Raw genomic sequence first — 71,719 nt, 5'->3', positions numbered from 1 at the left:
TATTTTGTGGAAATTCTAGGACCTAAGAACAGAGCCTGAGATGAAATAGTCATACCAGATTATTTTTTTACTTTTAATGTTTTTTATTTATTTTTAAGAGACAGAGACAGCATGAGCAGGGAAGGGTCAGAGAGAGAGGAAGACACAGAATCCAAAGTAGCCTCCATGAGCTGAGCTAGCTGTCAGCACAGAGCCTGACACGGGGCTTGAACTCACGAGCCGTGAGATCATGACCTGAGCTGAAGCCAGAAACTGGATGCTTAACCGACTGAGCCACCCATGCACCCCCAGATTATTTAGATAAAGGAGGTAAGTATAGATGTGGGTGAATGAAAAAAAAGAAATATTGGAAGTCTTAACATCTTTACTGGAGGGTTGGAGAAATTTCAGAAGGAAATAATTTTAGAGGGAAAGGATGAAGAATTTAAATTACAGGTCTCCAGAAGAACTTCTGACTCTACATTGGCTCTCCTGCTTCAGGATCCCCTACTTATCCCCAAGCACCCCATTACACATCCCCAAGAAGAGGTTGCCCTCAGTCTTCTCCCCTTCCCTCCATGCCTCAGACTACAGCTGAGCAGTTTCCAGGGGTGCCTGGGCTTCAGAAGGTGGGGGCTGAGTTAACTAACCCTTAGGCTTACCAGACTTCTTAGAAGATCGGGTGTTGTAGAGGAGCATGGGGGGGGGGGGGAGTGGGGATTTGGCTCCTGATTGAATTTCATCTTTGTTATTTCCTCCTACCATCGGGAGCACTAGGGCATGACTCCCAAGGATGGACTTTATTACTAAAGGAAGACTATTTTCTCAATTATCAAGGAGCTCACCTTGCTCTGTAGCCCATAAGTCTTCATTTTTGTAAGGAGAGATTTTTTGGATCCCCTTCCAGGTGTGCTGAAATTATAGAAGAGCTACATTCCACTTTTAGCAGCTATTTTCTTATGAACAAATAAAAACCAAAGATCCTTTAAGTTATTTCTCTTCAACTGTTCCTCTGATGGGGCAGACAGGATTGCCAGTCCCTCCTGACACACTGCAAGGAATAACGTATCACCTGGATTTCCCACTCCACTCCAAGTTCATTATCTCTAACACCAACCTTCTCTCCAAACCAGTCCCTCTCTCTTCATTATTTATTGGGATGAGTTGCCTTTGACTTAATAATAGGCCCAGTGATCTAAGCAGCCCAAAACTCTGCTTTTCCCCCTCTCTAATCCTTCACATTCAGATCTGTCACTAAGCCTATATATTTTACCTTTTAAGCATGTTTCATGGCCATTCACTTTCCTAACCACTATGTTCTAAAGTTTGTTACCAAAATCTCTTACATGCTTCCTTTGCTTCCAGCCTGCTCCATTCCCAAAGGCCAAGCCGATCATAGAGTTCTCTATGCACAGCCCTTTGAACACCTCCCATTACTATAGGAGAAAATTCAGTCCCCCTTACATGGGATGCAAGTTCCTCCTTGATCTGGCCTTTTCATCACTAGACCTGCACTGTCCAATATGGAAGCCACCAACCATATGATCTATTTACATTTAAATTAGTTAAAATTACATGAAATTTAAAATTCAATTCCTCAGTTACCCTACCACATGTGGCTAGTGACTACTGCATTTGACCGTGAAGATAAAGAACAGTTCCCTCCTGCACTCTTGGTGGGAATGCAAACTGGTACAGCCACTCTGAAGAACAATATGGAGGTTCCTCAAGAAACTAAAAATAGAACTACCCTATGATCCAGCAATTGCACTATTATGTATTTATCCAAAGGACACAAAAATACAGATTTGAAAGGGTACATGCGCCCCAATGTTTATAGCAGCATTATTCCAAATTATGGAAACAGCCAAAATGTCCACTGACTGATGTATGGATAAAGAATATGTGGTATATATACACAGTGGAATATTACTCAGCCATTAAAAGAATGAAATCTTGCCATTTGCCATGACATGGATGGAGCTAGAATTAACTCAAAAGGGATCGCTTATGCTAAATGGAAAAGTCAGAGAAAGACAATACCATATAATTTCACTCATATGTGGAATTTAACAAAACAGATAGACATATAGGAAGTGGGGGGAAAAGAGAGAGAGGGAAACAAACCATAAGAGACTCTTAAAGACAGAACAAGCAGGGTTGATGGAGAGATGTTGTTGGGGAATGGGCTAGATGGGTAATTGGCATTGAGGACATTTGTTATGATGAGCACAGGGTATTGTATGTAAGTGATGAATCACTGGATTCTACTCCTGAAACCAATATTGCACTGTATGTTAACTAACTAGAATTTAACTAAAAATTTGAAAACCAAGTTTCCATTCTTTAGCTAAATACTAAAGAGTAAAATTACTGACTCATATCATAAGAGTATGTTTAATTTTCAAAAAAACTGCCAAATTATCTTCCAAGGTTGCTGTACCATTTTGCCTTCTCATCAGCAATGAGTGAAGGTTCTATGTGCTCTACATTTTCACCTACACTTGATATTGTCAATATTTTGGATTTTCCCACTTCTAAACAGTGTGTACTAATATCTCATTGCTTTAATTTTGCAACTCCCTAATGACATATAATGCTAAACACCTTTTCAAATGCTGTTTGTTATCTGGGTATCTGTTTTGGTAAGGAGTTTATTCATATTTTGTGCCCATTTCAAAAATCAAGTTGTTTGGGGGTACCTGGGTGGCTCAGTCAGTTAAGCATCGGACTCTTGGTTTTGGCTCAGGTCATGATCTCTCAGTTTATGAGATTGAGCCCCAAGTTGGGCTCTGCAATGACAGCTTGGAGCCTGATTGGGATTCTCTCTCTCCCTCTATCTCTGCCCCTCCCCCCTGCACCCTGTCAAAAATAAACTTTAAATAAAAATCAAGTTGTTTTCTTGCTGTTGAGGTTCAAGAATTCTTTGTATATTTTGAGAAATAATTTTTTTTCAATCAGAATGTGTTTTGCAAAGATTCTCCCAGTCTATGGTTTGTCTTTTCATTCTCTTAATCAGCTCTTTTGCAGAATAGAGTTTTTAATTTTAATTAAGTCCAACTTACCAATTTTTTCTTTCATGGGTCATGCTTTTGATGTTTTATATAAAAAATTATCGCCCGGGGCGCCTGGGTGGCTCAGTTGGTTAATCATCCGACTTCGGCTCAGGTCATGATCTCACAGTTCGTAGGCTCGAGCCCCGCGCCAGACTCTGTGCTGACAGCTCAGAGCCTGGAGCCTGTCTTCAGATCCTGTGACTCCTCTCTCTGACCTTCCCCTGCTCATGCTGTCTCTCTCTCTCTCTCTCAAAAATAAAAACATTAAAAAAAAATTATTGCCAAACTCAAGGGCCTTAGATTTTTTCCTATGTTATCCTCTAGGAGATCTTAGAGTTTTGTACAGTTTGGTCTATGATCCATTTTGAGTTATTTTTTTATGACAGGTTTAAGGTTTGTATTTGTTTGTGTTTATATAAAGTTTCTGGATGTCCACTTATTCCAGCACATTTGTTGAAAAGAATATTCTTTCTCCTTTGAATTGCCTTTGCTCCTTTGGTCAAAGATCGGCTACTACATTTGTTTTTGTTTTTGATTTTTAATTTTTTTTAATGTTTTTATTAGGAGAAGGCGATGTGACGACAGAGCAAAGACAGATGTAGCCACAAGCCAAGGGATGCCAACAATCCCCAGAAGCTGGAACAGGAAAGGAATAGATTTTCTCCTAAAGCTTCTGAAGGGAGTGAAGCCTGACAATACCTTTATTTTAGACTTCTGACCTCTAAAAGCTGTAAGAGAATAAATTTCTGTTGTTTTAAGTTAGTTACTTAGTTCATGTGAGTTTATTATCACACCCCGAGGAAATTAATACATGGCTTTTCACATAGCGTCTGCTCATCTAAACCTACAAGATGAATATGCTAGAAAAGAGACATAGAATGAAGTGATTAAGGATTTGAATATGATCTTGGAAAAGTTACTTGGACGCCGTGAGTCTTACTTTTCTAATCTGTACAACAGTACCTACTGACCATATGGTCCTTGTGATCAAGTCATTTAATGTACAGAAAGTCCTTGGGAGAGATCTTGAATCAAGGTTAGCACTTAAGAAGTACTAACAATTATTTTAAGAAAAGAAAATATCTTACAGAAAGAAGAATGGGATACAGCAGGTAGAATAGTTAGGTATTCTTTGTTTTTGTTTCTTAAGGAAAAAATTTCTCTTTTTCTAAGAGAGTTTTAATCATAGGTACATAGGGAGCTTCTAAGGTGGTATGGACCTATGATCCCTTTCTGGAGAGAGGGATCATGGTTTTTACAGGTCCTCAAAGAGTTTTATGATTCAGTAAAGTTAGGGAGGATTGGAAAGACTGAGAGGATGAGAACAGAGTGCTGTAGTGAGGAAACACTGCACTCCACAACACTCCAGCCTCACATTCTCCATCTTCTCACTGAAACAAACTTCACCGTTGCCATGCTGGGAGGGAGGCCAAGGAGCACGGTACAGTAGTGCAGACAAGGGGTGACTTGGGACATGAGCTTTCGACTCATCTTACTTCCCTAATAAACACATCCAAGTAGAAAGAGCAGTGTGGTACATGAACATAGCTTCCAGACAAGTCCTCGGTTCCTTCCAGTATGCTGCCGCCCCAGCCTGTCCCATATAAAACATTCTGGGTGCCACTCATGGAATAAATAAGATAGTCGATAGGATGTGTGCAGGGAAGGGAGACCTAGGACTCGCCTCCAGAGGCAAAGGTGGAATTGATGGACCAGGTAACCTTGTTTCCTCATTTTAGAAAACCATAAAAAAGAGGGGCCTTAAGTAAGCTCCCAACACTGTAATCTCGTTATTTTAAATCTACAATGACCCAGATTTGCTCTATTTGTGTACTTTCTCCAGCAGTACACTAAGCAAAGGACACTAGCAAAGGTCAAATTGACGTGGAGAAATAGTATGGGAAAATGTGCCAGGCTGACCAGAATGGGGCTGAGTTAATGGAGTGTGTTTACCAAGGCCCACATGGTGGAAAGAGAGAGTAGTGCTATTGTTACTCCCAATACTGAGTGAGCTGAAGCTGAGGTCTGTGGAGTCTAAATATCAAGAAAGGGTGAAATGAAAATTTTGGCCTGTGTAATCAGTGCTATTACTAAAACGTGTTGGAATGGCTGGAAGACCACATCTGTGCTGTCTACAGCATGTAGACGTGAGATACTATGGAGGTTGGACCGTGTTCTCCAGGAGAGAATTAAAGGACAAGTTATTGCCCGATGTGTGACTTTCATTCCCAGGAAGAACAATAATCAGGTTGTTATCCTCAGAGGTAAGCAGAGCTCCTAACAAAGAAGCTCCTTCTGCTGCACTAATATCTTTCACACAAAAATCACTGAGGAGTACTTCCAAATTCAGCCTCAGTGATCTATAATATGTGATAACCACGCAAATGATAGAAAGGATTCCTGTGTCCACCATCACGCCACATTTCTTACCTATATGTAAGGGAGCCATCTGCTGTCAAAATAGGATCCTACAACTACAAATTCTTCCATTCCCCGCCTCCCTCCCAACTACGTAACTGCGTAAGCCACTTCCAACCAACAATTCTATAGAATTCTGTAGAATCCAAGAAACTGACATGAAGTTGCTTTTAGAGAGAAGTAACTCCGAGTACCCAACCTCTTTTGCAAGTCAGAAAGTATTCATTAAGCACTTCCGTCCATTTAGTACACACTGCCATCCTCAGAGAGGGTTCTGTCCTGCAGGAATTAACAAGGCAGGCTGCAACACCAAGCGTCCCTGCCGGTCCCGTCTGTGTGTTTTTGGTAATCCTATTCCTTCCTCAACTCGTCTTGGCCTGTCCCGGTCCCATCTAACCCACAACCTCCGCTCCAGTGTTATTCCAGTCACGAAGACTCCGTCGTTGCTCCGGCGCACAGTGGCTTCTCCTTGGACCTCTGCTCTACCGGCTGGCGCGTCATCGTCCGTGCACCGCCTCATGGTAACAGCCAGCACCTACCTCACAACCACACTGTTGTCAGCACCTCACGTTTATTAACCTGATTAGCTCCCATAACGACCCTATGAGGTAGTTGCTATTATAACCTTCCTTTTGCAAAAGAGGAAATCGAGCCCGAGCGAGGCTAAAAACATCCTGCCCAACATCATCAAGGCCATTACAGTGTGGCCACCATTAAACTCACACATCGGCCTTTCCCATTTGTTTCTAAGCACCCGGAGGACGGGAACCATGTTGTAAAATCTTCAGGAGTTTTCAGGGTGCTTGGCCTGGTGCTAGGATCTTAGGGGCTGATGTCCACAGCTTCACCACAGTTAACTAATTTTACAGTACCCCAGAAGACCCAGGGAAGAAGATTACTTTGTCCCATTTAATCAGGCAGACAAAAAACGAAATACTATAGTAAAACAGGAAACTTGTACTGAGAATGTACGATGAGCCAGGCACTGTGGTAGGTAAATTTATATATTAACTTACTGAATCCTTTGAATAAGTCATTTCAGAAAGGCACAATTATACATATTTGACTACTGAGGAAATTGAAGCACAGAGAGGTAGAGTAACTTGCTTGAGGTCACACAGCCTCTGGTCTATGCCTAATCTACATGCTATCTCATACTACAGAAGTATGCTTCTCTGCAAAAGAGTTTAGAAATTGTGAAGGCTATACAAGGAGGAAGATGGCCTTCCGCATCTTATACCAACTCCCAATCCTGCAGGAGTTAACGGGGGTACGAGTCTCCACAGACCAATCGCACAGTCCCTTGGGGACCTCACTGGTTACTGCTGCCCGCATGAGCTGGCCTCAGGGGGGCACTGCTCCCCTTTTAACACCTTGGCTTTGACATGTTTGCTTTTAAAAACCACAGTCATCCTAAAGCAAGTCTGGAACATTTGTTTTTTTTATAATTTTTTAAAAATGTTTATTTATTTTTGAGACAGAGAGAGACAGAGTGTGAGCAGGGGAGGGGCAGAGAGAGAGGGAGACACAGAATCCGAAGCAGGCTCCAGGCTCTGAGCTGTCAGTACAGAGCCCAACACGGTGCTTAAACCCACAAACTGTGAGATCATGACCTGAGCCGAAGTTGACACAACTGACTGAGCCACCCAGGCGCCCCTAGGAACATTTAAATCAGAATTTGCTAAAGTCCAGGGTAATAAAACAAATAAAGAGCATAACAAAGACTACCATAATCTGCTTATAAGATGTGCCCTGCTCAGGGTGCCTGGGGGGCTCGGTTGGTTGAACATTCCACTTCTGCTCAGGGAATAATGTCATGGTTTGCAAGTTTGAGCCCCATCTCAGGCTCTCTGCTATCAGCAAAGAGCCTGCTTCAGATCATCTGTCCCCTCTCTCTCTCTCTGCCCCTCCCCAGCTCATCCTCTCTCTCTCAAAATAAATAAATAAATAAACTTTAACAATGTGGCCTGCTTGAACAAAATGTACTCTTGACCTTCCTTCTCACCTGGCACTCTGCCTCTTCAAAGTCAGGCCGTTAGAGGGCTGGGTCCAGGAAAAATAAGACTCTTCTGTGGGATGAGACAGAATTCAGATTCCTATTCCTGCTTCTTTCACAGCTGATGGACCCTGGCATTGAGCGCTTTCTTGGGGAGATGCCTTCCCCTTACCACTCCCTCCAGAATGAGACCTGTTTTTAAGCCTCAGCAGGACATCCTACATCTAATGTCTGTATAAGATATTTACATGTACAGTAGTAGGTCACTGTTGGACCTTTTTTCCAAATGCGAGTCACCGAGAATAGAATCCACGAACAGAAACGGAGCTGGTTTTTGGGTGCTTATTTAGTTCAGCCGAAAGACCCCTCCCGAGCAGTTGTAATTCCTTGGAAGAGTGCTCCTTCGTGCAGAAGCTCAGGGTTTATATAGGCCACAGTAACCAATCACAATCTTAACAGCATCTCTGTGGTAGCTAATTACACTGTAAGATACCGGCGGGGAAGTAACTAGATGACTTTCACCTGTTGCCTTTGCCTTTGCCAGGTGAGGTTGTTTAACGGAATCTTAAAAAACAGGTTTATCGAGTTACATTCCTAGGGTTACCAGAATGGAAGTGGGTGAGTGAAAACAATGGTTGGTATTTTAGGGTCTAACAGTCACAAACCAACTCCTTTGGTCAGGGTATCAAAAAAATGGAAAGAATTCTCACGCCAGAATGCCTGAGAGATTCATGAAGCCAATACAATGAATGAACTCCAGCCAGGAGCTCCTCTCACAAAACCTGTGCGTGTGCTTGGATTAGGGGGTGTTGATGGGCATTTTTATTTCCAGATACCGTAATCTGAGGTGCTAACGATAGGCAGATCATCCAGGAGACTGTGGAGACAAAATCATGGAGGACAGTCCATTCACAATCACTTCTCCTGACACTGCCTTCAAACCTGTTTGTCCGCTGCTGCCAGGAGCCTGACTACCTTGAGGACAATGAGACTCATAATTGGAGATGCTCAAAAAGCTATCCATTAATTTCATTAAATGTCTGTTTAATGCTTTTATTTTTAAAAAACCAACTCTTTCTGAATTTAGCAACTCTTTCTTCTGGAGCTTGCCTTCAGGATCATTTTGGTCTTAGCTTCTAGTGGATCCACCCATCTAGTAGAAGGATATATAGACTCTTATGTGTTCCAGCAATTCCTTCTTAAATATATACATTTATTTATTTTGAGAGAGAGAGAGAGAGAGAGAGAGAGAGAGAGAGAGAGAGAGAGAGTATGTGCCCATGTGAGGGGCAGGGAGAGAGGGAGAAAGAGAATCCCAAGCAAGCTCCAAGTTGTCAGTGCAGAGCCCACCTCAGGGCTTGATCTCATGAATGGTGAGATCATGACCGGAGATGAAACCATGAGTCAGCCACTTATCCGACTGAGCCCCCCGGGCGCCACTCCTGCAATTCCTTCTAACATGGCACATATCACAGCTATAAGGCACTGCGGAGGCCGTGGTTATTGATGAGCATAGATGAAATCGTTTCTTCTACTTGAAAAATATTTCCTTCCTGATCATTTAGAAACAATGTTATTAATCATGTCTATTTTGCAGATGCATCTGTTTTCTAAGAAAACTTTTCTGTGGACCTAGGTATCTTTGACATCTTTACATAAAGTAAAGTTCTGCAAATCTGGCCTGCAAGCCAGATTCATCCCCCTGCCTGCTTTTGTATGGCTTGTAAGCTAAGAATAATTTTTACGTTGTTAAGCACTTGAAAGAACAAAGAGCCATAATATTTTGTGAGCCGTGACACAGTTATTCCAAATTCAGATGTCAGGGTCCATAATAAAGTTGGATTGGAACACAGACATGCTGTCTTGGGTATTGTCATGACAGCGTCTGCCCCACATCGGCAGAGCTGAGCAGCTGTGACCGGGCTGGCATGGCCTGAGCTGCTGAAAATGTTTTCTATCTGGTTCTTTACAGAAAAAGGTTAGCAACTCCTGACATTGTGTATCAGACTGTCTTCCTTTGATGTGTAAACCATATCTTCATTCTGTTTCAAGCCATCTTAGAAATTACATATGTAATTTGTAAGGCAATAAGAGACCCAAAGAGGTTTTAAATAGTTTGAGTGATACAGAACCTGAGCTAAAACACTTGGCCAAATTACTTAAGTTCCCTAAACCTTAACTCTATCACTTACCAAAAAACAGTGCTGCCCTCATGCAGTTTCAGTGGAGGGGAATGGACATAATGCATTTAAGGGGTTTAGCACAGTGTCTGGCATAAGGGCTTACTAAATGTAGCAATTTTTATTAGCTTATAATATCATTATTACTATTACAACTCAGATCTTCTGACTTATCCTAATACCTTTTTCACTATAATAAACTGTACTTCCTCCCAACAAAGAAAAAGGGATAGGTTATATAATCAATGATTTTAAAATGTTATTGGTGTTTTATCAAGACTCAAGACAGTTTCCACTCAATCTCCAGACATCTGATCCGCTAATATCCTCAAGTTTCTACCGGTGTGACATCATAACGGCCACAGAAGGTCTTTTGGGAGATTGATATCACTTACTCAGGAAGACCTTACAACCATTTATCCTCTTCTGTCTGCACAGTGAGGATAAGAATGCTTGTTCTACATAACTGGAAGTTCAGAGATAGTAGATACAAAGACACTTTGAGAAGCGAAATGTCTTTGCAGTAAAGTTACATGTATGAAGCATTTTGCAAAAGTAGGTAATTCCTAAGATTGCTATCTGCTCGTAGGCTGTTGAGAATCTTGTCATCATGTGAACTATGACCTAAATATAACCCCTAGGTTCTCTTTATTCCTTGGTTTGGAGAGAAGCAAAAAGTGCCAGCTCAGAACCTTGGAGACAGTGCAGCGATGAAAGGAGAGTTGTTAGCAGAAGAATGTGAGCAGATAAGGGATGTTCTGAAGTTCCTGCTTGCTGTGTGCCTAAGCATCACCCACCCCATGACTGTCTCTCTGCACCTGCTCTGTCAACCTGCCTTCTTTTCTTCCCCATCTTCCTGTTTCCTCCTGTCTTCCCTGTTCCCTTCTTTCATCTCCCTCCCTGCGTGCCATACTTTCTCTCCTCCTCTCTTACTTTGTCCTCGGAGTATTATTAGTTTTTATACAATAAAATTCTTCTCTTCCATGTCCTTAGTGTTATATTATTCTTTCACTTGTGTAAATGATATCATGTTACTTGAGATGAAAGAAATAAATAGGACTCTATTACACTTATCATGATGAGCAACGAGTAATGTATAGAATTTTTGAGTCACTATATTGTATACCTAAAACTAATATAACACTAGATGTTGACAATACTGGAATTTAATCGGTAAATAAATAAAAGACTTTATTGTTTGCAAAGCTCTTTTCCATACATTAATTTGTTAATCCTTAGGTCTTCTCAAAACCGCATTAGACAGCAATGTTCCACAAACAGAGGGTTACTGGAGGGGTTGTGGGAGGGGGGATGGACTAAATGGGTAAGGGACATAAGGAATCTACTCCTGAAATTGCTGTTGCTCTATATGCTAACTTGGATGTAAATTAAAACAAACAAACAAAAAGAAAGCAATGTTCCAAGTTACAAAAACAAATAATGATACCAAAGAGGTTTCACCTATTTTTTTTTCCTAAATAGAAAACAGTCTCTTGATTGAACAACAGAGCTTCCTGAGTCATGAATCTGGAGTTTCACCTGGCTGACTTAGCTCCTTATTTTTTGATCTTACTGTGGATATCTTTTTCTGATCCATTTTGAAGACATTCGTGATCATGTTATTGACTTAACTAGCAAATAAATTCCTAGTTCTGTAGCATGGTATTGGAGGCCTCCGTGATTACCTGTGACCTGTCTTTCCAGCTTCATTCCTCATGACCCCTCTTTATGTGCCACTTTGATTACATTTTCCTGACTGCCTTTCCTCATAAATTTCTCTTTGCTTAGTTTACCCTACCTCCTTCTCACCAAATCTGCCAATTGAGATTCAACTAGTCCTTCAAGGCCCTGATCACAAGTAGCCATCACATGTCTTTCGACTCCTACCCCCCTTTGTTAATGCTTTCCGAGGAGCGCTCCCTATATCTGGCGTTGTGTTGTTATTATTATTATTCATAAACCTGTCATCTCCCACTACACTCTGCTGTATCTCTGTAATTCCTGCAAATTTAGTACAATGATTGCACACAACAGGTTTTTCCGCAAATGCTTAATGAGGGACCACACCTACCATCTCTAACCTGAATTCTCTATACAAGATATGGAAAAAATCCATTTGTAAAAGATTTCATTACATTTTGGAGTCAAATCAAAGGCTGGAATCAAATCAAAGAAATAACTTTCTTATTTAGTACCAGATTTTACCTTAGATTTTTTGACATGATGTTCGATAATGCCACTGCTAGGTGTTTTTCTACCTAAAATCATAGTTCTGGGAAAAATGAAAAACATCTGCCATAGGCAATTATTCAAACACTACAATCCCATAAGGACCAGGCAAACATGACTCTGAATCTGATGCTGACCTTTAGGATGGCTTTAGGTTTTACAAAACGATTACAGGACCTCAAGGCTGGCTTTACTTTTAGATTCCAGTAATCCAGAAAACACTCCGTTTTATTTATTTCTCTGCAATAGGTCATAAAGTGTGACATTGACATGCTGGAAAAAATTACATTCGAATCCATTTATAATTGAAAGAGAATATGTTTGATGATATTTTTTGGAATTGCCCCCTCTACAAAGAAAGTAGGAATCGGTTATAAAATAATTTATTTTAAAATGTTAATGGTGTTTTACTAAGACTCAAGACATCTGATCCACTAATGTCCTCAAGTTTCTGCCAAGGTGACATCATAATGACCACAGATGGTCCTTTGGGAAATGGGTATCACTTACTCAGGAAGAAAATGCAGTATGTTTTCAGCTGAGATTTCTTAGCAACATAAGGAATTAATTTTGTTAAAATCAAAAGCCATTTCTTCTAAAAGCTACTGTTTTTCACCCTTTTCAAGTTCAGCAATTTCCCCCTACACCCCTTGTCTTAAAGTTTATTTTCACCCAGACTTTCATGTTTCCTTTTAAAGGTTTATATAACCTATTATCCTGACTTTTTAAAAACAATTTTTAATGCTTATTTACTTTTTTTTGAGAGAGAGACAGAGAGAGAAGCATAGAGAGAGAAGCAGAGAGAGAGTGTGTGTGTGTGTGTGTGCATTTTTCTTATTTTTTAAATTTTTTCAATGTCTTTATTTTTATTTTGAGAGACAGAGATTGAGCGGGGGAGGGGCAGAGAGAGAGGGAGACACAGAATCCTAAGCAGGCTCCAGGCTCTGAACTGTCAGCACAGAGCCTGATGCTGGGCTCGAACCTATGAACCATGAGATCATGACCTGAGCCGAAGTGAGACACTTAACTGAGCCACCCAGGCACCCCTCTGATGCCATCCTTTGAGATGAAACAGTTTGTAGTATTCCACAAACTGAGTTCCTGGTCTCCCTGAAGGGATGAATCATAGGTTAACTCTTTAGAAACAGCTGTAAGAACTGATTGATTGGTTATTGAGTAAAAGCCCTGCCGGAGATTTTTCTTCTCTTCTTCATTTGCAGACTCTCAAAAACTGACCCTTTCTCAACTCTTGCCAGGCTCCTGGCACAAGTAAGTAGCTAAGAGCACATTTAAGTTTTATTACAGTCTGAAGGGCATTTGGGATGAAAACCATACATTTGAAGCAATTTAGAAACCCATCTTAGGCAATTTGCCAGAAAGTTAAAACATTAAACGATTCCTTCTAGGTGCTCCAAATCAACCCTTCTGTTTTTAACAATGTAGTAGATTGAGGTTGGCAAGACTGGTCATTTTCCGTGAGGCACCCTGCCTGTAATTCCTGTAGTTATTCACCAGGTAATGGGATCTGATAAAGAACACACGTTCACAGGTTGTTTTTTTTTTTTTTTTAATTTTAATGTTTATTTATTTTTGAGAGAGAAAGAGAGCACACCAGTGCACGAGTTGGGGTGTGGCAGAGAGAGAAGGGGAGAGAGGACCAGAAGCGGGCTCTGCATTGTCAGCCTGATGTGGGGCTCAAACTCATGAACCATGAGATCATGACCTGAGTCAGAGTCAGACATTTAACCAACTGAGCCACCCAGGAGCTCCACAGGTTTTTTATTCTTACTGCAGAGACTCTTAAACTTTCTTAGTTCCTGTCAACTTTAGTGTCTTAATAATTTTTTCATGGCACCCCGAGGCCAAAAGAAGTGCCTAACTGTTCTGGACCTAGGCCAAAATAAGTACTTAGTAGGTCCAAACAACTCAGTAGTAGTAGTTTGTGTGGTATGTGACAAATGTCACTGTGTTTCTCTTGAAATTTAAAAATACTCTGCCTCACACCTGTGAGTTTGCTACAGTGCCCTAGACCAACTTTGCACACAGAGAATGCAGTCTTAATGGTTTAGGGCATTTAACAAATCCAATCCATATGTGGTTTCCTAATGAAAACATAACTAAATAAAAATTGCTATGAGAGGTGCCCTGGGCGGCTCAGTCAGTTAAGGATCTGGATTTCTGCTCAGGTCATGATCTTAGGGTCATGGGATCAAGCCCTGTATTAGGCTCCAAGCTGAGCGTGGAGCCTGCTTGGGATTCTCATTCTCTCTCTCTCTCTCTCTCTCTCTCTCTCTTTCCCTCTCCCTCTACCCCTTTTCCTGCCTGCTCATTCTCTCTCTCTCAAAATAAATGAAATAAACATTCAAAAAATTGCTATGATTTTTACTTCTAAATAATAAAATGGTGACATGTAGCAACATGGATAGATCTCAAAAACATAATGTGAGGTAAAAAAATGCAATGTATGCAAAATGAGAGCATCTATTTAAAGTTTTTATCTCTTATTTATGAATGCAAAAGTGTAGTAAAATGAGCACTGGAAGGGCGTGCACTCAGGAGAGCAGCCATCTTTAAGAAGGGAAGAAAATGGAACTGAAAAGAGAACAGAAGACCTACATTTTATCTGTGCTATTTTATGTGTGTTATTAGAATATATAAAACAAACATGACCATGGGTTCCCCCAAATTCGTATGTTGAGATTCTAATCCCCAGTGAGGTGGTGTTAGGGGAATGGGGTCTTTGGCAGGTAGTGGAGTCATGAGGATGGAGCCTTTGTGCATGCAACTGGTGCCCTTATTAAAAAACCCACAGACTTGCCTTTCTTTCTCCCTCTGCTCCCTGCCGTGCTAGGACACAATGAACCAGACTGCCATCTGCAAGCCTGTCACCAGACACTCCGGATCTGCTGGTGCCTTGATCCTGGATTTCCTGGCTTCAAAACTGTGAGGAATAAATGTTTGTTGTTTAAGCTCCTCGTCTGTGGCATTTTATTATAGCACCTTGAGCTGATTAAGACCAGGACCAAATTTTGACATTTGTCAATTCTGAGTGTGGATTATATAGGTGCTTTTTATATGATTCTCTGTACTTTTCTATGTTAAAATAAATCAAAACAAACACACAGGAACCAGAAAGTATCGAGCATGAGCAAAAATTAAAAGAATGGATCAGGTATATATATTTTTTCTATGTCTGATCCCCTTTCATCTTCAGCTTTTTCATTTAGTTTTGGATCATAAAATAATTCTGAATCTTTTCTGAGAGTCAGAACAGCCATGCGGTAAGTACTTTATTGTATTCAAAACCCACAGCAGCTGTGCTTTATAAAATTAGCTGCTTGTTGATCCTAATAAGGTGTAACTTTTGCTACTAATTAGTTCAGAAGACAGATTTACATTCAAATTTAACACATTATTGTGTTAAAGAAGAGACCCCATCTTGATCTCTCTTCTTTTTAATTTCAATATCTTATATATGGTAGATATTCAATAAATATCTTTGGAATCCGTCAAACTAATTTTTTGAAGTTTATTTATTTTGAGAGATACAGAGAGAGCATGAGCAGAGGAGGGGCAGAGAGAGGGCGAAGGAGAATTCCAAGCAGGCTCCATGCTGTCAGCACAGAGCCTGATGTGGGGCTTGAACCCACAAACTGTGAGATCAGAATCTGAGCCAAAATCAAGAGTTGGATGCTCAACAGACTGAGCTACCCAGGTGTCCCTCCATGAAACTAATTTATCCTTTTCTCAGCATCAAAAAAACTTAGCAACAAGAAAAAACCTTCTAGGCACAATTACATAGCAGTTTAATAATGTGGGTTGTAGTTCTTATTTTTAAAATGTGATATATTCAGATGGTTCAACATTAAAGATTTAAACTGGTATTCAATGAAAACTAAGGCTCCATTCAACTCTTGATCCCCAGCCATTAAATTCCCTCCTAAATAGGCAACCAAAATGACCCATTTTTGTGCATATGTCTGGAAAAGAGATATTTTATATATACACAAACAAGTGGATATATATCCTTTTTTTCTCTCTGTTTATACAAATAGTAACATATTCATGGCTCTAAACACCATCTACAGATGACATTGATTACACAGTCATTGGATGTCTAATAAATATCTCCAATTCTACACGTTCAAACTGAATTCCCAATCCTTCCTCAGAACAGATTCCGTCAGTGACTTCCCTTTCAGCCCATAGCACCCCCAGCCTTCAGGCTGCTCAGTCATCCTTGACTCCTCCTGTTCACATGCCCCACATCTAGTCTGTCAGAAAAGCCTGTTGGCTACTATGAAAACATTTCCAGAATCTGATTACTGCTCACCACCCACTCTTTGTCACCCAGGTGGCCGCCACCAGCATGTCTCCTGAAGCTCCCTGCCTTCCGTACCCTCCCAGGAATCTCTCCGCTTCCACCGCCGTCTCCCACAGCCTGCTCTTCACAGAGCACAAGATGAAGGCCCTTAAATTCTAGGTCATACAATGCTACTTGGTGCCTCAGATCCCTCCAGGGCTCCTCGTTCTTCAGAATAAAAGTTAACCTCCTTACACAGTTCTGCCTTGATCTGTCATATCCTACTAACTTCTTCACTTTCTTTCTACTGCTCTTTCTGGATCCCTCAGCTCAGCCTAGCCCACATCTCTGCTGCTCCCGTACCAGCAGACACATCCCTCCCTAAGGTCCTTTATTCTGGCTCCATGCCTGGAACTCATCTCTCAGATACTCTTCTGGCAAATTCCATCAAGCCTTTGTTCAACTCTTGCCTTAGAAGACCCAACCTGAGGGGTGCCTGGGTGGCTCAGTTGGTTAGGCCTCCAACTCTTGATTTCAACTCAGTCATTTTCAACTCAGGTCATGATTTCATGGTGGTGAGATGGAGCCTCAAGTTGATTGTGGGGAGGGGGGTGCTCTGTGCTGAAAGTGAAGCCTGCTTGGGATTCTCTCTCTCCCTCTCTCTCTGCCCCACCCCACTCTTACTCTTTCTCTCAAAATAAATAAACATTAAAAAAAAGAGGCCGAACCTGACCAAGGTATTTTTAATGGGGCACATTATCTTCTTCTTCACCCTGGCCCTCTGGATCTCCCATGCACTGCTCTACTGTTTTACCCATAAAACCTACCAGTTTCTGATATACTATATTATGTTTACGTTTGTGATTTACTGATTGTCTCCTTTAACAGAATGCAAGCTCCACTACAGTTAAGATCTTGGTCTCTTTTATGGACATATCCCAAGTGTCTAGTGTGATGCCTGACACACAGCAGATGCTCAAGTGTATTTGATGAATACGTGAATGTATGCATACCATTGGCACCTTGACCTTTCCATTAATGATGTATTCATATATCCAACAAATACATTTTTGAAATCTTGGAAATGTTTTACCAGCACATACTTTTTTCTTAGAGAAACTTATTATTTCTCTGGCATCACATCGTTGAAAAGATACATCATAATTACATAATTCACACAACCAGTTCTATTTCAATTGATTCTAGTCTTTTATTTTTATAGATAATACTGTAATGATAATCTGGCCTATGTGTTATTTTCCATATGTGAGAATATCTATAAAATCAACCCCTAGAAGTGGAATTACTGGGTCAAAAAGCATGTGCTTTTTAATTTTAATAGGTACTGCCAAATTGAATCCTATAGAACGTGTACCAATTTATATTCCCTCCAGCAAAGTATGAGAAGGTTTGCTCACACTTCCATCAGGGGAGTTTATAATCTTATTATCTTTTCCAGTGTGATAGGTAGACAATGTAGCTTTAATTTCCATGCCTCCTATTTTGAGTGATTGGAACAGTTTTCCGGTGGTTTAACTTACATTTGATTCTTTTCTGTTTACTATTTATATTTTTGATCTATTTTTTTATAGGGTTGATGATCTATTTCTTGCTGCTTCATAGAAGTCTTTTATATAGCCGAGATATTTGCCCTCTATCCATGATAAAAAATGCAAATATTTTTCTTTGGTTTGTGGTTTGTCTTTTGGCCTTCTTATAATTTTTGGCCTAGCAGATTAAGAAAAAGATTTTTATGAAGTTGAATGCACCATGTTTGTTTATTTAATATTTGAGAGAGAGAGAGAGAGAGATCGTGAGCAAGGGGGCGGGGCAGAGAGAGAGAGAGAGAGAGAGAGAATCTTAAGCTCAACATGGAGCCCTACATGGGGTTGGACTCCATGACCCTGGGATCACGACCTCAGTCAAAATCAGGAGTTGGACCCTCAACCAACTGAGCCACCAGGCGCCTCTGCACCATGTTTATTCATGCTTTTTGCTTTTGGGTTTGTGTCAAACATTGATGGCCATCCTCAATCTATTTGAACATTCTCAAGTGGCTTCTTCTAATACTTTTGCAGTTTCATTTTTACTTTTGAACTTTGATCCACCTAGAATATCTTTTGATGTGCTGTGAGATAGGAGTCGATAACTTCAAAATGGCTCCCACTTGCCTCTAAACCATTAATTAATTGAATTACTAATTTTTTTTACTACTTCAAAGTGCCATCTTTGCCCTAAGCTAAATGAATAAGTGACATTAAGAAGCTTTAAAATCAAATATTCTGTTGTTTGCAACAGCATCCGTAAGTTTTTCCTATACTTTTACATTTTATTCTTTTTTTAATTTTATTTTTTAGGCTTATTTATTTATTTGGGGGAGGGGGATGGCAAAGAGAGAGGGAGAGCAAGAGGATCCCAAGCAGGTCCTGTGCTGTCAGAGCAGAGCCCAACACAGGGCTCAAACCCATTAACTGTGAGATCATGACCTGAGCTGAAATCAAGAGTCCTACACTTAACCGACTGAGCCACCCAGGCGACCTCATTTTATTCTCAAATTCTCTTCTGTGTCATTGATTCCTGCATGTACTCATGCCCAGGACTCCTGTTTCAGGTTCTAACAGCTACAGTGAAAAGGCCCATCCCTCACAGGTACTGTCAGAATTTCCCTAAATATTCCTGCTGCTTATTCTTCCACTTGAATTTAGAAATAACCTGTCTATTACCTTCCAAAAACAATGCCAGGACCAAGTCCAAAACCAACAACAGAAGCAACAACAACCCTGAGGCATCTCTCTGGGTTTCTCTTACATTCAGGCTCTCCCACTCCAATCTTGGCTATTGCCATTAGCATACTGAAATCACTGGAAAACAAAGTCTTTCCCTGGTCTGACTCTGAGCTAATTCTTTCTGGGGGTTTGGTTACAGGGGCAAGCATAGTTTCATCTCCACGACTACCTTAGGCTGTTGTCCTGGGCTCTGAGCTTCAGCAATACTGCTATCCTTCTATTCATTTTTTTCCTAGCAGAGCATGGGATCGCAAAATTTAAAGTGGTTTGTTCAAAATCATAATTATAAGGGACTTACCATAATACGCTTTTTATTAACTTCTTTTAGACAGAGGTTTTCTGATCCTGAAACAATCTTGCAGTCATTCCAATTCAAACTATATTATGATTCTGTCCTTTAAATGTTTAAGTGTATTTTCCACTTGAGTTCTTAGAGGCTCAGAGACACGACCGTTTCTATGCAACCCCTCAGGTGAAGTGCATATTCTCTTGCTGCTTCCATTCCGTAGTGAAGGCTTAACATCGGTAGTCAGTAAACATACTCCCCAGGGTGAAAGCGAGGGAAAAAAAGAATTGAGTAAAAGAATTTAAAATAACTGTCATCAGGCTTTTCATAAGATTAAATTTTGTAAAACTACAATAAAAGAAGTTCTACCCATCATAAACTAAATATGCTTTAAAATCCACAAGCGGTAGATAAGCTATAATTCACACCACACACACACACACACACACACACACACACACACACACTAAAGAAATAAGATAGAATGAGGTTGGTACATCCTACAATTGAGAATAAATGGCTTTAGAATCTGTGTGGGAAATGCAGAACCATATGTGTCCTGTGGTCTCATTTTTACAGGGATGAAAAATAACTAACATTTGGAGTACTTCCTTTGTCTCAAGAACTATGCTAAGCATTCTATTGAATCCTCAAGAAGACCTTAAGTGTCTGGGTACAGTTTCTATCTATACTTTGTGGATGAAAAAATCTGAAGCTTAATAAGCAATTTGCCTAAAGCCAGCCAGCTGGTAGACCAGGATTCACCCCTAAAAAGCTGAACTCCAGATCTCTATGCTGCTACTAGGCTTGAATGAGATGCTAGAAAGGGAGCATTTGCAGGGTTTCTTCCTAGATGGGGTAATTATGCTTTTTTAAAAATCAGCTTTATGAAAGTTTAATATACATAATAAAATTCACTAATTATGTACACAATTTGATACATGTTTTTAAAAATGTATTTGGTGGTATTATCATCACCAACATTGTAATATCAAAAAATATTTAAAAATTCCTCAATGCATCTTCACAATTGACCCTTTGCCCCCACGCCTCCTGGCCCCTGGGAACCCCACTGATTTCCTTTCTTTCATGAGAATTTTGCCTCTTCTAAAATTTTATATAAATTAAATCATATAGCAGTTATGTCTTGAGGATGAATTTTTAAATTTACCGTAATGCATTGGAGATTCACTTATGTTGTTGCATGTATCAGTAAGTTATTACTTTAAATTTTTTTTAAGTTTTTATATATTTTGAGAGACAGAGAGAGCAGAGAGAGACTAGGCAGTCTCTGTGCTGTCAGCACAGAGACCAATGCAGGGCTCGAACTTAGGAACCGTTAGATCACTGCCTGAGCCAAAATCAAGAGTTCTACGCTTAACCTTAACCAACTGAGCTACCCAGGTGCCCTGGTAAGCTATTACTTTTTATTATTGGGTGATATTCCATCTTATGGGCACACCACAATTTGCTTATTTGCCAGTCAATGGACATTTGGGTTATCTTCAGTTTGGGGCAGTTATAAATAAAGCTGCTATGAACATTTGAATACAGATCTTTGTTTGACAAATGTTTTAATTTCTTCTGAGTAAATACTACAAAGAAGACTTCTGGGCCAATGGTATCATGTAGTCATATGATAAAGTTATATTTATCTTTATACAAAATTTCCAAATAATTTTTCAAAGTGTGTGAACCATTTTTATCTCCCCCAGCAATGGATATATGTTCTAGTTACTCTATATCCTTGTCTACATTTGGTATTGTCCATATTTAAAGTTTAGGCATTAGTGTGTGGGTATGTGTATAGTGGTATTTCATTGTGGTGTTTTCTTTCAACAAATATTTATTAAAGGCCTATTATTTATCACATATCATGCTATACATAGGGAATAAAATGGTTAGTAATATGGAGTTGATCCCTACCCTCACAGAGCTTAAAGACCAGAGGGGAAGACAAATAAGCAGTTATGACAGAGAATGCTAAGCAGTAGCACATTATGGTACCTCCTAACACAAATATCTGCAATTTTGTGCCCACCAAGTCTTCTTTTCCATAATCAAAACATTTAGATGTAAAGTTGCTCAGAGAAATAGAAAGAAAAAAAAAAAGAAGAAGACCTCCATAGGGGTGATTTTAAATTCTATAAATTCCATATTAAATACATTCTTACACATACTAGCTGCTTTGTCAGTATCTACATCCTGAAAATCAATTTGAAAATACACAATCTTTTAGAACTCTGGAGACAGGTAATCTGATATTTTTAGAGCAAAGAACCAAACATGTAAACACAACATTAATCCTGATTTGTGCTTCTAGAATCCGACAGAATTAGTTCTTTGTAAGCTGATGTTACTTGTGAAAAGTCTTTGAAAAGACAAGAGAAGTGTGGTCAATTTTCCAAACACTTATAAAGTTCTATGTAATTAGGTTCTGAAGATACACCGGGAGATCTACAACTTTTCAGTCTGGAAGTGGATGCAGACACGCTAGCAGATGACTCCATTACAGCAGGTAGTAGAGTACTACCTGAGCAGAGGGGACTGCAAAGCACAGTGTAAACCCAAACAATGGCGTTTCTCCTAGTAATGGAGGGGTCTATTCAGGGTTTCACGGAAGTGACATCAAGATCCTGCGTAGTGAACCATCAAGCCCAGGGGTAGGATGAGAGAAAGTATTCAGGTGGAAGTAGTTGGGGATACTTCATCTTTATAAGACATAACTTTCCCAGAAGAGCAGACCAGTACCTATCAGGTGTCATACAAAGTTATCTGAACCAATAAAATAACGATACAAATCCAGTATCTAGAGATTCCTCCATTCAAGCAAAGATACAGGAGAAAAGCTCTCCCAGAAAATATGGACTGGGTGTAGCCCCATACTTTCTCAGTTCACCACGGCTGATATTAATCAGGTCAGAACAACTGGGTAGGAAACTAGTCCTTTGTTTAGTAGGAAAGAGCCAAAGGATAGCGGTCAGTGTGAACAATAGTGTAACTGAGAAAAGTGAACTTGGCAAGTGTACTTAATTTGTACTTAATTTGAAGTTTATAAAGCTCTCCTTCCAATTTGGAGGACTACAACAGGAAAGAAGGTAAGTTTTTGTCTTGAATGAAAGGACTCTGGCTTAGGAAAGAAAGGGAGTAGCCTACTTTGGTAAGGAAACATAAGCTGTAAGCCGATTCTCCTAAAATTTCAACGGGAGCCAAGGCAATGCATATTCCATTCCATCCATGATGCTTCTGAACTGGGATTCACCAGAAAATCCACTGAAATGTCACTCCAAGTGCCATTACTTCTTTGTGAAATGGCTTTTCTTTCACTCTTTAGCCCCAGGGAGGGCCTTAGGCTTGAAAGATTGCACTTGTCATTTTACAATTGGATTCTGTGTGAGCTTAAGCATTGTAAGAGACTAATTTTTCTCTATCTGTAAAATTAAGCTAGTAATACCTACTTCATAGGAGTTTTGCAAGGTAAAGTATGTCGAGATCTTAGTAGAAAGCTAGCATTTAATAAACAAACAAACAAAAATATATTAACCACCCCATCTCTCTGGCCAGGGCACTGCAGGCCTGTGATCTGCAGAAAGATACCCGTTAGCAGTTGGACTTACCTCAGAAGGCCTGTTCCCCCAAACATGTCCTCCTGCCAATAACATACCTGTGCATCTCAAGATGCCCTGAAGACTTATTTCCTCTACAGTAGGGGCTGGGGCTCCTCAAGGTGATTAGAGAAAGAAGGCACACAGAAAGATAATTTAACTAGGAATAAAATTTGCACTGTGAACAAAATAAACTGCAAAATTCAAATCCTAATCATTTTGGAGAAATCATTTCAACTGAATATCCCAAAGAGAAAAGCTTGAGTTGCATATTGTTCCTTTTATTCAAAGGCTGAATGGTGAAGTCACCTAAGGACTCCCAGGTTTTTCTTTCTTTTTCCTGTGTAGGAGGACCTGCCTTGGAGGTTGGTCACCAGGACTCCGCAGCTTTAAAAAAATGCACATAACAGCATGCTAGAGGTCTCATCTAGCTCTTAGAGGTAGGCAGGTCCATGGCTGTGTGCTGCCCTGCCTCTTAGTCCCAAAGTCTGTTTTTGGCTGTCTTTCAAAAAGAGCCCCTCCAAAAAAAAAATAATAAAAATAAAAGAGCCTCTTAACAGATGCTCTATTCAGTAACTTTCAAAAGGCAAACCAGGGCACCTGGGTGGCTCAGTTGGTTGAGCATCCACTCTTGATTTCAGCTCAGATCACAATCCCAGAGTCATGGGATCAATCCCAACATGGGGTTCCAGGCTGAGCATGGAGCCTGCATGGAATTCCCTCTCTCTCTCCTCTCTCTCTCTCTCTCTCTCTCTCTCTCTCTCCCTCTGCCCCTCTTCCCCACTCATGTGCTCTCTCTCTCTCTCTAAAATAAAATTAAAAAAAAAAAGGCAAACCACTTGCAGTCATTTAATACAATCTCAAAGCCTTGACTGTAAATGGTGAAATGGCCAGCATTGCCGTGCTATGTCCAACTTCTCAAGGTACACCACTGCTTTTTCATCTGGTGGTCGCATAACGAGCCGTTGACATCGTGCTGGGAACCATCAGAGCCGCCTGGAAGACCCAGGTGCCCAGCAGCTCAGGGGCTAAGTGCAGTTGGCAAGTATGTTGCAGGGTGCAGTGCCCACCTTGGAGAGGGGCAGCAAGAGGGTGGAGAGCAGCCAGCAGGGCCAGGGACCCATGCTGGCAGGGCCCCAGAGGAGGGGAGAAGGAGAGAGCAGGAGCCCGAGAGCAGCAGGCCAAGAGTCTCAGTGTGGTTTTTATTTGTGACTCCCCAGTACTAATTTAGAATAGCTTTTCATGTATTTAATTGCCATTTTATTTTTATTTTTAATAGTTTATTGTCAAATTGGTTTCCATACAACACCCAGTGCTCTTCCCCACAAGTGCCCTCCTCCATCACCTCCACCTCTTTTCCCCCTCCCCCTCCCCCTTCAACCCTCAGTTCATTTTCAGTATTCAATATATTGTCTCTCAGGTTTTGCATCCCTCTCTCTCCCCAACTCTCTTTCCCTGTTCCCCTCCCCCTGGTCCTCCACTAGGACATCCAGATGGCCTACAGGCACATGATACGATGCTCAACATCCCTCATTATCAGGGAAACACAAATCAAAACCACACTGAGATACCACCTCACGCCAGTCAGAATGGCTAAAATGAACAAATCAAGAGTCTATAGATGCTGGCGAGGGTGTGCAGAGACGGGCACCCTCCTACACTGTTGGTGGGAATGTAAACTGGTGCGGCCACTCTGGAAAACAGTGTGGAGGTTCCTTTTAATTGTCATTTTTAAAAAATGCCTATTTATTTGTTTTTGAGAGAGAGAGAGAGAGAGAGAGAGAATCCCAACCAGGTTCCATGCTATTAGTGCAGAGCCTGATGTGGGGATCAAACTCACAAACCATGAGACATAACCTGGGCCAAAATCAAGAGTCAGACACATAGGCGTCCCTAACTGCCATTTGTATATCTTCTTTGGTAAAAGGTTCTTTGGTAAAAGGTTCAGACGTTAGCAGGGAGGATTGTTTGCTTTCTTATTGAACTGTGAATGTTCTTTATGTATTCTGCACTAGTGCCCTTAATCAGATATATATTTTCTAAATGTTTTCCCTTATTTTGTGGCTTGCTTTTTGAGTTCAAAATATTTTCTAAGTTCACTTATGCTTTGTTCTCTGACATGTGGGTTCTTCAGAAGTTCTTCAATTTCCAAATATTTAGGGATTTTTCACATGTTATTTTTTTAATGGTTGTTTATTTTTGAGAGAGAGAGAGAAAGGGAGGGGCAGATACAGACAGGGACAGAGAATCAAGAGCAGGCTCTGCACTGACAGCGGTAAGCTCAGTAAGCCCAAGGCAGGGCTCAAACTCATGAACCATGAGATCATAACCTAAGTCGAAGTCGAACATCTAACTGAATGAGCCACCAACGTGCTCCTCTTTCTGTATTTCTAATTTAATTCAGTTGTAATTAAAGAACATATTTCATATACTTTCAATCCTTTTAAGTTTGAGACTTGTTTTTGGCCCATTTTATGGTCCTTATTTATGATTACTCCATATTTATTTGAAATGTTAAATAAGTCAATTTGCTTCATAGTGTTGTTTATGTCTTCTAAATCCTTGCTGATTTTCTGTCTTGTTGTTTTATCAATAACTGAGAGGATTTTTGACATTTCCAACTATAATTGATGATTCATTTATTTTTCCTTTCTATTCTATCAGTTTTTACAGCATATAATTTACAGCTGTGATATTGAGTGAATACACATTTGTAGTTATGATCTCTTGATGAATCAATCTCTTTATCATTTTAAAATGTCCCTTCTTTCCCCATGATAAGATTACTTATTCTTAAATCTACTCTGCCTGTTATTAATACAGCCACTCTACTTTTCTTTTGACTAGTGTTTGCATGGTATTGTCATTCTTCATTCTTTTACTTTTAACCTGTCTCTGTGTCTTTATACCTAACTTGGATTTCTTGTGGGTGGCAAATGGTTGAGTCTTGCTTTTTTATCCAGACACTCTCTACATTGTAATTAGAGTGTTTATACCATTTACACTGAATTTAAGCATCCATATAGCTGAGTAAATCTGGCCATACCAATATTTATATTCTATTAATTTCTCTTTGTTCCATTTTCTCTCTCTCTCACTCTCTCTCTCTCTCTCTCTTTTTTTTTTTGCCTTCTCTTGGATTAATTGAATATATTTTATGGTTCCATTCATATATTATTGGCTGAGTTGCTATCACTATCTGTCTTTTGTTTTAGTGGTTGCTCTAGGGCTTGCTTTGTACATCTTTAACTTCTCATGGTCAAATATTATCCCACTTCACACGGGTGTGTAAGAGTCTTACTATAGTAATACTTCCATCTATCTCCCTCCTCCCATGTGGTGTAACTGTTGTCATACATATTACTTCTACATATGTTATAACTCTCATAATACCTTATTCGTCTTCAAATAATCAATTATAAAGAAGTGAAAATTAGGAAAAATATCTTATACATTTACTCACATATTTATCACTCCCAGTGTTCTTTATTCCTTTATGTAGATCCAACATTTTTTCTGATGTCTCTTCCTGCTGCCTAAAGAATTTTCTTGCATATTAATTATATTGCAGATGTGCTAATAATAGATATTTTCAGCTGTTGTCTGAGAAAGTCATTATTTTGCCTTCATTTTTGCAGAATGTTTTACTGGGTAGAACTGGTTTTGTTTTTCTCTCTCAATGTTTTAAAGATGTTGCTACATTGTTTTCTGGCTTGTTTATTAGTTACTGATAAGAAGCTTGGAGTCAACTGTCTTTCTTTGTTTCTCCCTAGGTAAAGTATCTTTTTTCTCTGGTTGCATTTTAGCTTTTTTCTTGATCACTTACTTTCAGGGCTTGATTGATGTGCTTCAGTGTAGGTTTCTTTTTACTTATTTTGTTTGGAGTTTAGTAAGCTTCATGGATCTGTGACTTTATATTTTCCTCAAATTTGGAGTATGTTCAGCTATCATTTCCTCAAATATTTTTTCTGCACCTCCCACTTTTTTCCCCCCCTGCAACTCCAATTACATGTATGTTAGGCCTTTTTTTTTAATGTTGTTACACAGGTCTTTGAGATTCAATATTTTCAGTCTGCTTTCTTTTTGTTCTTCAGTTTGGATTTCCATTGTGATTAACTCCACGTTTATCTTTCCCTCTTAATCCTAGCCAGGGTATTTTTCATCTCTGCATGATTCATTTGATACACACACACACACACACACACACACACACACACACAGGGTCACCTCTACCACAAACTATGCTTTGAGAGTTGCTTTAGGTGATACATACACATGTCCTCTTAACTCAATGGACGTTGATTGACCTGGTCCACTACAGTCTCGGGAGAGCGTACCGCTATGGTGGACACTGAATCCCTGTGTCCATTTCTCCAGGGTAAACCACTGCCTCCTCCCTGATTTCAACAGACACTCTGGCTTCTGTTCCTCCTTTGTGCAACCTTGCACTTTGCACTCACTTCTGTACCCTTCTGCATCCCCTACCTTAGCCTTCCTGGTACCTCTCTCCTCCCCAGTTCTCTGATTTCACACTGCACTCTCAGGCCCTCTTTCTTCAACCCAACCTTAGGATTCTGTCTCAGTTCCCAGCCTGATGCTTCCAGCAGCCTCCTAGTTCCTCAACTTCCATCCAACCTTCTTTTCGCTCTTCTCCCAGCACTAAACACTCATCCCTCAGGTGTTCAAAGCCTCAAACTTCAGTCGATTACCCTAGCTTTTCCAAATCAACCCCCAGACCTCCTAACCACCTACCCTCCAAATTCCATTCAGACCTCTGGATCTAACCTTTCATTCTCAGGCTGGGATTCATTTTGCTGAGGTTCTGCCAATACCTGGCTCCTTCCCCACCCCTAACAAATTCCTGCCCACTTTTGATCTTAGCCTCGGGGGTCATTCGTACCTGCTCAGACCCTCTTCTCCCTGTCTGCCTTTAGCATGTCCATTCTGCCCTGTCAGTCTCCATGAGGCCATAATTCTTCCTACCTTCTCTCTTTCTTCCCAAAGCATGATGTTTACTTAAGTAAAGATTTAAATCAAATATCAAGTAAATAATACAGAGAAGAGTTCTTAGATACGGGGAAATTATGAAGAGGGTATGCAATGATTACCTTTTGTTATCTGATCCAAAGAGCCTACAAGCTGTATTAATACAAAAGAGTATCTTTCATTTTCAGTTATTTCAACAGTAACCTCTTTTATTGGCTTCACCTCTTATCTGAGAATAAAGAATATTAAATTATTTTTATTAATTATTCAGGAATTAAGGGATAAAATGCAAAACAAAATGAGTGACAGATAATTCTAGGCATTTCCTTAACAATACATTGTGCATATTGTTATGTTGCAAAGTTAAGATGAGTCATAAGGTCAAGATCAGATATATACTTCAAGTGGATTGAATTACCAAATACTACCTGTTTGCCAAGAAGTCTTCTCAGGGTATCAGTGTTCTTACAGAGTCAGATAAGGCCTAGAGATGAGACACAGGAGTGACTGGACATACCCCTTGGAGACTGGCTTGTCTTAATTCCTTCACAATAGAATAGCGGAGTTCATTCTCACAAATCACCTGTTATGTTTGGGATGCTCCCTGGCCAGAGTCTACTGAGTGGATCTGTAAGACCAGAGAGCATGAAGCCAGACTATGATAACCCTCTGCAGCTGCCTGGAGCTGAGTGACCACAGTTGCAAGATTTTCTTTTGTATCTTCCTGAGACCTTCCCCAAAGAGGCTGCAATTCTCCTTGGCTTTTAAGAACCCAGAGCTCATATTTCATCAGATAAGAGTCTGTTGGGCCAAACCAATGGACGAAATAACCATCTACTTTTGGCCACCTGAAAATTTTGAGAAGAAAAAACAACTCTGTGAAAACTAGGACAATTTTCCCTTCAGATTGTAGAAGTCACTTTGCTGGGAACAAAATTTGCATCAAGCCATTCCTCACTAATGTGGACAGGACTTAGCACTAAGGAAAAAAATTCAGGTAGGCTAGAAGGCAACTATTGGTAAATATTAACACCTGCCAGTACCCCATAACATGAATTAGGAATGGGGCTGTGACTGTATCATTGTTGTTTCTCCAGCCCCTGACAATATTATAACACATGTATTCACTATCTTTCTATTCAGTCAGCTGACTTCTCTAAGCGGAAAGATTACCACCTATTCCAGGTACTGAGAACCCAAGCATGCAACCTAGTACCTGACATACAGTAGGCTACTCCCCGATGCATGTTAAATAAACAAAAGTAATAATGAATATCCCATGTGTCTCTATATATCCCATATGTTTCTAGAGACTGTATTCTCTGGATTGTAGAGATTCTAGAAACATGAGATTTCTAACTGAAATCTATATCTCTATGGATAATTCTGTTATGTAATTAAATGATAGTCCTTCAAATGGGCAAATGATACAAGTGACCCGGCTTGGGAGCACTGAGTTGGGAGTGAGGGGATAGGAAATACTTGTGCAGTATAAAGTGATGTATTAAGGATCCTGACTAGCTCTGGAGTTTGTTATGGGTCCTCTGCAGACAGGTCTCAAAGTCCAGTGGCAGAAAATAGATACCCACATGGGTAAGAAGGAAAGAGCTATGAGAAATAGGAACTATCACATATGGTCAAGAGTAAAGAGAAAAAAACCAGACTGACAGACTTGGATCCTTGAAAATGTTAAGACCTAACATGAAGTTGCTATGTAAAAAGGGTAATTTTAACTTCATTAAGTTCAATATTAAAGTGTTTATATTTGTAACTAACTAGGGTACAGCCCACTTATTTTCAATCCTGCAATTTGGAATCAGATAGCAATGGGTTGAATGCATCTGAACTTCTCAAATAGCATGACCTTATGCAGAGTACCTAACCTTAAAGTGCCTAAAATTCTTTGTCTGGTTGCTGTGAGGGAGAAGTGGAATAATGCAGGTGAAGCGCTCACATGCTGCCTGGCTTATGATAGCTGGACCACAAATGGCGATGCTTTCTTCTTTCCTTTTCTGAGTGATGTCAGCCAAGCAAGAAGAGATTATTGGAGGCTGAATGTTAAATTCCTGATCTGTAAGTGAACCTAAGTTTTGCCAAATGGTGTCTACCTGGTGTCAGTGTAAATAAGGCCCCTAAAACTAGAATATGCAGGATTTAAATAGGTCAAGAGGAATCCAGGTTAGAGAGAGAAAACATCAGAGTGACTTCTCTATAGCATAAAGGTCCTTTAATTACTAAATAACCCAACTCTTGTGCTGTGTGACGAAGATGGGAGGGGGCTTCTCCGTCTCTCCTAGTGGTACCATGCATCTGTTTCCCAGCCTGCAGATCTGTTTTCTCTAAAAACAAGATTTTTTCTTGTTGGTGGTGGAATGACTTCTAGAAAATTAAACTGAAGTCATTTCTTAGGATCCCCAGTTTAAGTTCCCAGATGGCTTCAACTTCCTGTATGTCAGAAACCATGGGACCTGCATGCACTTCTGTTGTATAGGTAGCATCTAAGACAAGGAAGAGAAATGTACTCCTTAAGGTCTTGTTAAAAGAATTTTCCAAAATGTTTCCAATTTTAATAACTTCCATTGGGCTTAGTATCTAAGGTCTATAATGGTCTCTTTAGATATTGTACTCAAAGTAAATGATACCAGGAGAGTTGAAGGTTCTCAACTCATGTTACGCTAAAAAAAAAAAAATTGGTTCACTCAAGGAATCTTTCTTTTTGAAAATAGTCTGATTTAGTCTCAGTCGAGTTTCTCTAGAAAACCTTGGAGTAAGGGTCCCCTTGAAATGTCAAAAACATACTTCATTATCAGTTTTCACTTGGCTTGGAGACTCTCACCTTTGAAGTACAAGTAACTGATCTCTGTTCAGAACCCCAGGTGGCATCTGTCCTTCTTGACTTTGGAGTAGTGGGGGTCCTTGTAGGAAGCTTATAGGGCTGCTATCAGATTTCATTAAGATAAGATTTAGTCAGGAAACTAGTACACAGTCTGATACCCAGCACCTGCTCAGTAAGTGGCCATTGCTCTATTTTCCTTTTTTTACTGTTTTTATTTATTTTAGAGAGAGAGACAGCATGAACAGGGGAGGGTCAGAGAGAGAGGGAGACACAGAATCTGAAGACAGGCTCTAGGCTCTGAGCTAGCTGACAGCACAGAGCCTGATGCGGGGCTCAAACCCATGAACCGTGAGATCATGACCTGAACCAAAGTTGGACACTTAACCGACTGAGCCACCCAGGCACCCCCATTGTGTCATTTTTTAATCCATCAGGGTCATCCTTATCAATGCCATAGAAACAAGAGACTACTGAGAGTGATCCCATAAAATGTGGCACTGGAAATATGAGTGACATCTTATTTTTAGTCTACCATCAGCCTTTCTTGCTTTTTTAGGGCAAATTATGCATCCACTTTGAACTGTTAGTTCTCAGAGGTATATTATCTGGGAAACATTCAAACTAAGGAAAACTATGGTTCAGGTGATCAAATCAGGGTGAAGGATTTTTGGGTAAGAGCAAAGATGACGTTCCTTCAGTCTGGACCTGGGAGAAGTAAAGCTGAATGAGAACGAGAAGTGAAAGGAGACCCTCCCACCATGGTTGGTGCTGACTCCAGACTCTGAGGTAAATGGCGAATGGGGGGCTGGGATCAGGCCAGTCTGTCCTGATAGGACCTTCTGTGATCACCCCCTGGGACGGGAGGATGATTAGTATTTTGGGAACATGGGCAGGTGAGTCCTCTGATAGGTCCAAATTACTTAGAAAACTCTAAGAAAGCTGTTGGTTGGAACCGAGGTGGGAGCAGGGACTGCAGTATGGACAAGGAAAATACTGAAAACATAGACACCTTCATTTCTTCCAAACTGGTTAAAGACTGAGAAGCTAGGTTCCTTTTTTTCCAACCAAAAATGCATTGCCTGCTTCCTTTTCATGTTACCCACTATGTCACTGATGCCAAAGAGTCATGCTTACCTGTGGCCATGAAATGAATCCCTTCAGAAGACAGTTTCCTTCTGTTTCCCTCTGGTATGTGCTCATATTTGAATCTGGTGGTTGACTCCAATAACTCAGATACCACAATGTTAGGTATGACTTCCTTTGACTTCTATGACACAAAAATAATGCATGACATAGAAAAAATACCACGTTCTCTCTGTCCTCATCACAGAGCCCACAAAGACATGACACAGACTTGCAGAGTACCAACCAGGCACCAAGGCCTTGGCATTCAGGCTGAACAAAATAATGACTAAAACCAGGGACTGAAGACCCATCCTTTCTGGCTATGACCATTACAAGCTGCATTACTTAGGAACTGACTTAGCCTATCTGTGACTGTGTTACTGGTTTGTGCATTTCACAGACTGCTGTGAAAATGAATGAGTCCTCTTGTGTACCATGTTCAGTGTGCCTGGCATAAGCTAGTACTCCCTAGTACTAGATGCTGCTGTACTATCCACTCAATTCTGAAAAACCTTAGGTCTCTCTCTGAATCCATGTGCCTGTGCCATGTAATATTTTGAACTCTGGCTCTGTCATTAGTTGTGTGCCCTGGGGAAAACTATTAAACCTCCCTGGCCTAGGTTTCCCTTTCTCTATACGGGGGACAATAATAATTACCTTCAAAAGTCATTGTGAGAATTGAGTATCAATGTTTTTAAAGTGCTTCACACATGTAAAAACCTGAGTACATGGTCGTTTTTATTTTGTGATCTATAACAAAATAGGATAACAGCAATACCTGTCCTGTCTCTCGGATTGCTGTAAGAAGAATGATAATGAAAAGGCTGCAAAAAGCACTATATAAATGCTATGACTTCCAGCACTTAGGCAATCAGTTAGTAGGAATTGCTCTAGTCCGGCAATATCAGGAAGCTAAATCCTGAGGAGAGTAAAGTCCATTATGCAATTGTAAACAAATTGCCATTTTTACCATTAGGAAATTGAAGAACACTCAATGTAAACAAATCTACTTAAGACTTGCTCAAGAACAGTACTTTTTAATTTACTGAAAAATGCTTTCCAAGTTTTAATTTCAAAGCCACCAACAGAAGTTGGTGATGAATAATTTAAGGATGTTAGATTTTTAGAGAAGTTATTATGGCTTGGGTTTTCTTTCATCTTAATTTAGGATGTTGACACGTCTTGGTCCTGAGCATTGTGGTACTTAAGCTTTCCACATTTTAACCCAAGGAAAGGGGGTTCAAAGCACTCTTGGGCTTAAGTATAAACACAAGAAGACTTCATATCCCTGAAGCAGGAGACTGACTCTAAAGATGTTTTTTGGGGGAAGCCTGGGTGACTGAGAGTCCAACTCTTGATTTCAGCTCAGGTCATGATCCTAGGCTCCTGGGATCGAGCCCTGCATTGGGCTCCCCCCTTAACCTGGAGCCTGCTTAAGATTCTCTCTCTCTCCCTCTGCCTCTCTGCCCCTCTGCCCCAACTCACGTGCAATCTCTCTCTAAAAAATTAAAAAACAAAGATGTATTTTTTCTTTCACAACTGATGAAATTAAATGAGTCCTCTTTGAATTATTTTATATAGGGATCCCAGAATTTAAATGTTTTCTTATTGGATTTGAGGGAAATTGCTTTTTTTTTCTTCCTACAATGTTGTTGCAGTTCAACAAAAAATAATCTTTACTGGACGTTAGCACAGTTCCCCACAATGGGAACAATCTAAAAGCATGTCTCTTAACTTGTTTTCAACTGCAACAATTTCTAAAGTAGTTACATGTCTGACATAGACATGAATAAAGCTAGTTAACAGAAGTTTCTTTGGACTTCTTCCAAGAAACCTTTTCCCTTCCTAAATAGTTTTGGTTTCTATCACTGTTTTCTCTCCTCAGATTTAGAACTTAATGTGGCCTTGGGGTGCCTGGGTGGCTCAGTCAGTTAAGTGTCCAACTTTGGCTCAGGTCATGAGCTCTCACGGTTGGTGGGTTGGAGCCCTGCGTCGGGCTCTGTGCTGACAGCTAGCTCAGAGCCTGGAGCCTGTCTTCAGATGCTGTGTCTCCCTCTCTCTCTGACCCTCCTCTGCTCAGCTGTCAGTCTCTCTCTCTCTCTCAAAAATAAATAAAACATTAAAAAAAAAAAAAGAACTCAATGTAGCCTGGAATGTGCTTTTTGAGTATTTTAGATTTCCATCAAAATGCCCACAGCCCATTGTTCCCTGCATGTAACTGGGAATCAATAAATGGTTTTTGAGTTAATTTATTTAGTCTTTGGAACAATGGCTTTTGTAGTGAAATTTCAGTTGAAGACTTCTAATCAGGAGTTGTTTCATTCTCCTGAATAATAAGATTGGAAGGTGTTTTCTTTCTTTCTGGCAGAAGAAAATCTGCATGTCCTGGTGAGAGCTTAGGAAATGTAAAATTGATATATTTTTGAAATGCTGCTCTTGTTTCCTGTAACTCCTCCTCCAGGAAGTCTTTCCAATTTGTCATGAGGCCTAGCTGCCTCACTATGGACAGCAGCTCTCCCTGGGTGCTAACCAGCTTGTCCATCACATTTCCAAGCGTGGCCCGATGTGTCTTCTCTGCTTCTTGGAGTATTTCCTGAACCTCTTCTTGCTTCTGCCTCTGAGCCATACAATAGTAGACATTCATTTCATGTTCTTTTTCTTTTATCAGTTGGTTCACACTCTTCTGATCCTTCGTAACTGTGGCATCCGTATTCAAAATTTTCTCCATCGTCATTCTACAAGAGATATGGGTCCGTAAGTTAGATGGGGTTAGCCACCAAAAACAAAAAGCTGTTGCCTTCACCTCAGATGGATGAGACATTATTGCACACTGTGCGGATGAGCCACCAGTGTGAGACAGGCAGGTAGAGAGGAGCTATTGGACTGCATTAGATGTTAACAGTACAAAAACATTTTTCAAGCAGGGACGTCACTCACTGAGTTCCCTGCTGGGGGCTAAGGTGAGGCCTACTAGTTGAGTGTCTGGTAGTTTTAGGGACCTAAGTCCACTGTGGCTAAAAAAATATGAATGCAATATGATTAAAAATGAAAAGATGTAGGGTCAGAGTCCCAACTCCCTAGAGAAAGTATTTCTGTGTATAGATCAAGCCCTTCCTTTAGTCAGAGGAGGGGAACTGTACTCAGTTTTATCTGAACAATACTCTATGACAGTCACCTCAAACCTTTTGGTCTCAAACCCCTTTTCACTCTTAAAATGATCAAAGACAAGGCAAGCAAATGAGCATCCCATGCATATATTTGCTCAATGTTTCCTCAAAACAAACCCCATGAGGGGATCTATTATTATGCCTATTTTACTGATGAGGGAACTGAGGTTCAGAGAGGTCAAGTAATTTGCCTAATTTCACTTAATCAGTAAAAGTGGCAAAATAAGCAGCCCAGGCAGTCTGAGTCCAGGTCGAAAGCTTTAACCACTGTAATACACTCTGGCGGATGCCTTTGGTTACCCTACCTAGTTTGATAGGTATTTGAGGATAAAGTAACTTACAAATGTAATTCAAATATTTATAATTGTTAATGAAAATCCTCCTCCTCTGCTTCCTAGTCTAACATAGTCTTCCCAAGACTTGGCATCTGCCTTATCTTCTGAATTCTTTCCTCCAAGATACAATTCTCTCATTATCTCCAAGTCTTTCAATTTGACTTTCAAATGTGGCCAGCTTCCCCAATCATGAGGTAAACATCAGTTGTCCCTCGCCTCTCTAGCTGTGATGCTATGATTCTCTCCTCTCTTTCCCCACCAAGAAGGCTATATATATGGTTAATAACAAGGGTTAACATTTATTGACTACTGTCCTACTTAAGATTCTCTCTCTCCCTCTGCCCCTACCCGTTCTCAACTCTCTCTTTAAAAAAAAAAATTAAATTAAGTATTTTTAATACAGATTACCCACAATTTTTTTTTCTCAAAAGAGGGTCTAGAAATCATATGCTATGAGGAAGGATTGAAGGAACTGGTTTAGTACTTTTTGTTTTTTCTTTTCTCCTCCAAAAGAAAGCTTGGACAATGCTTCTCTCTTCTCAAGTATCTTAAGGATCACTATGCACAGAGGGGAGTCAGAGCGAAAAGCCACATGTGGATGTGAGGATGAGACTCAGCACATTTTGGATCCGCATTAGGAAGCACATGACAGGTAGAGGCATTCAGCATTTTAACCAACCACTTCAATCACCTGCAAAACCCCTATGACAGAAGCACCCGGGAAGCTCACCAATGCCAAGCAGGCATCCAACAGAAAGCATGGCGTTTTCAACTCGATGACCTCCAACTCCCCTTCTGACATGGTGTGAATGTTCATGCTTCTTTCTGTAAGTCGTGGGGTCCATCTGCCATCTCTAACTTTATGAGGCTCTAACCTCGGAATTTCGAATTTACATACCCTATTTACGCGTAGTGCTGGCCAGAAATGAACTATGTTTGGATAACTTTTGTATGTGTCCATATACATATGATTTAGCATGATATTTTATAAAATAGGTTCTCAGAGAAGAAAAATAGATTACAAGGGCACCTTGGTGGTTCAGTCAGTTAAGCATCCGACTTTAGCTCAGGTCACAAAATCGCTTTCATGAATTCGAGCCCCGCGTCCAGCTCTGTGCTGACAGTTCAGAACCTGGAGTCTGCTTCAGATTGTGTGTCTCCCTCTCTCTCTGCCCCTCCCCTGCTCAGACTCTGTCTCTCTCTCAAAAATGAATAAATATTTTTTTAATGTAAAAAACATAGATAACTAAATAAAAAATAGAGACTAATATATAATAATCCAACCACACTAGGCTTTTGGGGAAAAAATAAAATATGGAAACCATATTGATTTGCTCTTTAGGGCCTCTCTTAGCTCCCTCTCTCACTTTTCTGGAACATCGTTGGAATGGTATGAGATATACTGCTCACAGGTTTAAAGAGTAATAAGTGTCCATTCCTTCCCTTTTACCCATTATGTGAACTTTTCATTTTCCCCATATATATTGCTAAGAGCAGACTTTTCAACTTCTTTTCTATGTCCATCAGTAAAAATTGTGACTCTTTTTAAGACAGGAAGAACCAATCCCTGATTTCTCCATTTCTTCAATTCCTAAATTATAAAAGGATTTGTTCTCCAAATTCATTTGTGCATCAAGTGTTTAGAGTGATGTTGAACATTTGCCTGATAAGCCCACAATAAGCTATTAATCCATTTTTTCACTTGAACTATAGGACTCTTAGCACTATTTTAATCAGTTATAATCATTGTGCTTTAAGGAAAATATATTCTAATTTTCCACCCAAGAAACTGGGAACCAAGGGGCACCTAAGTGGCATACACTCTTGATTTTGGCTCAGGTCATAGTCTCATGGTTTATGGGATCAAGCCCCAGGTCTGCTCTGCGCTGACAGCATGAAGCCTGCTTGGGATGCTCTCTCTCCCTCTCTCTTTCTCTGGACCTCTCCTATTCATGTGCTCATTCTTTCTCTCTCTCTCTCAAAATAAAAACTTTTTAAAAAATTTTTTTATTTTTTAAAAGGTTTTTATTTATTTTTGAGAGACAGAGAGAGACAGTGTGAGCAGTGGAGGGTCAGAGAGAGAGATACAGAATCTGAAGCAGGCTCCAGGCTCTGAGCTAGCTGTCAGCACAGAGCCCAACACAGGGCTCGAACCCACCAACCGTGAGATCATGACCTGAGCCGAAGGCGGACGCTTAATTGACTGAGCCACCCAGGCGCCCCTCTCTCTCTTAAAATAAATAAACATTAAAAATTTAAAAAAAAGAGAGAGAAACTGGGAACTTGTCTTGCAGGATTAGTGACACCTTCAAATGAGGCAACAGGCAATGTACAGGCTTGGTAGGGGGACATCTCTAGGGGCTGCCCTTCAGCACTGCATTTATATCTCAGGGTTATTTGTATCCTTAACCTTCCCTGGATTCTGCGTCAGTACACTACCCACCTTCCCCTCATGCTGCCCCCACTCTTTTCAGTATTTCACAAATGGGACCTTCTTCCTTCTAAGGCCCAACCCAAGACTGACTGGCTCCAAAAAACCTACTTGACCACACAACCCACACCCCTGTTTCCTGATCTTTCCAGGGGTTCCCCGGTACTTATGTGTTCTTTGTACCTGTCCATCTAGCCTTGGTCTGTGGGGCAGCCATGCTTTAGTTACTTCACATGTTCGGGAAACACCCTTATTTCCTTGCACCAGGACTCAGGACCATATCCACAGAAGGTATTTTATAAGCTCTGGTGAAATGAGCAGGGTAGTGTAATAGAAGGTCATAGGCTTTGGTATCATATAGACCAGGGTTCACATCGGGCCCTATCACCCCTTCTCTATATGACCTTCTCTACATGACCTCTATATGAAGTTGCTCAGTATCTCTCTTAAGACTCAGGGTCTTCATCTGAAGATACAGAGAATGACAGAATCCCTCAGGAAGGGATATAAGAATTCAGTGAGAAGGACACAAAGGACCTTGCATATGCTGTGTATTAAATAAAAGGAACTATCATTAGGAATTAGAGCTATGACTACAAAAATTCCTGTGCAGTCACTTCATTCATGCCTTTGTCTTGGGCTAGAAAACACTTAGAAGAACCTTTCCAAGCAAAGCTTACTTGCTTGCTTGCATGCTTTTTTTCTTCCTTCCTCCTTCCTTCCAGGGAAAGAGTAGTGTCTCCTCGATAATCTATTTAGAATCTAATCATCCCAGTCCCCAAACAAGTTTTCTGTGAATTTAACCTATTTGTCATGATATGGATGTGTTCTGAATACTTAACTCTTGATAGTTTATAGTCAAATAAAAGATCTACAGTTGAATTCTAAATAGTAGTCCTTCTCCATATATTAGTTTCTGCAAATACTCTAAGCGTCACTGGAATCCTCCAATGTCTAGAAATAAGATCTTATGTGCTGCAGAATGAGTAAAGCTAATTAGAACAAATTTGAACCTTTGTTTAATAATTATATTTTTTAAGTTTATTTATTTTGAGAGAGAGCAAGAGAGAGACAGGAAGGATCAGAGAGAGAGGGAGAGAGAGAATCCCAATCAAGCTTCCACACTGCCAGTGCAGAGCCTGACACAGGGCTCGAACTTACAAACCGTGAGATCATGACCTGCGCCGAAACCAAGAGTCAGATGCTTACCAACTGAGCCACCCAGGCCCATGTTTAAGAAATATTTAAAGAATGCATACCATGTGCCAGGCTCTCCTCTAGGTATCTGGAATACATTAATGAACAAAATGAACATTCTAGTTGGGTATGCTTAAACAACAGACATGGCAGTTCCCTAATTTTAGCCAACTCATTTAATAAAAGGCAGCCATTGAAAATCTTCTATTCAAACCTCACAGAGGAAGGGGTCAGAGGTGGGGGTGGTGGTGAAAGCAACAGAGTGAGGGAAGGAATAGACACTGCAGGTGCGTGAGGTGTGGACCCAGAAGCTCCTACAGGAGCAGCAGAGTCCCTGCAGATGCAAGTGGGGAGAAGGGAGAGAAGAAGGGAGAGAAGCATACTCCGTCACTGCATCGGACAGCAGCGCATCCAGGTGTTACCACCTTGTCCACCCATCTCCCAGAATCCTCTGTCACCTTCTTCTTCTGCCTCAATGATGATTTATAGCCTATGCATGAGGGAAGGCACCACTGACACAGCCACAGCTGCAGCCCTCATTCTTACTTATCTGCAAAAGATGACTCCTAGAGGACTTGACCTCTGGCCCTGTTCTAAACAGCTCTACCAAGAGGATTTTTACCCATTAACTACACACAAATCGATTCTTTCATTAAATCAAAGAGCAAAGCAAAAGAGACAAGCCCTAGACTAGAAGCCAAACGCAGAGGTTTCATTCCTGATTCTGCTGCTGCAGCCACGTGATCTTAGGCAGGTCCCTTAACTCTGGGAAACTGTGGTTTTCTCTTGGTCCCAATAATCACTAGGGATCATGACTGTTGTCTTGTTAAAAGTGACCAATTGCATTCAATGTTCTTTGCATACATAATAACTTAGCACCTGGGTGGCTCAGTTGGTTAAGCATTCAACTCTTGATTTCAGCTCAGGTCATGATCTCACAGTCATGAGATTCAGCCCTGCATTGAGCTCTGGGCCGAATGTGGAGTGGAGCTTGCTTGGGATTCTCTCTCTCCCTCTCTTTCTACCTGTCCCCTGCTTGTGCTCATGCTCGCTCTCTCTCTCTCTCACTCTCTCTCTCTCTCTCTCTCTCTCTCTCTCTGTCTCTCAATCTCTCTCAAGATAAATAAATGTTAAAACAATTTTTTAACATTTATTTATTTGTGAGAGACAGAGAGGGACAGAGTATGAGTTGGGGAGGGGCAGAGAGAAGGAGACACAGAATCTGAAGCAGGCTCTAGACGCCTGATGTGGGGCTCGAACTGTGAGATCATGCCCTGAGCCGAAGCCAGCCGCTTAACCGACTGAGTCACCCAGGTGCCCCAATAAATAAACATTTAAAAATTATTTAAAATCATTTAAATAAAATGATTACTTTGGTATTCTTAAAAACAAGTGATCTGATTTACATAAAAATTATTTTGATTATGTAAAACATAAGGGCACAGAATGAGACAGACACCATTATTTAAAATGAAGTCCCTGGGAGACATAGAGGGTAGGGAAGCAGTAAATCAGAGCTTAACAAGTTCTGCCCTGTACATTTCCAAAGTGTCAATTTTATTTACAGCATGTATCACTTGTGTAGTAAGAGAAAGACCAAAAGTAACACATCCATGCTAGTGTATGATATCAGCTAGCTATCTCTCCTTAGTCTCTTAAAACTGGAGAATCTGAATGAAAAACACATTATTTACAATGGTAGTTATCTCTTGAGAGAGTGTGGAGAGGAAGGAAATGTGACTGATGAAGAACACAGGAGAGCTTCAGAAGCATTAGCAATTTTCAATCTCTTCAGATGAGTAGTAGGTCGTTGACTATTCATGTTATTTTTGTGTAAACCATACACACTATACAAGGTATTGTATATTGTTCTCTATGTTTGATATGTCCCATAAAAAAAATGTAAAAACACAGGGGCACCCGGATGACTCAGTCGGTTAAGCATCCAACTTTAGCTCAGGTCATGATCTCGTGGTTCGTGAGTTCGAGCCCTGCGTTTGAGATCTGTGCTGACAGCTATAAGCCTGCTTGGAATTCTGTCTTCCTCTTTCTCGGCACCTTCCCCTCTTATGCTTTCTCTCTTCTCTCTCTCTCTCTCTCTCAAGGTAAAGAAATAAACTTTAAAAAATGTAAAAACATAGAAACTGGGAACTATCCACCTATATGCCTCAACCTTATCTCTTTCTCTAAGTTGATTTGGCCAGAGTAAGATGCTGATTTGCAAATGTGTTCTCTGGAATACCTTTTCTGGGCCTGGATTGCCTCCTGGGCTCTCTGTCTCTCCTCCGCTCTGGCCTGCTCCACAGCCTGGACCGTTTCCCTGCGGCACTCCATCATAATCCTTTGGATTCTATGCATCATGCGTTGTTCTGCAGCCAGGTGTTCTCTCTGTAGCTCATTTTCCATGTTTTGGTGCATCTCTATCTTGGTTTTAGCTGCCATTTCCTTTAAGCAACAGTTTGATAGGTTTAGATGTTACAGCTTTGATGTCTAAAAATACACACTACGAGTTTATTCGAATCATAGTTAATTCACCTGCTGGAATGTGTACCTGTGAACACTGATGATTTAAAAGAATGTGTATACTATGGAACACTTTCATTTATACGATACACCACAAATATGCAAACTATACAGGATAAATCTTTATATAGGTAATATTAGAAGGGAATAGGCACAAATGGAATAAAGGTCTGTCTTTTTTTCCTTGATTGTCCAAAATCCTATAGTGTCATATTACCTTTATACACAAGTTGAAATACATGGCACCTGGGTGGCTTAGTAAGTTAAGCATCCAATTTCGGCTCAGGTCATGATCTCATGGTTTGTGGGTTTGAGCCCTACATTGGGCTCTGTGCTGACAGCTCGGAGCCTGGAGCCTGCTTCAGACTCTGCGTCTTCCTCTCTCTCTGCCCCTCCCCTTCTTGCACTATGTCTCTCTCTCAAAAATAACCATTAAAAAAAAGAAATACATAATATGATTCTCTGTTAAGAAGTCAGTCCTAGAAAATGACAGAAATAATGATGGTGCCTCCCAAGTGTATCCGGGATGGGAAGAAGCCTGAGCTCAGGCATCTAACAGTTGCCCATTACTATAGTCACAGGAGCTTGCTGACCAGTCCTCCTGCCATTTGGGCATTCCAGCTCATTAGTGTTGAGGGACCCTTTCTCATTTACCAAGGGGACAGAAACAAGTGCTCCATTGTTCCAGAGGAGAAGGACCTGTGGGTGCCTTTGGCCAAGTAAAGTGAAGAGGCACTAGTCAAACCAGGACTCAAGAAAAATAGATTCTCAAAGAAAACCTGTAACCATTTTGGAAATGCCTACCAACTCCACTGTGTGCCAGGCACCATGCTGGGCTCACACACTACAAACTGAAGGAGGCTGGAATTCTCCTCCTCAAGGACTCACTGTCTCATGGAGAAAACCAGCAACTTAATCATGCAATGAGTGTTTTATGCAAGAAAGGAGGAGCAAAAAATTCTGTCTAGAGTTTCAAAACTTTCATTTAAAAGTGAATTTTTATCTCCATTTTAGGGATAACAAGAGAGCATTTAGAAATTAAGTTATCTTTCATAGTGATATGCTTCCTGTTGGCCGTGATGCTAGTGTCTTTCAAGAGATTCGTCAGTGTATTTGCATTCCAAAAACCCTGTACAGCCCTCTACTTAAAGTGAGCAGGACTGCTTGCTTTCTCTCTTTTAAACTCTACTGAAATGATTTTAGCTTTGTAGAAAAAAGTGTATAACAATTAAAATATTTGTTAGACTTCAGTTTTTTTTCAAGAGAAAGAAAGTCTTCAACTTCTCACTTTGGCTACTCCAAGGGTGAAACTTTTTTAAAATGAACAGAACAACAGGAAACAACTCTAAGAATCTCTTGAGAGTGGCCTCAGTTCATGTATTTAGAAAAAAAATTTTAAGAGAAACATTGGCTGTTTAGAAATGCCAGCTAGGTTTTCTATACTGCAGAAGGCTTCATCTCTTAAAGGACTCGAACTTCTTTGGAAATGAAACATTTTGAATGGAAATATTTCTAAATGTCTGTAACATCTACCTTACTTCATAAAAGGAGTATAGTGAACACACTTTAACATTTCTTGATGATCTACGCTGGTAGGTAAAGGAGAATGATTGTATTGCGCTAAATATTTGGTACTGCACTTAGTCATTATTCACGTGTATTGGGCTCCCTGTTTTCTGTTATGAATGACTCCAGACTGCTTCACTTTTGGAGATCTGATACCTGCTTTTTGTAATGTTTCTTGTTCTTCACATGCTGTTGTGCTGAGGACCTTCTGTTCTAAATGCTGTCTGTGAGCTCCTTTTTGTCATTTCTAGTTTCTGGCATTTAATCTATTTTGGATGTGTGCAATTGAGCAGCCACACCTGTTTGGCTCAGGCTGTCAAGCAAGTGTAAATAACATTTGAGTGGGGAACGGAGAGGTTCTGCTATGAGTAATAATCCTGAGTTTCTATCTTGTAGTCAGAGGCCTTTATTTAGATTCCTAGGAGATATTTAAAATTATTTCTGGGTTTTCAATTGTATTCTCAGCAACTGAAATTGCTGAATGTTTGAGCTTTAGATAATAAATGAACTAGTATCATAAAATATTTCTATTTGAATCATAGAATTAAAAAATGACACCCCCCCAAATGACACCCAAGCCCTTTATTTTGGCTGGGTTCTGAACTTGGATTCAAAGAACTAAATGGAGTCCTTCCTTTATGTAATGATGTATTAAAAGCAAAATCATTTTACTGCCTCACAAAGCATGTGGGATATATATTTAAAGCTGCAAAAATAATTCAGTGACTATTTGGCGGTGTTCTTATTCAATGGAATGTCCCCCAGTTAAATTACTTTTTACTGAGATGCATTTTGAGCAAATCAGCTTATATATTGAGATATCGTAAGAAACAGTCTCATGAAACCCGTCATATGTACTGTGTAGATGTTCTAGATGTTCCACAGACACTTATGACAAGACGTCTCCCTTGGGAGAAGTTTCTCTCAGCTACCACACGCAGGAATATCGGGGCCTCTCAGAGTATCTGATTTGTTTTTACCTTATGGATATGGTGATTCATGGCGTTTTCCTCTTTGCATTGACTGACAGAAAGCTCAAAGCCCAAATAGTGAAAATTGCACAGGAATGCATGCATATGTACAATTTTAAGTTTTAAATTCACTCCTGACTTCATTATATTTTTCACTCTAATTTTCCCTCAGCTTCCATTTTATCACTTGCTTTTTAATATTATTAAAATAATGTATTAGAATAAGTTAATATAAACATCTTTTCAAAATAATATCTGTCCATTGGATAAGATCTTGGAACTTTACTTAACAGCAAGCATCTGAGACTTATGCCAAATTCTTAATGTCATAAAAGAGTAATACCTAGTGATTTTCTACACATCAGGATTGAATGGTTTTGGTTCTAGAAGAGCTTGGTTTTCCGCTCTACGTACTGGTAATCTTAAACTTACTACATGGGAGAATCGAATGGAATGTTGGTTAAAAACCTGGCCCCTGACTCTGTAGGTCAGGTGGAGCCTGGGAATCTGCATGTTAAGCTCCCAGGTGAACAGATTCTGAGGCAGATGGTTCAGTCACCTCCTGAGAAGCAGTACTGTTGCGTACATCAGGGTTTCCTACAGTTGAAACAATCCTATGCATCCCTCTTCGACAAATCACTCCTTTGTTATACAAAAAAGTGTCCTGAGCTAGCAGTATAAATGTGAGTTCCCAAACCCTAGACAACTGTTTTAGAAAAATCAACCTCCTTCTAACTTTTCCCCTTTCCATTTTCTTAGGACTTCCTCCACTTTGGCACTAAGTGTATCAACTCCACTCAAAGACAATATGGGGTACAGTCAATGTACTTGAAACGGCATCACAGCTAAATTACCCTTGTATCAGCACAATGTAATGTCAAGAGCAATATTCCAAATGTGCAAACTGGGGCACCTGGGGGGCTGAGTTAGTTGAGCGTTTGACTTAGCTCAGGTCATGATCTCACAGTTTGTGACAGTGCAGAGCCTGTTTGGGATTCTCTCTCTCCCTCTGTCTCTGTCCCTCCCCTGTTTACTCTGTCTCTCTCTCAAAAATAAATAAATAAACAAAAAAAATTTTTATGTGCATACTGTGGCTGCAGCATCGGGGCAGAGGCCAGCAATGGAGTTCCCCACCAATTTAAAGGGGTAAGCCTTTTAATTGGGGGAGGTCTTGGAGTCTGGAGAAGCAGCAGGGTGACTAAGGTGTGAAAGAGCTTGGTGAGTGGCCATCTATCAACTGATAGAGAAGCATTTAAGTACTTACGGTCATCCTGGCAGATGCCAGCAGGCCTGTCTAGACATGCTAAAAATGCTCTCCATGTTTTGAACTGCAACAGGGGATGGTCCGTGGACCACTGCAGCCAACCTCTCTGGGACCATGGCCACTGGTGCCAAGCAGGAGGATCCCACTACACTTTAGGAACCCTAGGGCAAAGCTCCCTTTCCTGCAGCAAGTTTCCTGAGGACTAAATATACGGATCTGATATATGGTAGGTGCTCATTGCCAAAACAATGAATGAATGGGGCGGGTGGTCCTCGAAGGGTTTGTTAATTATGTTCATATTAAATTAGGCCAAACCTGGAGCTAGATTTCTGCCACTTTCCCTCCAGCCTCTGTCCATGAATCATCACATGTGCACCATGTCCTGTCTTGTCCCTCCTATGGCCAACATGTAAGAATGGTTCTATATCCTTTTCATTTGATCAGCTTTTATAACTGAGGTACTGACCTGAATACTGAATTCCTGGGCCTCTGCCTGGGAAGTTTGCTAGTCACCTATAGTCATGTGCTCGAACAGGTTACAGGTTACAAAGAGGACCCCTTGTTTTATGGTGCTGCGGGAAAGATTCAGTAGAAGCTCAGGGTCCCTCTTCGTATCGTAGTAAATGTAAATTTAGGGAAAAGGATGTAATCAGAGAGCCCAGGAGAAGGAAGAAAACAGCCTATTTCTTTAGTTCAACTTGAGCACTTACTAGGTCAAGGCCCTGTGCCAGATACTGGGCTAGAGTGGTAATGAGAGAGACAAGCCCTAACAGAGGCTACAGTCATGTGCAGGTCAGACATTCAAAAAGTAATCACGCAGTCTATTTAACTGCAGTGATGGGTGTAAAAGGGGACAGGGTGTGGGAGGGCCGTATATAGCGATAAGGGCAGAGTGATTCAGGTAAAGTAGTGATGTTTGAGCTAAATCTGATGAGGTGGGGGAATGACATTCTGACAAAGACCCTGAAGCAGGTAGCATATTCAGGTTTGAGGACCCAGAAAAAGGCCATGAAACAGAAGAGAGGCTGGCACAAGAGATGTGGTGGGTAAGACAGGCAGGATGGCTCTTCTGGGCCTTGAAACCCAATCAAGGTTTGGGTTTGTTTCGTCAGAGACCGGTGGGATTCTCTTGTACCCATTCATTACTGCTGCCTCTCATCTGTGAGTTCAGCATCTCTTCAGTGAAAATCCTGGGTCTCCTGACCAACCTCCATGAAACACCCATCGAGGTTTTGCAGATTTTGTTTTTTCTCTTCTCCCTTTGCCAGAGCTTTCTACTAATCTATGTACTCTTAAGAAAACAACAAATAAGCCATTACCTGTAATTCTTTTTGATGGTTTTCTTCCAGAATCTGAATATGCATTTTGTGTTTGTCATTTGCTTCTTCAAGTGCCTTCTCGATTGCTTGTTTTTGAAGTTTATCAGCCTTTGAAAGAAACAGTCCATATTTATGAATATTTGTATATTAATATATACATTTATGTTAACATACACTTTTCATGTTTACTGAAAATTAGCAACCATGATGGGGCCCCTTATTACTTGCTCCATTTTCATCTCAAACCTCCCATGGCAAACCGGCTGCCTCAGCCGGAGATGTCCTAACACACCCCAACCGATGGCTAACATCCCTGTTTTGGGAACTGATAAAGAGGGTTTTAGTATAAACTGCTTGGTTGTCTTTTCTTTGGCATTTTATTTCTTGCTTGATTGACTACCAAAGTAATGTATGCTCATTGCAGAATATCTGGAAATTCAGAGAAGTGGGAAGATGCACAAAGCTAGCATTTGCTGAGAAAGGAGGCTGAGCACCATCCCAGACCCACCCCCCCCACCCCGCATCATGTGTTCAGAAAGAGGTTCTATTACTTGAAAAGAATGCCCAGATCATTAGATATGCTGACATTCAAATTATAGATTATTCACAAAAGCATTGCCTTTATATTAGGGTGTATAATTGATGGTTTGCAATTGACTTGAATTTTACTATTCAAAGATAGAAGACTACTAAGATTTTATTCATATTATCCTTTGCACTTGGAGCATTTTGCACTTTCAAAGTACTTTAATACCAACCTTGTGCTGGCACTAATGCTGGACAATTCCAACACTGTTTGCTATGATGTCTATTTTATAAAGGAACTGAGAAACAATGATCTAAGCACTGTGGCTTGTCCTGCCCTCATGGACCACAATTCTCTTTGGGAAGTTGTCCGTGTTATTCTAATGAAGACTGGAAGAAGTGGAGGCTGGAGGATTGAGATTTTGCTTCAGTTAAGTGTCTGGGATCTGACCATGGGCCTCAATACACTCAAATTGACCCTATGACCCTCAGCAGTGATAAGTACAAGGTATCAAGGACTGTGGAGAGAAGGGAGCAAGGAGAGTATGCCATAATGCAGCATTTAGAGAAAACAGGCACTTGGTCAAAGGTCTTGCACACTGCACAAATGGATGGTCTACATATTAAATATTAAGCAGTAGTAAACAATTATTAACAGGGATGTCTTTTTTTTTTTTTGAAACTTTAATCCCATGAGAATAAAGAGAGCAGGAATCATCCAGACACAGAGGGGCAATTTAGAAGGAAGGAAGCTCCTAATGGGGTCTGCTTCTTACTAAGCAGCCCTTGTGCACCAGACACATTATTTCATTGAACTCCTTCAACAATCCTATAGAATATTATTGTTCCTCTTTTACATTTGAAGAAGCCAAGGCTGCAGAGTTGAAGAACTTGCCCCAGGTCCCACAGATAGCCAGGATTCAAAATCAGCTCTGCTTATTGTTTCAGACAAATCCAAAGAATGAAAGGACTCTAAAGATGCATTTAGGTTGATATTCAGTTTCTTTTACCTGAATCCACACATCAGCTTCTGCTTTTGCAATACGTTCTTTGAGTACTGCCTCTTGGAATTGCTCTTCTTTATTCAGAATATCTGCCCCAATACCTGTGTATTTGAGGAAAAACAATCACAAGTAACCAGGTTTTTTTCCTTTTCACTATTACCTAGTTACTTATTAGAGTCATCTAAATGATCTACTCTTTTAGGAGATTTCAATCTTTTCTTTAAAGGGATAGGTTTTCCCCTAATTCATGAGTGGGAACTCACAGCACCTTTGGGTCTTGAGACAGTCTGTTCTCTTCATCACTCTCAGGCCATACAATAGGCAAGTGGGGAGGTAAAGTGGCAAAAAAGAAGAGCATTTCATGTTCCTAAAACAGGACAGTGAGGGAATATTCACATGATAGTAGCACACCATCCCGCTCCTCTCTCCCTGTGTTTATCTCCCCCAGGAAAGAGGTAGCAGAAAATGCTTTCTTCACTCTGAGACCTGCCTTTCTTCATGTGCAGGTCTTCGTGGTTTAGCCGTGTCAGTTGTGGAGTAAGGGGGTAGCTGTTCAGTACTTCTCTGTCAATGGTCTCATTTAATTTCCACATTATATTCCCACAGAAATAGCCTCCCCACCTGGACAAAAAAATAAAAGTCTACCTAGGTTAGAGAACTACACAGATAGCCAGGAGCAGAGCTAGACCTGCAGCTAAACTCCATCTTGTCTGCCAGAGCGGACAGTGAGAGGTGGCTCAGGGCCTGTACGCAGCCTATGAACCTTTTCAGTGCTCAAGTCACACGCTTAGTCATCTTTCTCCCCAATCCAAACTCTTAGACCACCTACTCTTCATTCCATTTATTTCTCCTCTTAGATTTGTTGAATTATTAACTTTTCATGTGATCAGATCTTGACAATCAACTTCCTAAAATTACAATGCATGTCTTATATTGCAATGTCTCTCTCACCAGCTTGGTGACGCCATTGCGGACATATGTGGTTGCCCAATATTTCTGCTTTCCCTCTGGTAACAGAAACTATTTTTCTCAAGAACATCCCTCTCTTATTTCATGTTGTTCTGGAGTGTGTGTGTATGTGTGTGTGCAGCCAACCTGCATGTCCCATCACATTGTCCCTATTCTCCAGCCCGTAATAATCAGCCCAGGATTGGGCACATGCTCCAACCTGGTCAATCAGGCTCTTCTCTAGGATTTCACTTAAGGATTTAAGGAGAATATAGGTTTTTCCCCTCTGAGATTTCTAAGCTTGAGGTAATAGCCGCTTGGAACCACTTCTACTCTTTTTCCCGCTCCTGGAGTAAGCCTGGTTACAGGAGTAAAAATTAGGCCAACTTACTGAGAGCAAGTGTGGCTAGACTGAAAGTCCTGGTGCCAGGTCTCATTTGTGTTTCTCTGTTAAAGGGCCAAAAAATTCTATTTTATGCAGGGTCTAGTCTGAGTTGTGATTCTGTCACCAGCAAATGAACATCCATGTTCAGTGGCATTAAGAGTCTATGACCCTAGACTATTAGTGAATCTAAAAACAAAGAGCAATGAATACTATGGTAGAAATGGACATATACTTTGTAGGCCCAACTGTGTGGATATGATTATGAAAGATTTAGGAAGAAAGGTGATTGAGCATGGTTCATCAATGTATTAAATTTCATAAAAATGTGATACAACTGTGGGTTGCTATTTTTTTTTAGCTTAAATCCCATTATTTTATATTATTCTCAATGCTGATTATACAACAGGATTCCTGCATAGCTTTAAAAAAAATACTCAAAAAGGAAAAGACTACTAATACAAAGAATAAATTGGATGGATCTCAAAGGCCTTATATTGAATGAAAAAAAAAGCCAATTTGAAAGAATTACATACTATATGGTTTAATTTATATAACATTCTCAAAGGGGTAAGATTATAGTGATAGAGAACAAATTAGTGGCTGCCAGGGGTTTAGGTTAGGGTGTGTAAGGAGTAATACAGGAGAGTTCCTTTATGTTGACAGAGTAGCTCTATGTCCTGATTGCGGTGATGGTTACATAACCCTACATGTGATACATTTCATAAAACTATAAAACAAGAAAAAAAATGCACATAAGGTCTGTACCTGAGTTAATAGTATTGTCCAATACCAATTTCCTGGTTTTGACAATACACTAGCATTATGTAAGGTATCAATGAGAGAAACTAGAGGAATACAATGGAACTCTGTTCTCTTTTTAAAACTTGCCTTAAACTATTTCCAAAGAAAGCTATTAAAATGTGAAACAAATATAAAAAAATAAAAACAAACACATGCTGAAGCCTGATTCTGAAGGTTCTAATTTAGTGAGTCTGTGTTGAATTAATATGAAATCCAATGACTGTATTTATATATTTGTAGTAAAAACAAAAAATTTTAAATACTTATTTATTTTGAGGAGTGAGCGAGCGAGCTTGAGCAGGGGAAGGGCAGAGAGAAAGGGAGACAGAGAATTCCAAGCAGGGTCCACGCTGGCAGAGCTTGGAGCCCAATGCAGGACTCAACCCATGAACCATGAGATCATGACCTGAGCCAAAACCAAGAGTCTGATGCTTAACTGACTGAGTCACCCAGGTAGCCCATAAAAACAAATATTTTAAAAGCTGTGTGCACTGCTAGGGTTGAGGACTACTGTCCTATGCAATATTCATTTAACCTTTATACAGACGTTCCCACATGCTCTTGAATTTACTTATAAAGAACAGAGACTTTTGACTCTTTTGACTTAAAAGTCAATGACAGAGGTGCTGGGGTGGCTCAGTTGATTAAGTGCCGAATTGGGCTTAGGTCATTGGGCTCTGCACTGACAGCTCAGAGCCTGGAGCCTACTTCAGATTCTGTGTCTACCCCTCTCCCTCCCTCCCTCTCCCTCTCTCTCTCCCTCTCTCTCCATCAACCCCACTCGTGTCCTGTCTCTCTCTCAAAAATAAACAAGCATAAAAAAATTTTTTAATAAAAAAGTCAAGGACAAATACAGTTCACTGAATATAAAATATTAATTTCTAACTAGTTAGATTTAATTTTGCTTATCTGGATTCAGATATTTCAGAAGGCATAAGAAGTCAATCATTAAATGCATATCTAAGAATGGATATCCACTGGCCTGTGTATAAAAAAAACAAATCATTTCAGAGACTGTAGTTAATAAGTCACACTAAGTCAGTTTGGGTATTGATGTTTTTAGAGGAAGATTCTAGTTTGATCTTTCCCTGTACTGTAGTTTTTTCAAAACACTCTCCATTCTTTTTTTTTTTTAATGTTTGATTTATTTTTGATACAGAGAGAGACAGAGCATGAGAGGAAAGGGGCAGAGAGAGAAGGACACAGAACCGGAAGCAGGCTCCAGGCTCTGTGCTAGCTGTCAGCACAGAGCCTGACGCGGGGCTCGAACCCACGAACGTGAGATCTGACCTGAGCCGAAGTCGGAGGCTTAACCGACTGAGCCACCCAGGCGCCCCTCTCCATTCTTTAGTTTCTCATATTTTCAAAGGTCAGGAGTAAAATTAAATCACTAGGTTACCAAGTTTAAAGGAAGAGAGAGTCAGAAAGTATCTGGAGAGTCCTTAGGAAAACATTGCTAATGTTCAAAGTCAGACTACAAACTCCGATGGGGATAAGGAGAGAAGGAAACTTGTGATTACAATCTGATTTGCCTATTTAGTAAATATTCTCAGATTATCTCCATGTTACCTATGTTCATGTCACAAGCTACTAGTAAAGGTTATAGCAACACCATTTATTAAGGTGCTACTTAGAGGTATTTCCTCTACTATGTGTAAGGAAGGTGCCTAAGTATGGACAAGGGCAAAAATAACTCCATTTACTACTATATGCCAAAAACTATTTCATCAAAGCCTCATAACCAATCTACTAGAGAGGTATTAATATCCCTGTTTTATATAGGACCCCCAAAATCCCTACAGGAAACACACTAAGAGGCTAAGTGTCCTAAGGTACACAACTCTGAGTGCTAGATTTCAACCCATATTCTTCTCATGCCAAACAGACACCCTTGCAAGACAAGCAGCTGTGATCAGAAGAGCTGATAAAAGTCAATATAGCAAAAAGAATTGCACATAATACTATCAAAAATTAGAACAAAGGAAAGCAGCATTTACTTACTCAGTATATCTTTGTGAGTGTAAAAGCGTGTCTTAAATGGCTTGTATTCATAGATCTGTTTGAAGGTTTCTCCAAAAGGGGCTGGTGGAATTATTTTATTACAAACAGCACAGCAAACAAAGTTTGTGTAATTTGAATTTCGGATCATAATTAAATTTTAGATGTCTTTTATGGTTAAAAGTTAAAGTACTCAGGATCAGAAAAAAAAAGTTTTAAGAAAAGCTGGCAGTTTAAGGAAGCTGAAAGAGGATCAAGGTTTTAGGATGATGTTAGAGGCTGGTAAGGACGAGATGATTCGCCAGGATTAGGTAGTGGCTATGTGGCCAGTGGTAAAGAACGGTTTTGAAGCCTTTGCCACATAGATATGGGCACTGGATTTGGGAAGATGTAAGCAGTGGCTCTCTTCCAGACTCTAGCATTAAATTGTTAACTTACTTAGCAACTGTTGCTAGGACTAGCTTTGCTCATAAAAGCAACTAGAAATAATAACCAAAGGGAGCATGGAACAGCCATTCATTTCCCAGAAACTCTCTGTCCTAGTTTCTTATTGCTGCTGTAACAAATCACTACATATTTAGTGATTTAAAACACCACTATTCATTCTCTTGCAGTTCTGGAGGTCAGAGGTTCAAAATGGGTCCTATGAGGCCAAAATTAAGGTATCAGCAGGGCTGGTTCCTTCTAGAGGCTTTATGGGAGAGTCCGTCTGTTTCCTTGGCTTTTTAACCTTCTAGAGGCCCCCTGAATTCCTTGGCTTATGGCCTCAAATCATGTAGCCTTTTCTCCCCCTGTGTGCATGGACCTCTGTGCTTCTTCCCCTGATCTTCAACCTCCTTCTTAACAAGGATTAAGATTATATCAGGCTCATCTGGATAATAAAGGGTAATTTCCTTATCTCAAAATCCCTAACTTGATCTTATCTGCAAAGTCCTTTTAGCCATATGAGGTAACATATTCACAGGATCTAGGAATTAGGATCTGCATCTTTGGGGGTGGGGTAGGACAGGGGAATCATTATTCAGCTTACAACACTCTCTTTTAAATAGTTTATTTAAAGGGGCACCTGGGTGGCTCAGTTGTTAAGCGTCTGACTTTGGCTCAAGTCATGATCTCACGGCTTGGAAGTTTGAGCCCCATGTCAGGCTCTGTGCTGACAACTCAGAGCCTGGAGCCTGCTTCTGATTCTGTCTCTCTCTGCCCTTCCCCTGTGCACACTCTGTCACTCTCTCCTACAAAAATAAATAAACATTTAAAAAATTAAATGGTTTATTTAATGAATTGATTCCTTTTAGGCCAGCAAAGGAGAGAATGTATTAAATTCACATTTTTTATTCAATTTTTTGTTTATTTACTTTTGAGAGAGAGAGAGACCAAGCGTGAGCAGGGCAAGAGCAGAGAGAAAGGGACACACAGAATCTGAAGCAGGCTCCAGGCTCTGAGCTGTCGGCACAGAGACTAACGTGGGGCTCAAACTCATGAGCTGTGAGATCATGACCTGAGCCAAAGTCAGATGCTTAAATGACTGAGTCACTCAGGTGTCCCAATAAATTCACATTTTTATAAATGTGATGTTTTGGTACCATGGCAATAAAACTGGGAAACATCATGGTATCTTAAAGGAAAAGTTACTTTCTGTTAGCACTCAAAATTAATAAGCCTGGTTTTTAAAAACACATAGTTAACTAATTTGTTGTCCTTGTTTTAAAAAGGATAGTCCTGCATCTCAAGAACCGTCTCCATGCCTAACAAACTGGAAAAGATTGGTTACCCTGTGGAGGATAAGACTACACCAATAAATAACTTCACAGTTTATTCAGGAAATACTTGAAAACCAATTTATCAGTTGATCAGCTTGCTCCTCTGGGCAAATAGCTCTCCTATCAGAACTGATTACTTCCCTAAGCAAAAAGGTCACTTACCACTTATTAATATTTTACTTATTGAGACTTGCTTCAAGACCTAATCTATTATGTTACTGAGTTTTGCCCAGTCTCACCCAGAGTCCCATACTGAGAGACATTCCTATAAGTGCTTGAACCCTGACTCCAGAACACCATACATCTTGCCATTACCATTCTCTTCTTAGATACAATGTCCAAGTGGCATTTTCCCTCAGTATGAATGAGAACATCAATACACAGTCGGGCATCCTTTGACACCCTGCACACACAAAGCCTGTGCTGTAACTTGTAACCATCCTTAAAAAGTATCATAGTTAGATTACTTGTTCCTAAAATTCAATGTGATTCTTCCCTCCCAGTATTTTTCACAGCTGTGCGCCTGCCTCCCTGAATCCACTTACCCTGGTTCATTCCCATAAACAGATGTCACATGGCTTAAGGCTGCTCTGCGTGTTTCTGCAGCCCTTCTGTGCTGTGATGGTCTTTGGATAGTTCACCTAAACAATACCTCCCCCACCAAATAACAACTTATTCTGAATAACAGAGAAGTTCTAAAAAATGATGGTGGAATATGAAACACCTAGGTTGAAAATAGAAGAATTCAAATTCTTTAACAGCCAAAGTACACAGGGAAACCCAAAGCAAAATATAATACTTTAAATTAAAAGGCATTTTATACTACCTAAGTGCCATTTTAAACTGTATGAAGTATACTATATAAAGAGACATAACAAAGGCATATTTAGGGCTCAGGAATAAAGTTCTGATTTAGTTGCATACAGATAACTCAGTTAGTTAAGCTCTTTAATATCTACAGACAAAACATAATTGCATTTTCACACAGCTTACAAAACCACAATTAAATACTGGAAATTAAAATTCACACTATAGTGATAAACTCTGCTTATACTGTTATTGTTATTTGGCAATAATAACTGAAAGAAAATTTCATAGATGAGATTTATTACTGAGCCCCAATTACAGTGATTTGGAAAACAGATAAAAATCTATGAATGCTATAGGTTCCAGAACCCTTGTAAGAAAAATCTAAATTATCTGAGGTAAACCCAAGAGGATAAAAAGACCTTCTTTTCTCATCTGTTGAATAGTCCTAGTTCTAAAATAACCACGAGAAAGTTTGATTTTATGTTTGTAATATCATTGTAACATTAATTTACAAAATCTAAAATAGGTAACATTGGTTGTAGTCAAATAAAAACATCATACCTCAGTAAAATACAGTTTTCATTCAAAGAAAAACTCCAGTTGTGTTGGGTTATTCATTCATTTATTTATTTTAGTAGTTGAGTGGGGCTACCTTTTCAAATGAAGTAAAATTCTGGACTGAAAACAGTTGAAATGGAACTCCAAAATACATGAGCCATCTGTGATTCTGTAAAAATTATTTGCCTCAGGGCTCCTGGGTGGCTCAGGTGGTTAAGCATTTGACTCCGGCTCAGGTTGTAATCTCATGGTTCATGGGTTCAAGTCCATATCAGGCTCCGTGCTCACAGCTCTGAGCCTGAAGCCTGCTTTGGATTCTGTGTCCCCTCTTCTTTCTGGCCCTCTCCTGCTCACACCTGGTCTCATTCTCTCTCAAAAATAAACAAATATTTAAAAAATTATTTATCTTGAATGTTGACTGTATGCTTTATAATAATTTACAATTCTTTTTTTTTTTTCCATAAATCTAGGTTCTATTCCAGGAAGAAAATGAATAACGCCTTTGCAAACAAAGAAACAAAACTAAACCCTTAAAACAGTGGCAAATGTACAATTCACCTTAAACTATTAAAAATACCATACAAATTTAACAGCACCAGGTACTTTTATTATATAGAACTTAATTAGCAAAACCGACTTCCGTTCTTACGGCACTTTCGTGTGAGGACTTAATGAAAGAAAAATACTGAGAAGCTCTTGCTGTGCACAAAGGAGGCGGGAAGGGCTGCAGGATGGGATGTACTGCAGTGGCCCAGTTTGCAATTGCTACCTTCCTTCCTCATCAACACATTCTAGAACAAGAAGCACGCTACTGTGCACTCACAAAGTCATTCATTCGAAGATTTCAGAGCCTTTAACAAAGCTCCATCTGCAGTATCCAGCACTGTTAATCCCATTTAGATGTTTTCCTCCTCATATAACTGTGTCCCTCGCTATCGATAGCTTCGTAGAGATCCTTAGTATTCTCTTGCACTGCATGTAGATAACCAATATAAGCCACGCAAAGGGAAAGGGTTATCAGTCCAAAAGCCATTACAGGTTTGTTCTGTCAAAGAAAAGAAATTATAAATCCTCATTAAGACTTAATCATTTGAGGGAACCCAAATATCTGTTGCACTTTCCTCTTGACATACCAAGTCTTTATTGCCACACTAGTATTACTATGGTGATATTTTCCATTATAACAATTTACCCAGTTCTTTATTCAATTAACTCAACTCCTGATAATTTAGGAATTATAGAAGGCTCTTGCTTTTCCTCTCCAGTCTTTCTCCTGCCTATAGCCTGGATCTCAGGCCTGCACCTCTGCAGAGGAATAAGCTTAGAAATTCCCTAGGTTTGCACCCATGGGTTAACAAGGGATAAAGAGTTAGAAAGTTATAGGTTTGTTCACACCCAAGTGTGGGTAAACAAGATTAGGTAAATAGGTATAAAGAGGGCAGGGCAAAGGCCCCAGTGGAGAACAAAGGTATAAGAAATAAACAAGATTAGGTATTCAGGGCAAAAGTGCCCTCCAATTAGTACTATAGCTGAAGGCTGCTTTCAGAGGAAGGACCACATTAGGTAAACAGGTAAATAGGGCTATAGACAGCTGCAGGGCAAAGTTGCCCAGAGCAGAGATAATTAACAAAAGAAAGGTGCCTTGTTGATCCTGAGGTAGCTTGCTCCTCTTGTCCTACTTTTAAAATAACCATGAGAAAGTTTGATTTTCTGTTTGTAATATCATTGTATCATTAATTTACAAAATCTAAAATAGGTAACATTTGGTTGTAGTCAAATAAAAACATCATACCTCAGGCTTTTGGGTAAAGAGGTGGTGCCTCACGTCTGCTGTAGCCTTCTGCCTGGCTGCTTGGTGCCAGGATTTTGCTTTGTATTAACTCAACCCCTGAACCCTGCAAATCTTCAAGACCCCCTTTCCCTCATGTCCATGAGTTAATGTTCACAGTTTCATTGTCTCTTTGTACACACCCATTCCTATGTTCATAAGCCTTCTGATCCTAATAAAAATGGAGCAAGCACCCTTAATCAGAGCTCTTGTCTATTCCCAGACATTAGCCATCTCTTGCATTTTAATCCTGCGTCCCACTTTCTTGCTAGACAAGAAAGAACTCTAGACCCAGAGGCTACACCTTCAGGAAGGTGGTGGCTGGGAGATGGGCGAGGGAAATGAGGCACAGAAATGGGTCTAGTGCTCAGAGTTTTCACATTTTCCCGTGTGACATGGAGAAGCTGCTCAACTTTCGTGAGCCCAAGCTTCCCCCTGGCAAAACTTCAATTAGTTAATCTTATTAGGAAGTGAGGAATGAAGCATAACATTCCTTGCCTGAGTTCATGGATAACTTGCAAAAAGCCATCAATTTTCATGTCATGTATGAAGTGCAGCAAAAATGACAACATACACACTTTTTTCTGGGAATCAACTCCAAAACCTTAAGAAACTGTGTGACTGGAGATACTATGCTGTTCTATAATAACTTTGATTTACTGCTGAAAAATCCAAGACCCTGAGAGACAAAGCAATGAACTTTGACACTGGGGGAAAAAAGCCTTTAAGTACAGGAAAGATGTTTACAGCTCCACAGAAATGTTTTGTTTTGTCTATACTATAATTCAGATCATTCTTTTGTGTTCATACTCACCAAATTAACCTTTCTTAGGTCAGTGTGAGTGCATGCATGGTAGTGATACAAGTCTTTTCAATTAGCATTTTCTGCTTCTGTCATACTTGCTGTATTACTATAATTTCAAATCTTAATCATCAAAAGAATAAAGGTCAAACTTTTTGACTTGGATGGACATATAACAAGGCAACAAACTTAAAGCAGTTTAAATCTATAAATCTTGACATGTACTTGGCAATTCAAATATATTAGTTCAAAGATTTTAAAACATTCTATCTTCATTTAATTATTTTCTTGTTAAACTGACCTATTTAACTTTAAAACAGTTTACACTGGCAACTATGTTATTAAAATTCTAACCAAGGGGCTTTGCACTGACAGCATGGGCCCTGCTTGGAATTCTCTCTCCCCCTCTTTTTCACTCTCTCTCAAAATAAATAAATAAACATTAAAAAAAAAAAACCAGGCTTACTAAAATTCTAACCAAGGGGCGCCTGGGTAGCTCAGTAGATTGAGCATCCGATTCTTAATTTTGATTCAGGTCATGATCCCTGCGTTGTGGGGTCACGCCCTGTGTCAGGCTCCATGCTTAGTGTGGAGCCTGTTTAAGACTCTCTCTCTCCCTCTGCCCCTCTCCCCGACTTGTGCTCTCTTTCTCTTTCTCCAAAAATAAAATTTAAAAAAATTAAAATCAAATGCTCAGTCTATAGGATCTCTTTAAAATTCTAACCAAATCCAATACATTTAAATATATTGTTTAATAATTTGACTTCATTTACATTTGCTAAAATTTATACTTATTTTAAAATAAAACTGGTCAAACATATTCAGTAATTTGCAACAAGAATAGAAATGATTAGCTAAGGGGCGCCTGGGTGGCTCAGTCAGTTAAGCGTCCGGCTTCAGCTCAGGTCATGATCTCACAGTTTGTGGGTTCAAGCCCCATGTCGGGCTCTGTGCTTACAGCCTGGAGCCTGAAGCCTGCTTCAGATTTTGTGTCTCCCTCTCTCTCTGACCCTCCCCTGCTCGCACTGTCTTTCTCTGCATCTCAAAAATAAATAAATAAATAAATTTAAAAAACATAAAAAATAAACCACCAAAAAAAATGATTAGCTAACTCCCTTATAGAGTACTAAGTGTATGTTTTGAAGTTTTTCATATTTGTAATAACCGTTAAGTAAAAATATTATAATTAAGGCTAGAATTGTAGTCTATAAAAATAAACAGACTTTATTTTATTTCAGTGAAAGGTCTTATTTACCTAATAGTACCTGATCAAACAACAAAAATTTTCTTCAAGTTAGTGCAACTATTAAAATAGAACTTTAAAGACGGATTAGAGAAGTTGATCTATCAAAGTGCAACTATGTTCTGTTAAAGCTCTCAAATACCTCAAAATAACTAGTTTTATATGTATTAAGAAATAGCATTTAAGATTTCCCATCTACCTGCTTTTATTCAGAGGCCTTATTAGTCAACGTAAAATTTTCATGACACAATCAAATGTGGCAGGAAAATAGACACTTTCCCTTTCTGATAGCCCTAGCTAGACTGAACAGGATGTCTTACGGGTTTAATGAAGAGCTCTGGATTCACAGCCCGAAATAAGGTTGTTGTGCGGACCCCTCTGAGCCCTGGGTTTTGAAAGTCTTTCTCTTGGGGTGGTTCCTTTTTAAAGCCGGGAGACTCAGGTGCTGAAGACATCTTGACTAATGATGATTTATTACCTAGAAATAAAATAAGAGACTTTTTTTTCATTCATGATTTTTCTGATATTCTGTTAAAAAAAAAAAAAAAGCATTCTGCACGCATTCCTTTTTTTGAACTCCAGTCCAGATACATACCAAGAGTGACTGCCAATTACTTCATCACTTTGTATAACATGTACTTTGTAAATGGTGCTTCAAATCTTGTTTGGTAAAAATCATTATTTCATTTTTGATCTCTTAGAACCAGTGAGGTGGGCAAAGGTTGTTTTCCTAATTTCACAGAAGCCTGGAGAATTTCTTGATCTGAGTCACATTGAATCTTCTTATATGAAGAAGGGACTAAGGGTAGCAGGGGCCAGTGGATAATCCATACCCATCTTTATTGCCTCCCATTTTTACTCTTCCTCACTTTCCAATAGCTTTGAAAGGACACTGACATTTCTTATTTCTCCTGTAGCCTCACCCCTGGCCCATGCTCATCAGCCTTCTTCTGGGGGCTGACCTATGCATGAGTACCAAGCAGTAAGGATAATTAGCTCTTTTCACTCCTCATTTGCCTGTCAGTGACTTTTTGGGAAGGACTGCTCTGCTATCTCCTCAATCTGAGTATCCATCTTCCTCTTAATTACTCTATCTTATTAAATACCAATGTGTCTTTTGGCTTCTGGTTCTCCTAGCTGGAGTATCAATATTTTGTGAATATTTTTGTCTTCTAGGTACTATTAGGGGAAAGCTTATTCTTACCATTCCTGCCACCTAATGCTGGGGAGGGGTGGGGCAAGGTTGGAAGGAAAAAGGTGGGAAAGAAGGCTTCCAAAGGCAGAAATTAATGTAACAAAATTCTCTGGGGAAATGCTGTAACCCTACCATACAGTAAACATTATGACACATGAGTCAAATATTCACATTTAAACTCTCACTGGGGCTTTGTTCACACGAGCATTCTTTAAGTTTTCCATTTTACAGACTTTAAAAGGCAGTATTTTTGTAACTTTATTAGTTATGGAGAAAATTAGTTCAGTTTTTTTTTATAATAGTTTATTGTCAAATTGGTTTCCATATAACACCCAGTGCTTCTCCCCACAAGTGCCCCCCACCATGACCATCACCCCCTCCCTCCCCCTCCCCTTTCAGTCCATGGTTCATCTTCAGTATTCAATAGTCTCCCTTGATCTGTGTCCCTCACTCTTCTCCGCTCTCTTTCCCCCTTCCTCTCCCCATGGTCCCCTGCCAGGTCTCTCCTGTTAGACCTATGAATGCAAACATATGGTATCTATCCTTCTCTGCCTGACTTATTTCGCTTAGCATGACACCCTCAAGGTCCATCCACTTTCCTACAAATGGCCAGATTTCATTCTTTCTCATTGCCATATAGTACTCCATTGTATATATATATATATATACCACATCTTCTTGACCCATTCATCAGGTGATGGACATTTAGGCTCTTTCCATGATTTGGCTATTGTAGAAAGTGCCGCTATGAACATTGTGGTACATGTGCTCCTATGCATCAGCACTTCTTTATCCCTTGGGTAAATCCCTAGCAGTGCTATTGCTGGGTCATAGGGGAGTTCTATCGATAGTTTTTTGAGGAGTCTCCACACTGTTTGTTGAAGTAGTTACTTCATCTATATCACTTAGTTGCATAAACACCTCTTCAGGAACACCTACTTGAAGGGAAAGGATTTCTCAACACTTTCTATACTTGCTAGGGCTTCTGAAATGTTCACTGTTTCCTATTCTATCATTCACTGGCTGTCGTTGTTGTCATGATACTCAACATCAGTTTCTGGTTCCACTTTGAAATTACTTAGCACTCCTATAGCAATTTTAGGATTTGCTAACTCTTGTAAAATAGTTCAACTGCTGGGGTGCCTGGGTGGCTCAGTCGGTTAAGTGTCCGACTTCGGCTCAAGTCATGATCTCATGGGTCATGGGTTCGAGCCCCGCATCAGGCTCTGTGCTGACTGCTAGCTCAGAGCCTGGAGCCTGCTTCAGATTCTGTGTCTCTTTCTCTCCCTGCCCCTCTCGTTATGTTCTGTTGCTCTCTGTCTCTCAAAAATAAATAAATGCAAAAAAAAATTTTTTTTAAGTTCAACTGCTATGTAGCCACGAAGTCTTTAAAATTAAACTGGTCTGGGAGACAAGTGACAGTAGCAATTAGAGTACCAGAGTATTTCAAATATGATGCTTGGTTTTCAGTCTTCTTGCAGGTTGACCTCAGGGCATTCCATAGGAATCAAGCCTACTTTCTGCCAAAATTTCACTATGTGGATGGCTCTACAGACCACCAGGTCTCAGCAATCATGCCAATAGCTTGATTCATTTTATTTTCGCAGTTTTCCCTTCATCATCCAAATTTAGAAATTGTTTCAGCAATGTGCTTTCACTATGAAAATTAACCCCCATCTGATGGCTGTTCATGGGAAAAACTCACGACATGCATCATCTAAGCATAAGAGTGTGGTGTAGGCAGAGCAACTGCCTATCTATCAGCAGGAGGATATTGTGTTTTGCTCCTTTCATTCTCTTGCCAGCATTTCCCATTCATTAAATAAATCTCTCAACTTTCAGGTATGTGTACTGGTTTCGTAATCACAGGGGAACAAATGAACATTTCTGAAGGACTGAAGGTAAACTGACTTGCCACTGCCAAGTAGTCTCACCTTTTCCGTCCAAGATGCATTCAGCAGAACAGAGTAATCATCAGTCTTGGTTTACTTGTTTTGCAAAGTCCACCTTGGGCATAAAGCATTTCATCAGCATTTCAAACATCAGTCAAGCTGTAACTAGCAATTGTTTTTGAGTTTTTGTTTGTTATTCCTTCTGTATGCAAGTTACTAATTTTCTCCACTGGAACAGTGTTTTGTTTTGTTTTTTCACTACAGACAACTTCTGAAACAATTCCATAACATGCCTGATATTTGTTCAGCCAGCATACACTTGCTTGAAACTCAGCATGCCCAAAGGTGGCAAAAAATCCACTGCTTTCTGCTGACCAAGAGGTCCGTTGGCATGCCCGTTTCCTGTATTAACTTCTTGATACCACACAAAACCAGCTGTTAACAGGCACCTGGCATTTGCTTCTGCATTAGGCCCAGAATCCCTGTACTTCCTCCTCATTTATGGCCTCATCTTTCAATAATGTCAACAATACAGGGGGAGGGATGGTAAATTCCTCTGCTACTCCTCCTTTCTGGTGACAACAATCTACTCCTATTGTCATTTCATTTCCTTCTATGACAACTGTGACATTTCATCTTTCCGTCTCAGTCATGAAAGCAGGGTAGATGGTATGTGCAAATGTATTTAGAATTTATGTAACAAATGGTGGTCACCAGATGCCTAAGTTAGGTGCCAGTGATGTTTCTACTTAAGCTAATAACATGATTGTAATGTGGGGAGAGAAATATCAGAAAGAAGCAGTCACTGAAGTGGAAGCAATATTACAGTTTGTAAATCAGCCATGCCCATAAAACAAATGTGAGGCAGGAAACAGTTAACACAATACCCAAGCTGTTAGAACCGAATCACAGCCTCAGAGTATACCACTCATTGAAACTGGGGCATTAGATAAAAATACTAGGAAGGCCCGAAAAAGCAAATACACAAAGGTAAGTCATTCACACAGTGGCGTTTTCCTTCAATTATTGAGAAACTGCTACCTGTAATTAAAACAAAGATAACCGGTAGAATATGGTTAAAAATTGTTTAGTGGGAAGAAAAACAGGTAATGGGGAAAGTGGGTAGAGAAAGCACATATTGTAGAGCACGTAAGGGCCCTCAGACTGCAATTTAATCACATACACTGTGTTGATGAAAATGTGCCAAGAACTGAGGATGGTTAACTCATTACTTACCTCAAGTCCAAATAACAACAGAGAGGGAGAGATATTTCACTATTTTAAAGTCAAAGGGATACAGTGATGTTCAATGTCGAAATACAACCTACATGAAATATCTGTAAAAACTACAGATTGAGTGTTCTAACATGAAATGTAATGACTTCATTTTAGTTGCAAGATTCCTCGGTCTCCTCTCTTCCTTAGCAGAACTTGTTTCTTTTGTAATGAATCAAGCAACAAAGGCAGTATTCACTATACCATAATCTCCAGACATCCACATTCGCCTTAACAATGAACCATATATGTTAAACTTTTTACCAGAAACAACAATTAAAAAATACCTGGGCTGGGGTGCCTAGGCGGCTTAGTCAGTGGATCATCTGACTTCGGTTCAGGTCATATCTTACAGCTCGTAAGTTCGAGCCCTAAGTCATGTTCTGGGCTAAGAGCTCAGAGCCTGGAGCCTGCTTCAGATTCTGTGTCTCCCTCTCTCTCTGCTTCCCCACTCACGCTCAGTTTCTCTGTCTCTCAAAAATAAATAAATTATTAAAAAAAATGCCTGGGCTGGAAGCCACCAGAAATGTTTATTTAAGGGACATTTACAAATTAAGGGATTACCTACAGCAATATATGCTATATTTTAAAAGATTTCATATACCATAATTTCCATTGTTTATGATGCTTTCTGCAAAGAATATAATTAACATTTTCCGTTATGTATCAGTCTTTATATAAGATAGCTCAGTGTGCCTAGGTGGCTCAGTTGGTTAAGCATCCAACTTCAACTAAGGTCAAGATCTTGTGGTTCATGAGTTCAAGCCCCACATTGGGGTCTCTGCTGAAAGAAAGCTCAGAGCCTGCATCTTGCTTGGGATTCTGTGTGTGTGTCTCTCTGTCTCTCCCCCCTCTGTCTCTCACATTATGTCTCTTTCTCTCTCAAAAATAAACATTAAAAAAAAAAGACAGCTCAATTTTATTGCTACTTTTTTTATGAGTCACAATAGTTGTGACTATTGTCACAATAGTTGTAACATCTATTCTGTTATATATCAGTCTTTTATCAGATAACATTTTCCGTTATGTATCAGTCTTTATATAAGATAGCTCAGTGTGCCTAGGTGGCTCAGTTGGTTAAGCATCCAACTTCAACTAAGGTCAAGATCTTGTGTTACAATAGTTCTCCCCAAATTGCATTTATTTGTTTATACCATCTATTGAATGAACAAAAAAATCTTATGAACCTTCTATACTTTAAATAGATTACTGAGGCCAAAATGGGCTTAAGTAGCCAAGAATTTGTTATATTAACTATAAGAAACAAAACACAACAAAATCTTTTCATATGTAAAGTTCTTTTGAATCTCTTCACATGCCTGGCCCACAGAGATCGAGATACATGGCTGGAGCAGAAACTCAAGCTGTGTTGGTTGAATAAGCAAAGTACATAGAGTGCAAAGCCTTAGTTGTTTATTCACAGATGTGTTCATTGTCAGCTCTTTGGGAAAACAAATATCTGCATCAAAAGTAAACTTTTAATCTAGAACTAAAAGCTGACTAGCTATTTTCAAGTGCAGAGCTAATGTAAATTCCATTGTTAAAAGCTGCAGAACTAATCATAAATTCAAAGCACAGCAATAATCTGTTCTGACATTACCACCCAAATGAACTGTACCTAAGACAGTTAACATCTAACTGTACCTAAGACAAAAACATCTATTTAACATCTAGCACACTTCTTTCAGAACTTTTGTCTTCCCATCACTTTCTCCAACTTTTTTCCCATACTCTTTTGTTTCCTACTGCAAGTAACCAGCACTTACTTATTTGCATATGATATTGATCAATCTCTAGTTATACTCACTTTTTTTTAAAGTTTATTTATTTATTTTGAGAGAGAGTGGGGGAGAGGGCAGAGAGAAAGAGAAACCCAAGCACATGGTCTCCATGGTCAGCACAGAGCCTGACACTGGGCTGTAACTCATGAACCATGAGATCATGACCTAAGTCAAACTCCAGAGTTTGACACTTAACTAACGGTGCCACCCAGGTGCCCCTAGTTATACTCACTTTCAACATAGGTTAATTTTTAAGCTAAAGGAAGAGAACTCATTTATTGTGTTAAAAAGGGAGTCACACCAAACAAACACGCAGAGTCTGGCAGGGATGATGGAAACTTGGCATTGCACTGTGCCTGGCTAAGCAATCTGGTGATTACTTTATGTGTGGGCCCACTTGGAAAATACTCTATAAATCGGGTATTCATAGGGCCACACCTAGATGGTGCAATCTGTCCAGGAGCCTCTACTCGTATTTCTTCTTCATTTTTCCATCACTCATTTCTTGTTCCCTTATTGACAAATGATAAGAAACTGTAGTTTCTAAATTTTAAAAAAAGAGGGTTGGATTTTTTTCATACTTATCTGTAAAAATGATGTAAATTAAGCTGCATTTACTACATATGTTCCACTCTGGTAAAAAAAAAAATCTTTACCGCTTTCTTCTGCTCAACCTCTTGTGAAGGAAATATGGGAGATGAAAAGGAAGTAGCAGAGATAAAGGATGCAACTCCATGATTGTCATTCACACCTCAAAGTGTGAGTGAGAACTGTGCCCTGCTGGAATTAATAATACACAATGTGTGAGGCTGAACAAGATAGTCCAAGATAGTTCTAGACAGTCAGGACTGGTCATTTTGTTTTTTGTGTGTTTTTTGTGTTTTTGTTTTTGTTTTAAGTAGGCTTCAGCACAAGCCCAATGTGGGGCTTGAACTAACAACCCTGAGATCAAGACCTGAGCTGAGATCAAGAGTCAGAGGCTCAAGTGAGCCACTAAGGAGCCCCTAGACTGGTCATTTCTTGATGATTTTCCTTCCTTTAGTAAAATTCTTCCTCAGGGGGCATGATCCAGAATGTAGTTGGCTACTGATTAAACAATTCATTGGCATAAAACTAGCATGCCTGTCTAAATTACATTATACATGGAAATCAGACCAAGATAAAAGGACTATGAGTTACTTTAGGGAAAAATTTAATTTTCAGATCTTCATTTTCGAAATCAGCATCTCAATTTGCAAAGACAAAATTATCAGAATTACAGCTTGTTAGTGAGAAGGAATTTTAGCAATAATCAATACCTTTCTTTAAGACTTAGGGAATTATATAAACCTTACCAAAGAGGTGAAAAATCTATATACTGAAAACTATAGAAAGCTCATGAAAGAAATTGAAGAGGATAAAAAAAAATGGAACAAAATATTCCATACTCATGGATTGGAAGAACAAATATTATTAAAATGTTGATACTACCCCAAGCAATCTGCATATTCAATGCAATCCCTATCAAAATAACAGCAGTATTCTTCACAGAGCTAGAACAAACACTCCTAAAATTTGTACGTAACCAGACAAGCCCTCAAATAGCCAAAGCAATCTTGAAAAAGAAAACCAAAGCTACAGACATCACAATCCTAGACTTCAAGCTGTATTACAAAGCTGTAATCATCAAGACAGTATGGTAGTGGCACAAAAACAGACACTTAGACCAATGGAACAGAACAGAGAACCCAGAAATGGACCCACAAACATATGGCCAACTACTCTTTGACAAGGCAGGAGAGAATATCCAATGGCATAAAAACAGTCTCTTCAGCAAATGGTGTTGGGAACACTGGACAGCAACATGCAGAAAAATGAACCTGGACCACTTTCTTACACAAAAATAATAAACTCAAAATGGAGGAAAGACCTAAACACAAGACAGGAAGCCATCAAAATCCTAGAGGAGAAATCAGGCAAAAACCTCTTTGACCTTGGCTGCAGCAACTTCTTACTCAACATGCATCCAGAGGCAAGGGAAACAAAAGCAAAAATGTACTACTGGGATCTCATCAAGATAAAATGCTTCTGCACAGTGAAGGAAACAATCAGCAAAACTAAAAGGCAACCGATAGAATGGGAGAAGACATTTGCAAATGACATATCAGCAAAGGGTTAGTATTCAAAATCTATAAAGAACTTATCAAACTCAACACCCAAAAAAACAAATAATCCAGTGAAGAAATAGGCAAAAGACATGAATAGACATTTCTCCGAAGAAGACATCCAGATGGCTGAGATACATGAAAAAATACTCAATGTCACACATCACCAGGGAAATACAAATTAAAACCACAATGAGACACCACCTCTTACCAGTCAGAATGGCCAACATTAACAACTCAGGCAACCACAGATGTTGGCGAGGATGTGGAGAAAGAGGTCTCTTTTGCACTGCTGGTGGGCATGTAAACTAGTGCAGCCACTACGGAAAACAGTATGGAGGTTCCTCAAAAAGTTAAGAATAGAACTGCCCTATTACCCAGCAATTGCACTACTAGGTATATAACCAAGGGAAATAGGTGTGCTATTTCAAAGGGGCACATGCACCCCAATGTTTATAAGCAGCACTATTGACAATACCCAAAGTATGGAAAGAGCCCAAATGTCCACTGATGGATGAATGAATAAAGAAGATGTGGTGTGTGTGCACAACAAAGTATTACTCAGCAATCAAAAAGAATGAAATCTTGCCATTTGCAACTACATGAACGGAACTAGAGGGTATTACGCTAAGTGAAATAAGTCAGAGAAAGACAATATCATCTGACTTCACTCACATGTGGAATTTAAGATACAAAACAGATGTACATAAGGGAAGGGAAGTAAAAATAATATAACAGGGAGGGGGACAAAACATAAGAGACTCCTAAATACAGAGAACAAACTGAGGGTTGCTGGAGGGGCTGTGGGTGGGAGATGGGCTAAATTGGCACAGGGCATTAAGTTAAGGAATTGCCGGGATGAGCACTGGGTGTCATATATAGGGGATGAATCACTGGAATCTACTCCTGAAATCACTATTGCAATATATGCTAATTAACTTGGATGTAAATTAAAAACAAATTAGTTTTAAGAAAGTCTTAGGGAATTATAAAACTGTCAAAAGGTTTTAATGAGATATAAAATACACTTGTTATTTTAGTTTCACATACCATACTATCTTAATATTTAAGGAAAACATTTGAAGTCTGGAACAAAACACTTTAAAAACAATTTAAATTAGATAAACAAGTTTAGGTTAGAATCAGAGGGCTTTATGTCTTGAGGGGACCCAGCAGAGCCTCAAATTACAAAGCTGGAGGTCTTTGAATATTGACAACCTCTGTGGGCCTCAGTTTCCACCTAAAGGGTAATGTTCTCTTATTGCATAGAACTGTTGTGTGGATTGAAATAACATTTTCTTGAGTTAATATTTTTAACGGATGTAACAGATGTCCAATAAATGGTCACTATTATCATGCTTACCATCTAGTCCAATTCCCTTTAACAAAGAAACCTAGACCCAAAGACATTGTGCCTTTGCCATTAGATGCGAGAAAATCCAGGTCTCTCAATATCCAGCCCACCCCTATTCCACTACTTGACCCCCACCTTATTTCAAAATCCGTAAGACGTTGCATTTACAAGTTATTTCCAGAATTATGGAACATAAAATTGTAATCACTTAAATACTTTAAATGGATTCGGTATTTGTTGTTTTTGACGTAAAAAAAGAAATACTGTTTAAAAAGTATCTTTCCATTTCTTGAATTTACTGCACTTGAGTAAGGGAGAAAGGTTTTCACAATGGCTGTTACAGACCATGGTGAGGGCTGTAAAGTACTACTGAGGACTACTCCCCTCCCAATATTGTGGTACCTACAGTACATCTGGCTATTACTCCAAGACACATGCGTTTGAAGCCTCCAGAAAAAGAAACTGCATTCAATTAAGTTTCAGACACTGTGTTGCAAAGGGGAACACATGACTTTTAACAGAGTTACTATTGAAAGAGGCGCCTTCAGAGAAAACAATTACAACAGCATTTCCCCCTAAACAGGAGTTGCGTGAGCTGGGACACAGACTGTCCAGGAAATAGGAGGGTTCTTGGGATAGAGGTGTCCTTGGATGCGGCACTGACCAGCGGCCCGGGCACGTAAGGGGCGGGAAATGGGTCCTGTGGGGCCAGAGATCCCCGAGACCGCTCAGAGCGCCCAAGGAGTGCCGAGGCCTTGGGGTGCTCTTGGGAGAACGCCGTCAGGTCCAACGCACCTGGGAGTAAGGCTCGCAGGGCGGCCGAGCCCTCCAAGGCCTGAGACCAGCACGCGGGTGGGGTGGCCGTCCTGTTCCCGCAGGCAGCCCGCGGCCTCGCCGCCACCGGTCACCCGCCGCCGCGGAACACCTGCCCGAGGTCACCTACTGGGCGCGCCCTCTCCGCTCCGCCTCGTCTCCGCCTGCGGGAAAGAGCGGCCCAGCGCGCCGAGCCGGCTCAGCGCCATAGCGGCCCCTACAGCCTGGAGGCTGCGACGCAGAGGCGCGTGGGCTGCCGGACCCGCGCCAACCCAGCTCCCGGTAACTCCCAGGCCCTGGCGCCGCGCACTGATTTGCCTGCTGGAGTTTCCAAGGGGCGTTATTAGTGTCTTCCTTTTTTACCTTAGTTTTTAGCTCCCTACAGTTCAAGTAACCTTCCAGTTTCATGTGTCTGTGTTTTGTATACATGAAAGGAGACATCACCTAGAAACATACATTTATTTAATGGAAGGGGAAAGCATTCTGAATCGGGGAAGACGGCTAGGATTTGGAATCCTCCTGCCCCGATTTTAGAGGCACAGTCATTCAAATGTGCAGTTAATACTCTGCCATTCTACTAGTGCCTTAATACTACTAGATAGAAGACGTGTAGCTATGGTTGTGATAAGAATAGATAAGGTTGCTGGTTTGCACATACTTTCCCGATGTTGAAGTTTGTTGCTATACCAGTTGTATTAAAACAAAATAGTTCCAATAGCAGCGCTACAGAAGGGTGGGAGAGACCCTGGTGCTTGTCTCACAGAGTCAAAGAATGAATCCAGTGAGTGGATAACAGAGAGTGAGCAAAGAGGTGAGTTTATTGAGAAAGTATAAAGCTCCCAAAAGTGAGAGGGGTCCTGACTGGGTAGCTAAGGAGGATTTTTGTCCCTAACTTAGTATTGGGACCTGATTTATCAGAAAGTTTGTGAGCCTCCACTTAGGGAACCTAGCCCAGGTAGGTCTGGAATACGTTTATCTTATCGTTCCCTTCGCCCCCCACCCCCACCCCAACCCCTGCTGCTTCTTCAGCTTCCCACTTGGCAACTACAGCCTGCCTCCCTGAAGGTCCCTTATCTCTCCCTGCCTAATGTTAACCCTTTCCCTACACAGCAGGTGCTCAGATTTGGGCATGGATTTGTGTAAAGCGTGGGCAGATGAATTTTGAATTTAAAACATTCATTCGGGGTGCCTAGGCGGCTCAGTTGGTTAAACGTGATCTTGTGGTTAATGAGTTCAAGCCCCATTGGATCCTGCTTCCAATTCTGTGTCTCCCTCTCTCTCTCTGCCCCTCTCCTGCTCGTGCTTTGTCTCGCTCTCTCTCTCAAAAATAAATAAATATTTAAAAATTTTAAAAACCTCATTCTTTCAAGCCAAATTAGCTTTATATTTGATTTGAGGTTTAATTTCCAAAAGTTCATCAGCATCTGGTATTACTAGGTACTCTTCTGACAAGTTAAATTTTATTGAAAAGCTGTTTGTCACATGAAAAGGTGCTCAACATTATTAATCATCAAGGAAATGCAAATCAAAATCATAATGAGATATCATCTCACACCTGTTAGAATGGCTATCATCAAAAAAGACAAGAGAGAAGTGCTGACAAGGATGCAGAGAAAAAGGAATCCTCTGGCACTATTGGTAAGAATGCAAACTAGTGCAGCCCTAGTTAATTAAAAAAATTAAACATAGAACTACCATATGATCCAACAATTCTATTTCTGGATATATACACAAAGTATATGAAATTAGTATCTCAAAAATATATCTGCACCCCATAATGTTCATTTACAGCATTTTTATAATAGCCAAAATATGGAAACAACCTAAGTGTTTGTCAGTGGGTGAATGGATAAAGAAGATGTGATATAAATTTACAGTGGTATATTATTCAGCCCTAAGAAATGACATCCTGCCATTTGTGACAACATGGATGGATCTTTTTTCTTTTTTTATTTTAGAGAGAGAAAGAGCAAGAATGTAAGCGGGGTGAGGGGCAGAGGGAGAATCTTTTCTTTTAATGTCTGTCTATTTATTTTTAGAGAGGG

At 40.0% G+C, this 71,719-nt stretch overlaps 3 protein-coding genes and 2 long non-coding RNA genes across 8 annotated transcripts in view; 2 read left to right on the top strand and 3 right to left on the bottom strand.

The window, feature by feature from the left end:
- CFAP206 (cilia and flagella associated protein 206) overlaps positions 1 to 4 on the bottom strand; it is a 43,145-nt gene extending 43,141 nt beyond the window's left edge. Inside the window, exon 1 of the mRNA XM_029944503.1 lies at positions 1 to 4. This exon is cut by the window's left edge and continues 88 nt beyond it. The gene's annotated coding sequence lies outside the window, so the exon portion shown is untranslated.
- LOC115296084 overlaps positions 1 to 3,797 on the top strand; it is a 14,569-nt gene extending 10,772 nt beyond the window's left edge. The window contains exon 3 of the long non-coding RNA XR_003910716.1: positions 3,600 to 3,797. This is a non-coding gene — a long non-coding RNA (uncharacterized LOC115296084). The remainder of the gene's footprint in view (positions 1 to 3,599) is intronic.
- Positions 3,798 to 34,018: 30,221 nt separating this feature from the next.
- On the bottom strand, positions 34,019 to 52,646 carry C7H6orf163 (chromosome 7 C6orf163 homolog). The gene is made up of 5 exons (XM_029945295.1): positions 52,223 to 52,646; positions 48,094 to 48,188; positions 46,559 to 46,666; positions 41,158 to 41,360; positions 34,019 to 34,520 (listed from the first exon to the last, which is right to left on the bottom strand). The coding sequence occupies exons 1-5, from the start codon at positions 52,368 to 52,370 to the stop codon at positions 34,088 to 34,090; spliced, it is 987 nt and encodes a 328-aa protein (XP_029801155.1). The 5' UTR covers positions 52,371 to 52,646; the 3' UTR covers positions 34,019 to 34,087.
- A 250-nt stretch (positions 52,647 to 52,896) lies between these two features.
- Positions 52,897 to 55,937, top strand: LOC115296814. The gene is made up of 2 exons (XR_003911071.1): positions 52,897 to 53,104; positions 55,818 to 55,937. It is a non-coding gene; the product is annotated as an uncharacterized LOC115296814 (long non-coding RNA).
- On the bottom strand, positions 55,683 to 69,897 carry SMIM8 (small integral membrane protein 8). 4 transcript variants are annotated; one of them, XR_003911069.1, is made up of 5 exons: positions 69,657 to 69,897; positions 62,350 to 62,422; positions 59,541 to 59,698; positions 56,171 to 56,392; positions 55,683 to 55,720 (listed from the first exon to the last, which is right to left on the bottom strand). XR_003911069.1 is itself a non-coding variant. In XM_029945296.1 (4 exons), the coding sequence occupies exons 3-4, from the start codon at positions 59,673 to 59,675 to the stop codon at positions 56,234 to 56,236; spliced, it is 294 nt and encodes a 97-aa protein (XP_029801156.1). In that variant the 5' UTR covers positions 59,676 to 59,698; positions 62,350 to 62,422; positions 69,657 to 69,897; the 3' UTR covers positions 55,933 to 56,233. The 4 variants fall into 4 exon arrangements, 2 of the variants coding, with proteins under 2 accessions (XP_029801156.1, XP_029801157.1); XR_003911070.1 differs by having other exon boundaries at positions 55,683 to 55,714; XM_029945296.1 differs by lacking the exon at positions 55,683 to 55,720 and having other exon boundaries at positions 55,933 to 56,392.
- Between the last annotated feature and the right edge of the window lie 1,822 nt (positions 69,898 to 71,719).

This window comes from Suricata suricatta, chromosome 7 (assembly GCF_006229205.1).
Source record: "Suricata suricatta isolate VVHF042 chromosome 7, meerkat_22Aug2017_6uvM2_HiC, whole genome shotgun sequence".
NCBI classification, from domain to species: Eukaryota; Metazoa; Chordata; class Mammalia; order Carnivora; family Herpestidae; genus Suricata; species Suricata suricatta.
Note: the sequence above shows the minus strand (reverse complement) of the source record. Positions and strands in the feature narration are given on the sequence as shown.

Coding starts and splice junctions, on each gene's coding strand:
- C7H6orf163 (XM_029945295.1), bottom strand. CDS start 52,370: ATGATCCGAAATTCAAATTACACAAACTTTGTTTGCTGTGCTGTTTGT. Junction 46,667..48,093: donor AAGCTGATGTGTGGATTCAG/GTAAAAGAAACT, acceptor TTTCTTTCAAAG/GCTGATAAACTTCAAAAACA. Junction 41,361..46,558: donor ACCATCAAAAAGAATTACAG/GTAATGGCTTAT, acceptor TGTTGCTTAAAG/GAAATGGCAGCTAAAACCAA.
- SMIM8 (XM_029945296.1), bottom strand. CDS start 59,675: ATGTCTTCAGCACCTGAGTCTCCCGGCTTTAAAAAGGAACCACCCCAA. Junction 56,393..59,540: donor CAGAGCTCTTCATTAAACCC/GTAAGACATCCT, acceptor TTTCTTTGACAG/AACAAACCTGTAATGGCTTT.